Source organism: Abramis brama (assembly GCF_963993115.1).
Source record: "Abramis brama genome assembly, chromosome: 20".
NCBI classification, from domain to species: domain Eukaryota; kingdom Metazoa; phylum Chordata; class Actinopteri; order Cypriniformes; family Leuciscidae; genus Abramis; species Abramis brama.
This window is the reverse complement of record NC_139982.1, coordinates 13,243,945-13,295,374: the sequence shown is the minus strand read 5'-3', so window position 1 is coordinate 13,295,374 and position 51,430 is coordinate 13,243,945. Positions and strand designations below refer to the sequence as shown.

Here is a 51,430-nt window from a genome sequence, read left to right as displayed (position 1 = left end):
GGTAAACGGCACACATGTACACATCTGCCCATGTGACGTAAAGAAAACGGGACTCATTGGGCCAGATGACCTTCTTCCACGGCTCCAAGGTCCAGTTATGACACTTGCGTGTCCGTTGTAGGGGCTTTCGACGGTGGACGGGTCACTCTAATCCCTCTGTGGCGACACAAGCCTCGCCGTTTCAGAGATACTCTGATCCAGGTGCTCAGATCTTTATTCCTGCATCCAACATGAAATGATCGTTTGCCAACCATCTAATCTTCCCAAAGACCTTAATATGTGCCTCGTTAGGGTATGATCAATGATATTCACTTAACCTGTGACAGGTCATAATGCTTTGGCTCACCAGTGTGGCAACCACGAGAACATGCCTTGTTGATGCCAGAGGTCAGAGGAGAATGGCCAGACTGATCCAGCTGATAGAAAGGCAACAGTAACTCAAATAACCACTCGTTACAACCGAGGTCTGCAGAAGAGCATCTCTGAACAAGTCGAACCTTGAAGCAGAAGACACACTGGTGACACTCCTGTCAGCATACAACAGAAAACTGAGGCTGCAATTCATACGGGCTCACCAAAATTGGACAATAGAAGATTGGAAAAACGTTCTTGTTCTGACGTTCTGATTTCTGCTGCGACATTCAGATGGTCGGGTCAAAATTTTGCGTAAAAAACGTGAACGCATGGATCCATCCAGCCTTGTCTCAGCGGTTCAGGCTACTGGTGGTGTAATGGTGTCGGGGATATTTTCTTGGCACACTTTACGCCCCTTAGTACCATTTGAGTATCATTTACAGTAAACGCCACAGCATATCTGAGTATTGTTGCTGACCAGGTCCATCCCTTTATGATCTTCTGATGGCTACTTCCAGGAGGATAACACGCCAAATGTCACAAAGCTCATGGTTTCTTGAACATGACAATGAGTTCACTACTCAAATGGCCTCCACAGTCACCAGATCTCAATAGAGCACATTTGGGATGTGGAGGAATGGGAGATTCACATCATGGATGTGCAGCCGACAAATCTGCAGCAACTGCGTGATGTTCTCATGTCAAAATCTCTGAGGAATGTTTCCAGCAGCTTGTTGAATCTGTGCCATGAAGAATTAAAGCAGTTCTAAAGGCAAAAGAGGGTCCAACCTGGTAGCAAGGTTTACCTAATAAAGTGGCCAGTGAGTGTATATATACACACACACACACACACACACACACACACACACACACACACACACACACACACACACACACACACACACACATTATATATAACGGTCACACAGGGGTGCTGTTTTTTATGGAAGCTTGTTTCCACCACAGAAGAAAACATTTTAAAAGATAATTGCAATATTTTATCTCACAATTGCAATATAAAGTCACGCAATTCTGACTTTATATCTCGCAAATCTGACTTTCTTTAATCTCCCAACTGCATGTTATAAAGTCAGAATTGCGAGATATAAACATGCAATTCCAAGAAAAAAAGTCAGAATTGCACGTTTATTTCCCGCAATCGCGAGTTTATCTTTATAACACACAATTTCGACTTTATAACACAATTTCCACTTTATATCACGCAATTCTTACTTTATAACACGCAATTCTGACTTTATAACACAAGTTTGACTTTAAAACACACAATTCTGACTTTACAACACAAGTTTGACTTTATATCACGCAATTCTGACTTTATAACACAATTTCGACTTTAAAACACGCAATTCTGACTTTATAACACAATTCCGACTTCATATCTTCCAAATATGACTTTCTTTAATCTCCAAACTGCATGTTATAAAGTCAGAATTGCGAGATATAAACATGCAATTCTAAGAAAAAAAGTCAAAATTGTAAGTTTATTTCCCCCAATTACGAGTTTATACCACGCAATTCTGACTTTATAACACAATTTCGAATTTATAACATGCAATTCTGACTTTATAACACAATTTCGACTTTATATCACGCAATTCTGACTTTTTATAACACAATTTCGAATTTATAACATGCAATTCTGACTTTATAACACACAATTTCGACTTTATATCACGCAATTCTGACTTTATAACACGCAATTCTGACTTTATAACACAATTTCGACTTTATATCACGCAATTCTGACTTTATAACACGCAATTCTCACTTCATAACACAATTCTGACATTATAACACAATTTCAGCTTTATATCACACAATTCTGAGAAAAAAAGTCAGAATTGTGAGATAAAAAGTCGCAGTTACCTTTTTTATTTTTTATTCTGTGGTGGAAACAAGCTCCTATAGTTATCTTCTTCTTTTTTTTTTACCAGTACATTGATTGGAAATCTTATGACATTTAAAACATTTTGCAACAATAACCTCACAGACAGACAAAACAAACAAAAGCTTCTTCAAACAACTCAACAGTTTTTATTTTTGAAAATTCAGTCAGCCTTTTTAATATTCTAATGGTAACGTTCGTTCGTAACATACACATACACCAGCACACATAACTAATGCTTCCGTTTCGATTTCCACAAAGCCCTATATTCACAAACGTTATGTTAAAACAACCTGCACGTTAAGAAAAAACGACTCCATCCAGATTATTTTGTACATAGTTTCCGACATCCATTCTCTCCAACCGATATATGCTTTCTGTGAGGTGCAACTGAGGGGGGCGGGGTCACGGGATGAGGTCACTAGTGTCCAGTCTTTTCCATCGGAGCTGAGGAAGGTTTTTGTGTGACGTTGAGGTCATGAGATGTGCCAAGTCCTTTTAAGACCAGTGTTGAGACTTCAAGAACAATAATTTAGCAGAAATCCACAGAGTTGCCCAGCACGAGTACACTGGGGTTACAAATAAAGAACATAAACGAGTAAGTCATTAGTGGTGTTTATCAGACAGACGTGGACAGCCAGAGAGGTCACCCGGGTGGTCAACGCAAGACTCCTTCCGGTTTCAAATGTTCGTTATGCAGGAGGCCTTGCTCGCTTTTCCTTAACAGTCGGGTTCAGATGAGACGGCACGTCTTTCCTCTCGGGTCCAGTCTGCCGCACGGGACCATGGGTAAACTTCTCCCAACACACGCCAGTCAGCTGGGGACCAGAAAACAGGAAGTGTAGATATGGGTGAATCAAATTAAAAACATATTTCACTCCAAAATCAAAAGAAAAATTATGTTTTTGGTTACACTTATTTTTAAGGTGTCATTGTTACAGTGTAATTATATATTGAAGTACTGAGTAATATTAATTAACTACATGTACTTACTATAGGGTTAGGGTGGATTAGGATTAGGTTGAGGGTTGGTTGCATGTAATTATGCATGATTTACTGTTATTACTATGGTAAGTATTTGTTACATATGTAACAAGGACACTGTAAAATAAAATGTTTTATATTAGGAAACTGATTTATTTTTGGACCATTAAAATGTTCTATGACATTTGGTTCTCATGAAATTTCATTGTCAAATAAAATAAAAATTTCAAATGCCAAAAATAACATAATGTGTCTTGACTGTTTTCCTTTTTAGTTTTTTTTCTAGTACTGCAATACATTTTTACTAAATTATTATTATTTTTTTTTTTAAAGGCACACTAGGCAGCTTTCCGTTTTTGTCAAACAGCGACCCCTAGAGTCGCTGTGGAGTACTTGTATTTAACGTTACTGTCGTAAATAGCACTCGCGCACAGCTGTCTCTGCACTCACGGCCTGATCCCTTCCGCCCTCTATACCGGTACGTGTTCAGTAGGATGGAAGCTGTAACGAGTGGAAATAAGGTGTGGCCCCTTTAAGAGCTGCGCGCGCCCTGTTGAACTGTCGTCGGCAGTCTGTGTTGTATCATGTGCACCTCGAACACCCGTATGCGGGTTATTTCAGTTTGATGCTCATTCTTATCCTACTTTTGTTTATCAAGTAAAGATGTGGACGTTAGAACGGGTGACAGACAGTTACACGAGTTCGACTGGGGACTAAAGTGCAAGTTGTGAGATGCCAATCGCCTCCGTGAGTCTGTCTGGCTCTCGGTAATAACTTCATCTGTGAGCTATCCCTATTTCTCCTCCTGACAGAACGCGTTACAAAGCGTCGGACATCGAACAGGCACAGATAACCTCTGAAGATGTCTACTAGTCCATCAACAAGAACGATATTTACTCGAGTCTGACTCCTTGCTCGGTCAGTCTGCCGTTTCCTTTCTTTCGTCCTCCGACAAAGCTTTCCTAGCTTTGTGTGCAGTGCCGTAAAGCAATTTGTTACATCGCGAGACCTGATATCATGCGATACTTCCTGACGCGACCCGCTGGCCCAAAGTTGCAAGGGTGGTTTTTCCGCTCACAGGCGCTCGGGGGATGCGCGACGACCACCATTCAACCCGAAACAAGTCATATAACTATTCCAATGACTCCGAAGCTGTTCGGTTAAGGTAAAAAAGTTACTTAGTGCACCTTTAAATCCATAATACAACATTTTTCATTTTCTTTTAAATTAATAAATTAAAAGGCAAATATATATTTAAGAACTGGAGTTTTGTTGGTCATGGAACTGTCATGGAAATCAGACAGTAATCAGATTTTTTATTTATCACAAATAAAAAAGAAAAAATGTAATTAATATATTAAAAACATTTTTCAACTGTGATATTAACAGTTAATGTTTCTTGAGCAGCAAGTCAGTGATGTTATCATGTGACACTGAAGACTGGAGTCATGATGCTGAAAATTCGTGTTGATCACAGGTAAAAATGAGAAAACTCAGTTGTTTTAACTCAGCATAATTGACTATAAAACATAAAAAAATATTACGATGGAACGGTGGGGAAAATCCCATTATGTGCCTAACAGATATTTATAAAACTTAAAGGAGAAGTTCACTTTCAAAAAAACTTTTGCTGATAATTTACTCACCCCCATGTCATCCAAGATGTCCATGTCTTTCTTTCTTCAGTCGCAAAGAAATTAAGGTTTTTGATGAAAACATTCCAGGATTTCCCCCCATGTAATGGATTCTTTTGGGACCCAAACGGTAGAAGGTCCAAATGACAGTTTAAGTGCAGCTTCAAAGGGCTTTAAACGATACCAGATGATGAATAAGGGTCTTATCTAGCGAAACAATCGGTCATTTCCAAAATAAATAAAAAAGTTTAAGTTTTATAAGCACAAATGTTCGCCTTGCTCTGTTCTGTGATGCGCGTTCGTGACGTCACGTAATACGCAATTACGTTGAAAAGGTCACGCTTGAAAAATTTCTGTCCTGAAGAAAATGTTCTTTTTGGCTTTTTAATATTAAAACACAGAGGATACGCACACGAAATGGGCATTTTAAACGATAAACTGACACAAATACATTTGAAAATGTGTATATGGTCCTCCTTCCGCACATTTGTAAACACGTCAAGCGTGACCTTTTCAACGTAATTGCGTATTACGTGACGTCACGAACGCGCATCACAGAACAGAGCAAGGCGAGCGTTTGTGCTTATAAAACTTAAACTTTTTTATTTATTTTGGAAATGACCGATCGTTTCGCTAGATAAGACCCTTATTCATCGTCTGGTATCGTTTAAAGCCCTTTGAAGCTGCACTTAAACTGTCATTTGGACCTTCTACCGTTTGGGTCCCAATAGAATCCATTACATGGGGGGAAATCCTGGAATGTTTTCATCAAAAACCTTAATTTCTTTGCGACTGAAGAAAGAAAGACATGGACATCTTGGATGACATGGGGGTGAGTAAATTATCAGCAAAAGTTTTTTTGAAAGTGAACTTCTCCTTTAATTTAAAAAAAAAATTTTTCATACAAAACTCAGTGAGCATGAATGAGAAAGTCACATATAATGATAGTGATGCTTGCCTAAGCAAACACGACTAATAAATATGTAAATGTAATATTTCTCTCTCTCGCTAGTGCTGGCATGCATGTCTAAGGTTGCCAACTCTTGATCAATGACCTTTCCCAGCAATTCTGTGATTGCAGCTTATTTTGCGTGATCAGAGAGTAGTGAGTAATTTGAAGACCGAAACCAATGTGTTATGCAGTTGCTTCACTATGTTTCACATGGTCTGTTTACTGTGTCTTAACATTAGGCATGTCATTATGTGCGTTTAAGCACCTTAATCACGACACGACGCAGCGGCAGCTCATGCAGTCCTGTCCACTCTCATCCGGGGGGTTCAGCTTCCTCATTTTGTGCTGACGGATCTCTCGTACGAGCGTGTAAAACGCGTCCTCCACACCCTGCAGAGATGTACACTTACGATGAGAAAAGACAATCCTCAATGCTGAGGCTTACAAGAGATTTCAAGAGCAGAGATTGGTCAGAAACTTACACACATCTCAAAAATGAGTAACAAATGTGACAACCAAAATAATGACTAGCTCTAAATAAATACATGGAAACACACAACTAGTAATGAAACCGTGACCCCGAGAGTAAAAGATGATAAAAGTGTGGTCTTGGTCTTCACCTTGCAGTTCTCGTCAGATTGGCGTAACACAAAGCAGCTGTGAGTCATTCCCTGCAGTGTTATACAACACATCCTGTGTGTGTGTGTGTGTGTGTGTGTGTAGGTGGCCATGAGGAGAATTACAGCATTAAATACTGCAAATCCAAAGAATCTCCCAGAACCATAAAACCCTTGAGACTAATTCTAGACACAGAAACCAAAATATAGATCCATCGAAAATTCTGTCCTATTAAAATTCTGTCCTATTTTAAAGCTATAAATTGGAAAAAATGTGGTGTTTTCTATTTTGAGGCAGGGTTATTATATAAAACTAAAATTATATAAATGTTTTTACTTGAAATAAAATAAACGTTAATGTTAACTGAAATAAAATAAAATACATCAAAAACCTTAAACTTGTTTTATTAGTTAGTTGCCAAAGCAAAATTTCTCATTTCCATTTAGTTTAACTTGATGTACTAAAATACCCAAAAAATTATGCAAATTTATATAAACTCTATATGAAAACACACAAGAAAATTACTAAAATTTTAATTACTATCTTTTTATTCTTATTTTTAAATATTTAATAATTTTATTCTACAGACATGTGATCATCTAAGGACCAAAAAGGAAGGTGTGTGTGTGTGTGTGTAAAATCACATCCCTGATTTTAGTAATTATATACAGTGTTGGGTAAGTTACTGTAAAAAAGTAATTAATAACTAGCTACTAATTACAACTTCAACAGTGTAATTACATTACTGTACTATTTACTCCCTCTAAAAAATATCAGATTATTTATTACTAGTAATTATGTTCTAAATCCCATATCAACCTCAACCAGTTGAACAATACAAGGACAGACACGAAACTGACCTTTTGATTCTTTCACACAAACAATATACAATTGCATAAATTATTCTCGAACTGAAAGTGTAAATGGAGAATGTTACATTAAAAACAAACATTTTATCAATTTGATGTATTTAATGCAATTACATCAGAAGTAACTGTTATTAAATTACAGAAAAATGAAGAGTAATCCCTTTACTTTACTTTTTTAAGGGAAAAGTAATGATATTACTAAGTAATTAATTACACCCATCACTGATTATATAATATAATTACTATTACATGATATTATTACTGAATATAATACTTTTATTTATTAATTATTCAATAATTATACCTTAATTAAACAGGCCAACTTTTTTTAACAAATGTTAAAACTTTGTTTCAGGCCTAGTTAATGTAGTTAATTTTGATGTGAATGACATTCACATTCATACACACATTCACACAAATGAAAATTCCCCCTCTGCAGTAGCACTCAAATCTCAATCTCACTTCTGCATAATCACAATCAAACATAATCTGTGTGCGCCACATCTGCACGACATTTGTTGGAAGTGAAGATTTTCATTGAATAAGAACTTCAGTTTCAGTGTCTTCATTACACAAAGCTGTCGCATAACTTCCAAGACTTGGAATAAACTAAAAAATGATAGAAATGACTGAGAAAATCCTTTCATCCCTCCATCCGACTCACCTGTCTGGTTTTGGCCGAGGTCTCGATGAAAGGGATCCCGTAGCTGCGGGCGAGCTCCTGCGCTTGCCGTGTGTCCACTGTCCGAGTCGGGAGGTCGCACTTGTTCCCCACCAGCACCATGGGCACGTCATCAGAGTCCTTCACCCGTTTGATTTGTTCCCTGTGCACGAAGATAAAATGTCAGAGTCAAATACAACCTGCAGACTGTGAGCGGACATTTGATCGTGAACAAAATGTGGAGGAACTCGACTTGATTACAACAATTAGTTAAGACACCTAGTGCATTCCCAAGATGGCTGACGTCTAAATTGACTTACCTTTAACCCTTTAACTGTCATAAACGTGAAAATGCACCATCCAAATGTAAATGGTTGCAATTCATGAATGCTTTGGAATACACTCTGCAGATTATTGGTGAAGTGAAAAGCACTGAAGCACTTTCTGAAGCAAAACAAATTAAAGTGTAAAATCTTATTTTACACTTATCATCTGGCTCTTATCATCCGATCGTGGTTGTATCTCGCTATTAGTGTTACTTGATCTTAGTGCTGCATTTGATACCATTGACCACAACATTCTTTTGAATAGACTCAAAAATTATGTTGGCATTAGTGGAATTGCATTAGCATGGTTTAAATCATACTTATCTGACCGTTATCAGTTTGTAGCAGTAAAGGAAGAGATGTCTTATCGATCACAAGTTCAGTATGGAGTACCACAAGGCTCAGTACTAGGACCACTGCTACCCTTGGGAGATATCATTAGGAAGCATGGCATTAGTTTTCACTGTTATGCTGATGATACTCAGCTCTATATTTCTTCACACCCTGATGAAACTTACCAATTCACAAAATTAACGGAATGCATAGCTGATATAAAAAACTGGATGACTAGCAACTTCCTACTACTTAATTCTGAAAAAACAGAGATTCTAATGATTGGACAAAAAACGTTCTCACGTAATAATCTTGAATACTGTCTAACACTTGATGGATATTCTTTCAACACTTGATGGATATTTTCATCAAGGCTAGATTATTGTAATGCTATTATGGGTGGTTGCCCTGCACGCTTAATAAACAAACTAGAGCTGGTCCAAAACACAGCAGCTCAAGTTCTTACCAGAACCAGGAAGTTCTCATCAGTTCTTGCTTTCCCTGGGAATCGAACCCATGACCTTGGCGTTGTAAGCACCAAGGCTCTACTGTTTGAGCTAGTTTTATTTGTCTAATAATGTACATTTGTTATTGAAAACAAAGTATGCAATTTGTAGTATTTGGAATAAGCCAAAGGTATTAATGAGCCTATACTTTTTACTTTAAACATATCACACCACGATAGTCTCGTGGGCAAGTGCGCCGACATGTGCTTCGGGAGACCTGAGTTTGAGTCCCGGCTCGTGGACCTTTCCTGGTCCCGTCCCTCCTCTCTCTCTCTCTCTCTCCCACCTCACTTCCTGTCTGGCTACTGTCCTATCCTAATAAAAGCCGAAAATGCCAACAAAACAAAAAAATTACAAATAAAAAATATATCTAAATAAATATTTATTGTATATAAATATAACACTTATTACTTGTATGTTTCGAAGACACTCACAAAGAATTTGTAATGTACTTGTAACACAAATAAAGTACACTTTAATATCACTAATCAAGCACGTAATTAGTCCCTACACAGGCATATACTTAAAGTATACTAAGTATACTTGAAGTTGGTACACAAAAATACACTAAAGTTATGCTTTACTACAATTTAATTACAACTAAAATATACTTAGTACAAAATTAGTTGTTTCAAAATAGCACACTTCAAGTTAACTAATCATTAACACACTTGAAGTATACTGATAATTAGTCTGGCTGCAAGTATACTTAGCTTTTTTTTTTTCACCAGGGCTGTTACTTTAATTTCCTATTATCACTATTAAAGCTGCTTTGAAACAATCTATATGGTTAAAAGCACTAAATAAATGAAGGTGACTTGACCCGACCATTTTTCCCGTCGTCAAACTAGCAAAAGTGGATTCGGACACGCCCCAAGTGCACTTGCACCATGCGCTTTAGACCATGAGCTTAGATGGTTAAATAGGGTTAAATGGTTAAATATATAAATAATATGTGTTTTGTCTAAATTAGAATTATTTTGATTATAAAATAAATTATGTAATATGACACTGTCAGCAAGGGGGAGGAGCTCGCTAATAGGTTTTAAAGTATCGTTTCCATGGTACCGCAATGTCCGATTTCAAAAAGTTTTTTTAAGCTTTCGCAATTCGCATGATACCTAATTTATAATGATTACTAAAATAACACTGACAGTTAAGGGCCTTTGGTATTGTGTTGTTAGCATAGAAACATGCTAACATAAAACTCGATTCAAATCAACTCTGAGTCGAGTTTTCCATGCATTATGTAGTTTCATGATGGTCAGAGGCGCCCCAAGCCAGGCAATTGCCTGGGGCCCTGCATTTTAAGGGGACCGCCGAGAGCTGATCATTCAAACAATCAGGAATGTTAATATAAAGACGCAGCAACATCCCCCTTACTGGGACCCCACTCTCGTTACGCTGGTTATGCTTTTACCGTCTCGCCTCAGTCGCCTTTTTGAAACTGGCGCAGCGCTTAGGTAGAAAATGCATGATTTGATTTGTTAAACATGAAGATGACTTATCCGTCTGCCATGGCCGCTCGCTCTAACTTTAACCTAGATAAATGTTCGCGATTATTAGGTGCATATCCAAGTGTTTGTGCGGAGTGTGGAGCGCGCACAGCATGTCAAGGAGGCGCCGGCGCGATTACTTGCATTTTCCTATAAACAGTGGAAACAGCTTAAAATACTCCATCATTTCTGTCCATACTGAAAAGAATAATGCATCAGTCGCAACTACTTTTATTTGTGTAAACTCACAATAACAAGAAAATGTTGTGCTTTCGTAAAATAAAATAAAACAATCAGGGTACAATTGACTACTTTCATGGTCTCCGTGAACTGGAGCGCGTCTCAAAAATAAACAGAAACATAGCGTAGGCTATACTAGCCTCACATACATGAGAAATATATCTATATAAAGCTTGATACAGTATGTCCACTTTTAAACGAAATAATTCGAATCGAAAGCAAATATCATCTGATTATGTAATCCGTATGAAAGATGCATTTCTCTCTAAAGGCGCATCCACTTTACAGCGGAGATGTATGGAGATATGTTTGCAACCGACACTGATTTAGAAAACACTAGTTTATTAATAAACAATTAAAATGCCTCGTTATTTTTAAGACATATTTATTATCATTAGCCTGCTTTTGCGGCAAGATTTATGCATGCGCTTTTGAGTGAAGAATAGGCTATATTCCTCCATGCACCCAGTATTTAAGCAGAAATTAATATAAACATGCGATTACTCGACCAGAAAAATCTTTAGTCTATGGCAACTTTAATCAATACATTTACTATAGTTGACATTATTTAATTAATAATAAGAATCCAGCTCTTTACGTTAAATTTGTTGAGTTAATAATTAGTTAAAAATAATAAAATAATAAAACAAAGATTAAATTAAGATGCTAACTATATATTTCTATTTAGCATTGCTTGTTCCACCACGCAAATGACTGTTTTTAAGGTGAAAATCGTTACACATTTGAAGATTTACTGTATCTTGAAGATTGTTGTATTGTATTGTATTGTATTGTATCTTGTAAAAATGAAACAACTTATGTTCTGTTAGATGTTCTATGTTTGGACTACTTTTTGAATTTTGTATAATAATATCTCTAGGTAATGAATTTTTATCAAAAAAAAATCATATATATTATATATAAAACATATATAAAATACATATATAAAAAAGGGCCTCATTGATTAATTTTGAATAATTTTCACCCACTCAGTGTTGGTTCGCCTCTGATGATGGTTAGTTTGCTGTCTTTTAGAATTTGGTGCTAGCAACATCAAAGTCATAGGTTCGAATGCCAAGAAATTCATAAACTGGTCAAACATAAGTCGCTTTTAAGTCACAAATTGTCTGATAACTGCATTAATGTAATGTGAAATGTAAATCTAGGCAACAGACAGCAATATAATATACCATACAGATAGATTAAGACTAACCTGTATAGAATAACCTACAAGTTTTCAAGCCAAATGTGAATAAAGTATAATGCAAACTGAATATTGTATGTACACAACTGCCATCTGAGGCTGATATTAAACAGTGCATTACTATTACCCATGTTGTACTGTACTTCTTACATTAAAAACCCATTATCTAGACCCCATTATTCACAAACAACAATCTGATTGATATAATACAGTTATCTTCCTTTTCCCCTCTCCTTTCATGTCCTTGAAAGCTCTCTCTCTCTCTCTCTCTCTCCTTCAGTCTAATTGAGTTGGGATCGATTTCACTGGCACTGCACTATAATACTCCATCTCACTTTCTGCTGTCCTTTTTAAGCACAACTACTGAATATTACACAACGAATCCTCAGTCAAAGATCCAATTTGAGGATCCGACTGTGTAATCGATGTTGCGTTTCTGTTGTGACGTCAAACAAGCTGATAAATAACAATAAGAGGTTATACTAGCGTGAATCAGAAGCAATGCCAACGTGATTACGGAGGTCACAGGGTTGATGGTCTCACATAAGGGAGCAATATGCTACTTTGTGCTATTGTAGTTTAACACATTGGCTTTTTTGTACACGCCAGGTCACATTTCACCCCCACAAAAGATAATAAATAATAAATTATATTTTAAATTATAGACATATATAAAAGTAACAGATAAATTATACAATTACATAAATTAAATATGTAATTAAATATAATAACATTTTGAACATTCGTATACGTAAAAAATATATACATCAATAATTAATCAAACTTACAGGTTGTAAATTTGAGGAGCAAGTTGGTCCAAATAAAATCCTATCCCAATATTGCAAAACTTTTGCGATATTTTCTAAATGTCGATAAAAAACTATTGTGAAATGACAACATTTCCATAAACCGATGTTTTTAAACCATTTTTTATTCGCAATTTCAATTTACGCAATTTGAAGGGTAATGGAAACGCGGCTACTGACTCTTCCCATCATCATCCTTTGGAAGTGTTTGCAAAGAGAATTTGCTTTAGCAGAGCAGAAAACAGTGTCTTCTTGACATGTACACAACATGAACCAGCTACAGCGTTTAAGGGTGGGTCAAAGTATATGTTGTTCGTGTGCAGCCAATGAAGATCATAGCACGGGCATTATGCAAATTTGTTTCTGCGTTACGAATGCAGGTCACGGAAGTGAGACTGGAATTCCTGACGATTTTCTTTTGGGAGACAAAAACGTTATTTATAGTGCACTTTCGACAATTTTGCAGACTGTTTAAATTCACAGACAGCTATATTACACACTGCATGAAAGTGCATGAAAGGGAATATTCGAAAAACCATAATAGGGGCACTTCAGACAGATTGCATGATATTCACCCACTTCAGGGGTCATATAATGGATAATGTGAGTCAAATAAATAAATAAACAAAATATTTTTAATGTACTTTGTTAAGGTGCAGTCACATTTACTATTGTTCAGAGAATTTGTGTGGACAAAATACAGTCATTTCAATAGGAAGAATAATAAGATACACAATATATATAAAGGCTAATGTTTTATGTATTTGAGGAGAAAACTGTCTCAGTCCAGCATTTGCCATCGAGTCATGGCCAATCCTGTCTTAAATAGCCGGTGCGCAGCACTCAAGTGGTTATAAAGGTTATAAACCCCGCCCTCTCCATGTAATCAAATGGGACGTGAGCCAAAATAAAAAATCCAATTACACTTCAAATAATTTTTTTCTAAAGATGGTTTCTGTCCTTTTAGGTCATTCTTATTATGCATAAATAAGTGTTAGTTTTTCCAATAAGTTCGGTTTTAGTTAGTTATTTCACGCTATAAAAGCGGAGTGTAGCCTCATGATTGACAGCTGTGCTTGCGAATGAGTCTGCAGGAGTGGGAGTGTGGGCAGGACCTTGATAAATATAGCAACAGTAAACCTTATAACCTATAAACTTATGTCATTCACTGGTCAAAAACTTGTAACTCAATTTGAGCTTGCTTTTGTTCAAATGTTAATAATATAATGACACATGCGAGTGCCATATATAAAGCCACAATATCAACTTTGACAACACAGTGTTTAATTATTAAAAAAAACAGTGTTTTTTCCATTTCCTGAAAAGTAGCGCTTTTTGACATACAAGGTTTCCACCTGACAGCAACGACACAGAAGTCTTAAAGGTAATGCAACACAGTTTAATCCAATTTCATCATTGTTTTCACCCAAAATTTCTTCTGATATATATATTTTTTTTTTGTTTCAAAATAAGGATTTTGAGGACATATTCCCAAGGGTAAAAAACTGAAGATCAAACTGTCAGGCCAAAACAAAAACCCACACAATTTATTGAGTTTTGAAAATTTTAAATTAAAATATGCTTGTTTTATTTATAAGATCTAGTATGGGCTTGCCCCACCTTCGTTAAATGAATTAAAAAAACAGAGGACAGATTGTGGTATTGGTACCAGGTCTATCATTAGAGGGGATTGCGAGGTGCCGTATAGAAGAACATCTTTTGGTCAGAAAGTGTTATCTGTAATAGGCATAGACAGTATATAAACTGGACACAGCGACCCCATAGGTTTCAACGGAGAGAAGTGAAGCACATTAGAAGCCCTCATTTCCTGATTGCCGAGCGTACTGCGCAGACTCAAACTGAGCTTGACGAAGTGGATGTGACGTGAGCAGCCTGCCTGACAGTTGTAAGTTTTCTAGTAGCTGTACCAAACGAAATCTGAACCATTCCCTTCCGAATCTTGCAGAGACGGAAAGCGTGAGTAGGATCTGTCCATGAGCTAGGAGCAGGAGCAACGTCATTACTCTCTATGGCCTTCTCCCTTGACTTTATCGGACTTTATGCCTCCACGTCCCCCCGATTGACTGCGAGCTTCTCTTCCTGTCTCTACGGTAATTTCCAGAGAGTCGCGTGGTTATGACGCAATCGTTAGCCTACTTTTACAAAAACTGCTTCTACGGGGCCACAACGTAAGATACAAGGTAATGGAGCCTTTTATACATTGTCGTGTTTCTTTAGAAATAAACCATGGACAAATGGAGTCTTTAAACGCCTCAGATGTAAAGTTATTCGCTGTCAAAGTGACGCCAAAATGAATGGGAGTCAATGGGATGCTAACAGCAGGTGAAGGCTTGTTAGCCAATGGTGGCTCCCGGGGGTACCTTCAAAATAATATGAAACGCTGCCCCCCTGGTAATAGGGAGCAAATACTGGAATAGTTTACCACAGTCAATGTCACAAACAATGTCCTTCTTATCACACTTTTAAATATCATCTGAAAAAGTGGCTTATGACGAATCAGTTGTGTAAACATTTTAATTAGAAATTGTAATAATGTGTTTGAGGTATTTGTCTCTTTGTAGTGTTGTGTGTATAGCTGAGGATTTGTTCTTGTGTGTACCTGCCTAGGGACTGCAGATGTAAATTAGAAATGTTGCTATAATCCGGCTTGTTTACATTTTGTATTTTATACTAAATGTTCATTAACGTGCTTTGTCCCTATCAAATAAATAAACAAAACAAACACACACCTGTATTGATGAATGTCCTCAAAGGACTTGGTGTTATTGATGGCAAAGACACAAAGGAATCCCTCTCCTGTCCTCATGTACTGGTCCCTCATGGCGCTGTACTCCTCCTGACCTGCAGTGTCCAAGATGTCCAGAAGACACGTCTCCCCGTCAATCACCACCTGCTTCCTGTAGGAGTCCTGCACAGAGACGCCCAGACACATCAACACCCAACTCACGCTTGCTTTCCTCAATAAGACAGATAACATAGAGTCTTTTCTTACTCAAGAGCCAAAAATATTTAGTTATTTCACAGCCATGAACTTGATTTGAGGTCTTTAAATTACTTTTCTAAAAATGTGCCCAATAAAGAATTTTGGGACAAAACTATAAGGATTGAAACACCAAACGGACTGTAGAGATGTGTCCAGTCAGACACAAAAGCTTGCGTGTCTGTGCTCATGTGTGTTAGCAATTTCAGCCATAAAAAGGACATTGTTTGTCCAGAGACGGGTGTGGCGGGAAAACAGAGCGGAGAGAGAGAGAGAAAGAGGGACATGTAGAAGCACGTACACACACACACACACATCCCTCACGCTGGAAGCAAATGCAGGCCGAGGGGAAACTCCTGGGGTTTATTTGACACTGGGTGTGCAGAGGAAAAGAGAGAGTGAGTGAATGGAAGGGCCAGATTGTAGTGGTCGCTCAACGCTGATGGGATATCTAGCGAACAGACGGACAATAATAAAGCATAACGTACAGTACAAGAGATTAATTTGTTATTGTTAACTGAAAGCATTAAAAATCATTTTTAGCATATGAAATAAACCTAAATTAAATAAATATGTAAATATTAGATAAACAAAAAGTAGAATGTTGCCTCAGCAATTAACAGAAATAAATAAGTTTAGGTGGAAATAATAAAATTAAGAAAACTTTAAAAAAAAAAAATATTAAAGCTATAAATATAAAATAAATATAAAAAAATGACAAAACAAACAATAAGAACATAACAAAATGACTAAACTTAAACTAAAATTAAAATGAAATTAGTATATACTATAATAGTACACTACCCAGCCAGAGTGTGTAGCTTTTCATTTCTTGAACATCCATGTGGGAAGACACATCATGGCCATATTCCAGGATGACAATGTCAAGATTCATCAGGATTAGATTGTGAAAGAATGGTTAGGAGGAGCATGAAGAATCATTTTCACACATGAATTGGCTTTGGGATGTCTTTGGGATAAGCCATCTCCGGGGCACTTCTAAATACTTACAAATGTTGGTGTCAAGCCAAGCAAATGTTGATTCAGGTTTTATTACAGACTGTTTTTTTTGTTCGTTTGGTTTTACAACTGGTAATTCCCCGGAGGTTTGCTGTTTTGCATGGTCAATATTTCGCTTGTTTTAACAACTAACTTTCATCTTAACACTACATCATACAGTGATGTGAAATGCACAGGCAAATGATTATGTATGCAATTTCCCATGAAATCCAGCCCAACCGCTCTAAAATATAAATCATTACGGTTTTTCAAAGTGTATCTGAGTAAAGTAAAGACATGGGGCCCTATTTTAAGGATCTAAGCACATGGTCTAAAGCGCACGGCGCAAGTTCACTTAGGACGTGTTTGAATTCACTTTTGCTAGTTTAACAACAGGAAAAATGGTCGGCGCGCCCCGGCGCATGGTCTAAAAGGGTTGTCCCTATTCTCTTAATGAGTAATGGGTGTGTTTTGGGCTTTACGTGCAATAAACCAATCTCTTCTCCTATTCCCTTTAAAAGCCAGTTGCGCTCGCGCCATGGCAGATTCGCTATTTACATGACAGAATTTGCAAACGGAAAAACTGAACGCTTCTCCAGAGAGGAAACGGATCTGCTCGTGCGCGAGGTTAAAGCGGCCAAGCAGACCATCTACGGGACAAGCCGGATTCCACCAAATCTTTATGTACACAATGTTAATCTTTTACATTGTAATCCTTTATTTTTTATTTGGCATGTTTGTGTGCTGCTGCGCATTGTGTGTGTAATGAGCAGCGTAAGCGTGTTGTGTAAATTACAAAAAAATATTACGCCATTGACTTTAGACCAGGTTTTTGTTAGTCAATGCCTTAGTCTATTTCAGTTGCCTCAAAATAGCAACGCGCCAACAATGCGCCTGAACACACCTTGTTTTCAGACCAGCAGCCCATGGGCGCACAGATGGGCGCAAATTAATTTGCTATTTAAACAACGTGGCGCAGGACGTGAAAATGATAATTGCGTCAGGCTGAAACTAGCAAAAAACACTTGGGCTTTTCGCTTGCCGCTGCATTGCGCCGGGTGTAAGATAGGGCCCAAGGTTTGGAAGATGGATTCTTTTTGCACTCTCTCGTTCTCTCATCAATAAAAAGAGTTACATAGTGTAGCATTAATTAATTAACTGAATTATCTTAACAGCTTCAGCTGACGGGGTTAAAACAAATAGATATATTATTGATAATGTACTAATATGAGTCAAAACGACCTGACGATTTTAGATTATGTGTATCAGCACCTTAGCATATATATTATTTACAGTGAGGAAAATAAGTATTTGAACACCCTGCTATTTTACAAGTTCTCCCACTTAGAAATCATGGAGGGGTCTGAAATTGTCATCGTAGGTGCATGTCCACTGTGAGAGACATAATCTAAAAAAAAAAAATCCAGAAATCACAATGTATGATTTTTTAACTATTTATTTGTATGATACAGCTGCAAATAAGTATTTGAACACCTGAGAAAATCAATGTTAATATTTGGTACAGTAGCCTTTGTTTGCAATTACAGAGGTCAAACGTTTCCTGTAGTTTTTCACCAGGTTTGCACACACTGCAGGAGGGATTTTGGCCTACTCCTCCACAGATCTTCTCTAGATCAGTCAGGTTTCTGGGCTGTCACTGAGAAACACGGAGTTTGAGCTCCCTCCAAAGATTCTCTATTGGGTTTAGGTCTGGAGACTGGCTAGGCCACGCCAGAACCTTGATATGCTTCTTACAGAGCCACTCATTGGTTATCCTGGTTGTGTGCTTCGGGTCATTGTCATGTTGGAAGACCCAGCCTCGACCCATCTTCAATGCTCTAACTGAGGGAAGGAGGTTGTTCCCCAAAATCTCGCAATACATGGACCCGGTCATCCTCTCCTTAATACAGTGCAGTCGCCCTGTCCCATGTGCAGAAAAACACCCCCAAAGCATGATGCTACCACCCCCATGCTTCACAGTAGGGATGGTGTTCTTGGGATGGTACTCATCATTCTTCTTCCTCCAAACACGGTTAGTGGAATTATGACCAAAAAGTTCTATTTTGGTCTCATCTGACCACATGACTTTCTCCCATGACTCCTCTGGATCATCCAAATGGTCATTGGCAAACTTAAGACGGGCTTTGACATGTGCTGGTTTAAGCAGTCCCATGCATGATTTCAAACCATGACGTCTTAGTGTATTACCAACAGTAACCTTGGAAACGGTGGTCCCAGCTCTTTTCAGGTCATTGACCAGCTCCTCCCGTGTAGTTCTGGGCTGATTTCTCACCTTTCTTAGGATCATTGAGACCCCACGAGGTGAGATCTTGCATGGAGCCCCAGTCCGAGGGAGATTGACAGTCATGTTTAGCTTCTTCCATTTTCTAATGATTGCTCCAACAGTGGACCTTTTTTCACCAAGCTGCTTGGCAATTTCCCCATAGCCCTTTCTAGCCTTGTGGAGGTGTACAATTTTGTCTCTAGTGTCTTTGGACAGCTCTTTGGTCTTGGCCATGTTAGTAGTTGGATTCTTACTGATTGTATGGGGTGGACAGGTGTCTTTATGCAGCTAACGACCTCAAACAGGTGCATCTAATTTAGGATAATAAATGGAGTGGAGGTGGACATTTTAAAGGCAGACTAACAGGTCTTTGAGGGTCAGAATTCTAGCTGATAGACAGGTGTTCAAATACTTATTTGCAGCTGTATCATACAAATAAATAGTTAAAAAATCATATATTGTGATTTCTGGATTTTTTTTTTAGATTATGTCTCTCACAGTGGACATGCACCTACGATGACAATTTCAGACCCCTCCATGATTTCCAAGTGGGAGAACTTGCAAAATAGCAGGGTGTTCAAATACTTATTTTCCTCACTGTATATAGATGATACTGTATATCACTAGCTGAGATCACTGAATGTGCGCACACACAGACACACACACACACACACGTTACCTCTATAGTAGGGTCGTATTCATCCACAAAGTGGTTCTGGATGAGTTGGATGGTGAGAGCGCTCTTGCCCACGCCTCCAGCACCCACCACCACCAGTTTATATTCAGTCATTCCTTCACGCCTCTTCAACCTCTCACCACACCTGAGGAGAAACCAGCAAAACCATCAATACAAACAAACCTCCCACTGCTTCCATGTTCAGTGATGTTTCAAATCTATATAAGATTGTGCTTTATAAATAAATGTGACTTGGCTTGACTAAATATTTGTTGGCGAAGCAGTGCTTTTTTGAAATTAGCATAAAAGAAGTCCAAAGTCTTATTGTCCCGACTTCCAAATCGCTGACTATTTAAGTCTGCAAATTATTACAAGATGTTGCACCTTGCCTATTTCTTTAGCTATTCATCTATGTAAATGCCCAGGCACACCAAACCGACATCAAAGAATTTGTGGCGGTGAAAGCTGACTGTGCTGTTGCCTCATGCTACCTGAGTCTGGGCCAAAAAGTTGCACTTGAACACACCACAAATACTACAGTCAACCGCCAACTAGCATGTGTGTTCTACACCTGCATGAGAGGAAGTAAATCTCCATTCCAGCAGGAGAAAGTAGTCTACACGAGTCATTTAAAAGGGGAAAACAGGAAGAGATTGCAGATATACAAACCGTAAAAAAACAGCATTTCATCATTCACTTTCTTGCGTTTTGATGATTTAAAGGGATGGTTCAGAGTAAAATCAACCTATGCACCATGACCTCGAGCCCAACACCCCTCCAGAAGCCTTTTTTCCTTTGGTCGAACATTATTAAAGTTAGAGCTTATTTAGGGATATCAGCCGAATGGCTTAGTGCAGGCGCTAATGGATCCAAGGATGTATCCCGTAAATTACCCCACTAATAATGCCCAGAATAGTACCAAACTTCTACAGTAGTACAAATAGGTTCTGTACTCAGATAACGGTCACTTCCGTTTATTTGGGAAAAGCACGTAAAAGTCCTGGCAGAAAGCAATGCATAAGGATGTAGTGTAACGACGAATTATAATTTTTTCCGAAGTGTTGACAACTTAGTGTTAACTAATAATTGTTTATTATATATACTATATATACTAATAAATCTACCAACAAAATATTAGTGCATTCCTGGAAATGGGCGTCGTTACACTACATCCTTATGCATGTAACCGAATGCATCCTATATGAGATAAATCAGATACAACCCTACACAAAAAACACAATATTAACTGACATTTGCACAAAACAAACTGCTGCGAATGCACACGCAAACTTATAGTCATGAGGGTTTAACTCTAGCCTTTAAAAATAAAATGATCCCAAACATAACTCTGGCACGCTCGTTTAATTTTTCCTCATGTCTGCTTTACGTGTTTCTTGGTTTAACAGCACGACCTTGCTTAATCGATTAAAATTATTATAGAAAATTAATCGATCGCCGATTAATCGTTAGCATACCTAATTTATATAGTATTATGTGAGGGAGAACCCACCGGAAAAAAGCCACAGAAGATACTGCAAAAACTAGGCCGACAGAACCTCAACAACAGCCTGACATTGGCCAACTGTCGGCTTGGTGTATTATGGCCTTTAGGATTGCGGTAATCCAAGACCAAGAGACTTGGAGAATTCATCCTAAGGAAACTGGGAATAATCTCCCATCTTCCACTGTTTAGCATTCAGTGAACAAACTCTCATAGAGATGCAAAGGAGATAAACTATGAAATATGAAAAGCATTCTGGCACTTGAAACAAGACCCGAGCTTGCAGCACACCCAGCTTTTATCTGATAACTGATAATTTTGTGGGTTTCATTTCAAGTTTCAACATGGTCTAAAACAACATTTCTAACTCTGAATGTGATCCAGCTACCGTCCATCGCTCACCCTCATTGGTTACTCTGTCATAGGTTGGTTGCTGCTGGTTTTGGGTGGTTGATGTTGTTTTCCTGACTGTGAGGTCATATGGTTTCATTCCCATTGGATTACTATATATCTTCTTTTGTGTTCCACAGAAGAAAGAAAGTCATACAGGTTTGTAATTACACACGGGTGAGTAAATCATGACAGAATTTTTATTTTGGGGGGAACTATATTTACATGCATGATGCTATACTGACAATGTGACAATGTTTCATAACACCATATACACGTAAACACCTTCAACAATGTTCTTGTAACAATTATTTTTCTGTTAGTTTCATTTTCATGGACTTTTAGTTTCTTCATTAGGCTAGTTCCTGTTTGCCTTTGTTTGTTTTTTCCGCCTCTTATTAGCGGCTATGGAGATTAATTTATCATCACAGGTGTTTGTTATTAATTTCCTTTGTTTAAAGTTGCTGTGGTTCAGTTCTCTCGGTCGGTTATGATCCGCTCTGCTCCGCACTGAATTAGCGAGTTAAAAGTGAGGTATTATCAGTGTTGTCACACATCGATTAACTGGTGGGAAAATTTCCTTACAGTCACAGTCCTAGTTACTGCATGTACTTACTATAGTAAAAATAGTAAATTATGCATAATTACAAGTAACTAACCCTAAACCAAACCCTAACCGTAACTCTATAGTAAGTACAAGTAGCCTAGCTTATTAAAATTTGAGCAAGTACAATGTAATGCCTACGTCACATTAAAATAAAGTGTATAAATAAACCTTAAAGGGATATTTCACCGCTGGAAAGATGAATGTGTATTTAAATTGGGTCATTTATGTAGTAGAAATGTGAAATTATTTTAGAAGTTGGTGCCTTCTAGACTGAGAAAAGCCAGAAAATGTATTTTTGGCTCATGTGGATGAAAGACAACAACTCCCAGAATGCACTTGCTTCGCTGCCCTATGAGGCCACTCCCAAGCCACGCCTACCGGTTACAGAGGACAGTGTCGGAAGAAATGATACAACTAGGCTACTAGTTTACTCGAAACTGAAAAGACGCAAATAATATTAAAGCTACAAGATGTAATGTTTTTCGAGGCTAGGGGTCGCTAACATCTTACAATAACAAAGGTGTAGGTTGATGACGTCAACGTTAAAGTCTGCTTGCCATGGTCCATAATGTTTGAACGAAACAACAACAGTGTGTAACACAGTTGTCCACGTCTGTCGCCATGGTTACTATGGCAGTACAAGCGGAAACCAGGGATAACGTGGATCTTACGTAATTGACAGGCGAAAATGACCAGGGACGAGCCATTATTTAAAATTGGAATTTCTCTGAAATTAAACTTTTGGGATATTGTAAGTACACAACTGCAGGAAATATATCACACTGTGAAAGTGATTTTTGGATATTTTATTACAAAAATCGTACATATTGTACCTTTAATACTAATTCATAAATAGCATCATGCTTATTATGCGGATTGTGCCACATACCATTTTACAGCCTGAACAAGCCTAACTAATTAAATGGTCAAATTATTTTTAAATCTATTTTTCAAGGCAAAAAGTATTATTATTCTTACAAATATTGTTCATTAATAATTCATCTATATTATGTTTTTTGGAGAGGTACACCACATTTTACCATTTTACAAAGTGAACTAACCTTGCCTTGCTATAAAAAGTTGAAAATATCAGAAATTTTAAGTTGTACCATTTTTGACTTCATTCCCATTTTTAATTCATAGTACATAGAAAAGTTTTATTAGAGTTATTCTATAAATGATTTTTTATATATCTGAATTAAAACTTTTCTAGCAAATGGTATGAACATTTTTAAAATCATATAAAACTCAACATGAATACAAAGAGTACATTTAAGAACTTTGCAAATGTGTTTTGTACAAAGACATTCTTTTAACTTTGCTTTTCTTTATTGTGGTCTACTTACTTTTCATTGCCCCTGCTACATATCCCACAACACAGTAAAAGGCTCACTTTAAGACACAACTGTAGTCACAGCCATCCATGACAGCACACCACCAGACAGACTATATTAGTCCCAGGGTGTGGAGTTTTATTATTAGTCGTCATTGGGGCTGTAGGTGCAACTCAAGATCACCAGAGGTGGGTCTGCAGCATTAATGATTAATGAAAAGACAAAGGTTCTTGGTACTATGGTGACTGCAACTTATGAGAGTCCAGCACAGTGTATCTGTGAGTAACACTAAAGTGCTGGACGATTAATGAGTAACTGCACACACGCAAGCACTCGCACACGCACAATTGAGCAATTGAAGGGCAGGGAGTTCATACATGATGCCACTATGCGTTACTCCCTTAACCCCTTGAAAGCTAAACAAAACATTGGGGTAAATGTAGTAGAAGAATAAAAATATAGTAACAACTAAGTATACATTTTTACATTGATAGGAGGTTTCTCACTTGCAAAATTTAAAGAGCCCACCCTCAAGGCTTTATGATAATCTATGCTCTATATATGGAGTTCACTGCAAATATGGGATTTTTTGGCTATTTTATCATCTACCAATGGAAAATCGTACAGCAAGTCTAATCATTTAGAAAGGTAACAGCAAGGTACATTACTTAAGCTCGAAAAATGCAAATTACAATTCCAAAGAAGAAAGTTAGTTGGGTTTAGAATGACATGAGAGTATGTAAATCATGACAGCATTTTTCATAGTTGCCTGAAGTACTATACATTTTTTATAAAGATTATGAAAAAAATAAAAATCGGTAACTTTATTTTACAGTGCCCTTGTTACATGTTACATGTACTTACCATAGAAATAACAGTAAATTATGCATAATTACATGCAACAACCCTCAACCAAATCCTAATCCTACCCTCACCCTATAGTAAGTACATGTAGTTGCTTAATATTACTCAGTACTTAAATATATAATTACACTGTAACAATGACACCTTAAAATAAAGTGTAACCAAAAATTCCATTAAAATAATGTGCAGTGGTGAAGTGCGTGCAGTAAAATGCAGGACATGAGAAGTAAATATGTCAGAATTTACATTTAAAAAGCCTGTTGATATCAGCGAGTCCTTAGAACTTGTGCTTTATCAACTAGTTAAACATGAATACAATGAAAGTCAATTTGTCATTCTAAGGAAAATGTGTTACGCGTTGCTGATGTTCATTCATTATTAGTCGCGCAAAACCAGAGATGAGTGACAGTGCCACTTTCAGTTTCAATTTAACACGGTTGAGCAAAGTATGCCCATATTTAGGCCATCTTTTGAATAACCCCTTTAACTAAACTAGGGCACAAAGAGGGAAGAACTGAATGAATTATACACACATTCAGAGGGCAATGAAAGTTTGATTAGGACCTTCTGTCAGAGCAACCTGTTGTTTGGGATGGAGATCAGTAGAGACACATCCCATCGGGTTCTTTCCAGTGCGATCTCTGTATCACTCTTTCTAAGATTCATAATTAGCGCCAAAGTGCCAAGGGGCTTCAAATGGGTCCTAATGAGCCCCCGTAGTCCTGTACTGTTGGGGATAAACAAAGCCACATGAAGGCAAGCCTGCAACCTTAGCCGAAAAAAGCGTAATGCCTGCTAACGCTGCGATACGCAGTGAAGGAGACAAGAGGACGTTTTAGCAATTTTTAAAAGCTAGGCTAGCCCAAAACCTTTACTTTATGACATATGAAGTGTGAACACAACCTTTGATATCGCAAGTGTGATTTCTTAGGAAAGCTGCAACATGGCTCTCTTAAGCAAGTAAGCAAGCATGAAGATTTATCATTCAAAAACTACAGGAAAGTGTGAAAGCAAGACCTAGACGTTGGCACTAGGATCTGCAGTATACATACAATCTGTCACCATGAGCGGGCAATATGAACAGGTCACTTTGAAACCCTATAGTTAAGCTCAGGATAAACTCACTGACATTATCAGGTCTGCATTTTATGGACATCAACATATCTAATACCTAGGATTTGGAATGAATATTATTTGCCTGATCATTGAGTGAACCTTTATGTCCTGACAATTACAGTGATTTTAAACCTTATATTGCTAAACATTATGTTAGAGCACAAGTAAATGGTCCCAATAGAATCTCAAGTATCAATTTTCCCTGAGCCACAACCCTACAAAAGAAGAAGGCCTAAGTGATTTCCAGTCAGGATCAGACAGTAAAAGGAACCTCACATGGGAAATGGAATCGAAGGAATCGAATACTGAGGAACCATAACAGATCCAGGCTGAGTGAGCTACTGACATCATCCCCCAAAATAACCATCACTAGCCAGATCATTACATCTGTCTAGCCTAAATCTGCTGCCCTTCACTGCAGACACTTCAAGATATTGCTTATATATCGCAGATAAATGCAAATAAAATACCAACAAAAATATGAATGCTTCCAAATATCTGGAACTCAATACTTCCAATGCTTCCAAATATCTCAATACTTTTGAAAACGACTTTCAAAGTGCAAGATTTTTTTAAACGATACTGTTATCGACTCTGTAAATTACAAAAACGCACAGTGACAACGCACGGTGATGTCACGTGCATGCGAATTACATGTTCAGTCTATATTAGGCGCATCAATTTTCTTTACAAAGTGACATCGCCAACTACTGGCCTGGCATGAATAATACAGCGTTCTTAGTCGCTTTCACAAATCCGTGTGAACAGGGATCGTTTTGACAACGCTGTCACCTGTACGCGGAAAAACATTTCTGTTTTTAGTACATCGTTGTTGTGTAAACATTCCCTGAGTTTTTAGAAGTTCACGTTTTTATCTAATATTTATTTTATATTTTTATTTCAATTAACTGAATATATTAATAATAGTTTTAGTAAATAAAAACAACAATAGTTTTTACTGGTTTGACATGGTCATAACTGGTTTAACCTGGCAGGTCTTCGGCTACCCTAATCGCTGAAAGTGAAATACTCGATGGTGATTAGCTAATGTTTTTACAAGTCTCCGGCAATGGATTTGCCTTCCCCTTCCTTTCTCTATCCTCTCAGACTCGTGTTTCGTAGATTCGGCGAAGAAGCGCGCGGTGGTAACACTTACAGTGGTGAAATAACAAACAAGGAATACACATTCTGAGACATTAAATGAATAACTGGGAATTTTATTAACATTAAGTCCTTCTCCCATTTTCACCTCAAAATTTTGGGTAGGCTGTGCCTCCCTTGCCTCCCCTGAGGAGCCGTCACGGCCTTTGCTATTTTTTACTCTTTTCACCTAAAACGGGCCTCACAACATAAGAGGGCCTCCACTTGCACTCGCCCCCCATCATCAAGGAAATGTGTAGGGGGCAAAGGGCAAAAATGCCACCAAAATCAATAAAAATGCCTCCAAAAATCAAGATATATGGGACAAAAATGTCCTTGTATGAGCTCTTGTTTGTAATGTTTATAACAGGCCGTAGAGTGCCGTTTTCCCAAATATCAGCACGATTGCAAATTTGATAGCCTATTGATTTCATGCAAAAGTTCAATAAGTTAATGTTAGGTGAGTTTCATTTTAGTCTTAGAACATTGTCTGTTTTTGCACTATTTCGTCAACGAAAATAGTTCCAAACAAATCCACAAAGTTATTGGGCATCCCCGAGCAAAACAGTGATGTATCATATACTAAATTAATTTCGTAATGCGTTTTTCAGTCGTTTGACTGAATGATAGGGGCCTCAAACTGTTTCTTTGAAAAACCACTTTAAAACCCACCAACAGACCTTTCTGGGACACCAACTGAGACCAAAAAACATCTCAGACTGGCTGGTTTTACAGCAGATTTTGGTTCAGATTTATAGACTTTGGCATGGTCGAACCGAAGGCATACAAGTATAATCATGCTAATGTGCCATTTCTAGTGTGTCCCTCACAGTGAAAAGAGCCTGTGAATAAGGATTAGTTGATAAAATCGAGTCGTATTTTATGATAGCACTTACTCACATTATCTCAAATAACAGTTAACAGTCTAGAAGGCTTCAGAAAAACATGTTTGGTTACTTTAATTTTGTAACTAAAGAGAAAATCTACGAATCACACTTGTGCAGAAGCCTATAAAATATTCTAGTGTTGCAATACAATATCTAACTTCTGTAGACCTACTTAAGTACTTAAGCGACCTAAACTTGCTTGTTCTGCGATAAAACAGACTGTTAAACTTCCGCACTGATCTTCATAGTCCAGAAATTACGAATCCTACTATGCTGAGGTATCTTAATATTCATGATTGAGCCATTGCCATTGGTGGGCTACTAAGCGACGTCAGCAGAAACTATTTAGTATTCAGCAAACAGTCCTTCGCCATTGGAACGCTGCGACGCAAACTACTTAATATGCATGAGCTAGTCTTCGGCATAGTAGAATTTGCAATTGTTCGTCGGGTACTATGGGGCGTCACCCGAGTTTACAGAGAGGCTCGTAACTGTCACATGGATGCCACCAAAACTTAACAAATCAGATAATTAGACAACATGTTTACATTCAGTGTTAGACTTGAAATCGTTTCCAATAAATGCAAGTTGTCGGGAAGAGAAGCCATGGTCAGTTTGATCGATTACTAGAGTCTGATTCAATGTAAACTGACCAGATTCAGTTTTTTTTTAGATGCTTGAACAGGTTTTCTTGCGAAGAGTGAATGATATATAAAGTGATTAAATAAACACTATACGAGTTTTCTATTTAAATTCTCAACAAACAATTTTGAATAAAACGCAGAATACAGAACAGTATCTATAGATCTATCGATAACTGATTGTTCACACACGCATATATGTAAACATTCTCCATGCAATTATAAAAACGCACTAATAATTACCATTAATATACGGTAATTGTGGCCGATAATAGCAATATGTTTAAGGTAAACAATATCTGCCACTTTGAGTCACGTTAACGTTACAATACAATGCATACAAACGATTTATTGTTTAATAGCAAAAAATGTACACTTCACCTCTGATTCCCCGGATTCAGTCACTCTTCAGGAGACTTCGTTTATTTCGAGATTTTCCTGGATTGTATTAGATGTAGCAGACAGCCCACTGTGAACAATGTGCTCCGCTGTGTGTGTGTGTGTGTGTGTGAGCAGTACAGCCTACGCCCAGCCCCACACGACACACAGGACCGCCCCGACAGCAGATTCACCAATCTTACTATGGCAAAGGCTGAGCTTATGAATATTAAGTAGATCCTGGTGACGTTGATCGGTGGCTCGTTCAGTGCCTGAGAGGCTGATCAACCAAAAAACACAGCCAATCACAAGGCTTTGTCCCACCCTCAATAACACAACAACCAATGGGATTAGTAAGCCTACTATCCACACCCCAGAATACAGCTGCTCGTACTGTATCATTTTTTTATTGCGTAACTAAATAAAATTTATGTTATGGTTACAAAGCTGCTGTCCTTGCATTCTCTCCTCATGTGTAGCTATATTATGCAATGTAGTTCTCATTTAGAAACTATAAAGTTATTTTTGAAGTGTCAAAAAGATTTATTGACAAGTGAATTGAAGTAAAATAATGGCAAATGTTTTTGAAACAAAAAAGCTTTGTTAAATTGCATTAATTGAAAAGAAATATACATTGCATTAACCAAGTGACACTTATAGTTTTTATTCAGGCTAAAGTAATTCAACTTTACATTGTTGAAGTTTATAACTGTAAACCAGGTCACAATTGTAGAGTTTTTTGGGGTTTTTTTGTAGTGATATTTTGTAGAAAGAAAGAGATCAAATAAAATCGAAAGCGGAAAAAAAATGTTGACTTATTTGCAGGGTACAACATTTATTAACTTTTTTTTTTTTTACTATTTTTATTAATTACTATTATTCCTGTCTGGTAAATTTTCTGTTTCTTTTTAAACATATAAGCTTGCGTCCTGGAACAAAATTTGGTCCAGAAAGCTTATTTTATTTCATTTAGTTAATATTTTTTCTATTTTTTAATGCAATTTTTGGGGGGGGGGATTTAAAAAAAAATATATATATTTTATTTACCTTTAAATGACTAGATTTGATCAATAAATCATAAATAAATAGTGATTTTGTAATTTAAGCACATTCCTCACATTCTTTCAACTTAAATTCAAACTAACTCACAATTTCACGGATAAATCTTTAATTCAGCTCAAAATATCTTAAATTGTTTGTCTTTACCGACCTCTTGTGGGAAAAAATAATATATCATGATATTTCATAACTCTTGCCACTAGATGGCCTTATAGCTCTATATGGAGCAAATGAGCGGTTCCGCTGAGTCCTAAAGTCAGTTTCTCTTCAGTGTGCATTCAGATACACATAAAATAATTTTTTTGTAAAGTTTGAGCATTTTTAGGTTTTTCTATGTGTACTGAAGCATTCCTCGCATTCCATTCATTCCCTAAGGAGATCAAATTGACCCGCGAGGGAAGGATTTGTTACTTTATTTTATTTCAACAACAAAACTCCTCGAATCCATAAATATATTTTTGTGTATTCGTGGTTCAAGTGCGACAAACAAACAAACAAACAAATAAATAAATAAATAAATAAATCGGGTCAAAATGACCCGTGGGAAGGATGAGGGGGCAATATAAATATATTGCAATATAAATACAATTATTTTAAATGTATGTTTAATTTTTTATAATTGTATACATTCTTAAATTTTTTAATAATTGTTGTATTTTATTTTAGTACAAATATCTTATTTTGGTGTAAAAAAAAAAAATTAATAGGCCTAGCCTATTTTTTTACATACACATAAAACTGAAATTTAGTTAGTTAGTATATTCGAGTGAGTTTTGTAATCTGGCAACTAAACCCTGAGTGATTGAATCACAACATTATCATAACCATACGTACATAAGTAAGGCGTTTTAACTTTTGTGAATATTAGGCCAGTCTTTGTACATTTTAGTGAGTATATTGACTAGGCTTTTTAATTTATTTCCCTCTACTGCTGTTTATGTGACCAGCTTAGGGAATATACTGTAGTATGTAAAAAAAGACTGTTACATTGTGTTTCCCCAGCGGATTTTCAGGGTACCAGGACAACTGAACACACAATGGACACTAAAACTATATAAAGCATCCTAATAGCTAAAATATATATATAAATAAACAAACAAACCAATAAACAAATAAACAAACAAATAAATAAATAAAATAAATAAGTAAAATTTTGAAACTAGTTGTTTACGTCCTAATAATGTAAGTGTGAATGTAATCGTAGTAGAATGTAATATTCATCATTGTAGAATTCGTTATTTCGTGCGCGTTCATGGAAATGATAACTTATAATATGTCTATTCATTATGCTACAGCACATACTTACAATCTTAAAGAGCAACTTGCAGGTTGCAGGTTAGAAGACCCAACAAGTCAATGTATAGAAAAATAATGTAGGAACTAGATTTTCTTTAAAAAAAATTATAAATATGCTACAGTGGCTTCTGGAGTCGTTTTTGTGAGAAAATTTTACTTCCGCATCTGAAAATGGGCGTGACGGGCGAGAGTCGTGACGTAGCACGAGGGAGAGCGGTCGATTCAAACAACAGGGAAATATGGGTTGCAATGACATTACTTAAGTGGCGAATTCTTTATTTACTGGATCTCGCAGTTAGGCTACAGTGTTGCTTGATCAGGCTCGCGCTGCACTGGTCCAAACTGATAAACGGTCCACACAAACACAATAACGAGTAACTGTTAGCTCAGTTTCGTTTCGCTTACATTGCGTTTGCCAGTTGATGTTGTGCTCGCGCCTACATCCAGCGGGAGAACCCGAAGATGCGTGCACTGAAGGAACCGCACTAGCTCTGAGTCTCACCCGGTTCTTACTTCGGTATCCCATGTTGAACTCCTTCATATCGCCGGGACGATAATCCTCCGATCTGAAGTGAACGCTACACACGACCGCGTTTTCCGAAGCCGACGCGGAAGAGAAATCCCGTCTCTTCACCTGCACAACCCGCACCCAGGCACGAAAGATAGCACCGTCCTTTTTCCTGTTAGGAAACCGGTGGACTCGATGTCCTGACAGGCTGGAGTTTTTGCAAGCTCCACAAACACATAAATTTACCATGACGATGATAAATTGAAATACAAAAACTACTGAAAACACACTGTCTCACAACCGCTCTTACTGAATACCAACCCACTCTGCACTGAGCTGCGGCAGAGCACAGCACACGTCTCCCTCGTGTGACGTAAAATGACGCGATGTTGAAAAAAAAGCGGTTTGTACGAGCAGTCAAAGAAACGCTCACTTTATCTACTAAATTGGTGTCATTATGTCGTTTTAAAACATTTTAAATCCTGCATTATCTTTTCATATGGTATTTTCATACACGGTTATATATTCATTTAGATTTTTTTTTTACCTGCAAGTTGCTCTTTAAATGCACTTTGGTTACAGTCACGAAGATGTTTTTGATAACGGACTACAAATCCCACGTGCCCGGCCCGTATCCAGGAAGTAGTTCCCGTTGCTATCCAAACTTGCTGTCGAGTGAGGCTGAAGACACTCCGAATAATCACGTTGTTTAGGCTCAATAAGTAAGAAAATAATTAATATGTATGAAGATAGAACGCACATAGTATGACATAGTAAACTTTGAACATTTTACTTAATTCATTCAGTTTGCCGTTTTCTCTAAAACTGTCAACATTTATTTCAGGGCAGGAAAGCAAAGGTTGCAGATGTCGAGTGAAGCATCGCAGAAGAAGAGAGCCGACACTGTGAATGAGTTTATATCAAACCCTAAACCTCCTGCGGACCCCGATCTCTCTGACCTGATGATGGACCAACTGTGTCTCTCACCAGAAAAGTTGGTAAGCTCTCATTGTTGAGGCTGAACTTTAATGTTTAAATTGGGCGAAGGGCGATACATGTAAAAACGTTATATTATACTCTATATTTAGCGCAAAACCACCTGATGTTTATAGGTTAAATGTCTTTGATCCCCTCTCAGAAAATCCTGACTGGATCAGAAAATCTACAAGAAGTGAAGTCACTAGAGATGTGTGTTGACACCAGACAAGACACTTTAGACAACTTTGGTGAGATTTTTATTTGTTAAAATATACATTTTATTTATTCATTTAGAAAATGTAGCCTGTTTAACGTTATATATTTTAGATAATATATCTATTTTTACATTATGCTGGTATTAAGAATTTGGGGGAGCCACATGTTTTGTCATAAAAATCATGTCACATTGTAAAAAAAAAAGTAATGGTCCAAATGTGATTGATTGGGGTGTAGTTTGGATTGAAATGGCTGAATGGGTAATGAAGACAGTACCTTTTATGAAATCTGATGAACGTTTGTGTTTTTGTCCACTTGTCTCACAGGAATATACTTGCCTAAACTTACACAGCTGAAAATGAACAACAGTTTGATCTCATCTGTGCGGTAAGACCTCCATTTCCCTACATAAGTTACTTTGTTACATCCAGAAAGGAATAATTCACCCAAAAATTAAAAGTCTGTCATCAGTTACTTTCCCTCGTTCTAAACCCTGAATGACTTTCTTCCGTGGAACACAACAGAAGATATTTTGCAGAGTATTAATACTGCTCATTGCTATTAAAGGGTTAGTTCGCCCAAAAATGAAAATGTTGTCATCACTTACTCACCCTCAAGTTGTACCAAATCTGTATGAGTTTCTTTCTTCTACTGCGCAGAAAAGAAGATATTTTGAAGAATGTTGGTAACCAGAACATTCTTCAAAATATCTTCTTTTCTATCTTCTATCTATCTTCTTTTCAACAGAAGAAAGAAACTCATACAGGTTTGGAACAACACAAGGGTCAGTAATTTTCATTTTGGGGTGAATTATCCCTTTTACATGTACTTTTCAGATGGGAAGACAATGAAAATTTGGGGACTTGGATGTCTTTTACATGTCCTCACCCTCAAAAAACATCTACAACCATAAGAATAAACGAATATTTGCACAACAGACTACATTCAATTTCATAGAATAAACATGCAATTAATTCTTGAAATATAACACTATAGAGAGACGGAGTGCAATGATGGGAATGCAATGATGGCTTATTATTCTCAGTATTTCCTCAGGGATCTCGGGACCAGCCTGTCCCACCTGCAGGTCTTATGGCTGTCTCGATGCGGTCTGACCGACCTGGAGGGAGTTCCTGCTCTCGCCAGCTTAAAGGTATCAAACAACACTTAGAAGCAAAAGGTTACTGAATTGATTAAACTCTTTTTTTGGAAGGCACAGTAAAAGGTATTTGTTTTTCTAATGGGAACGTATTTTAATAGGAGAAGTATTAAAAAAATGTTTATTTTTTAAAACCTTTGAATAAAAGTAAAAGAGTCACCTAATACAGTAAACCACTCTTGCACTGTATTATGTTTTCCTCAGGAGCTGTATGTGGCGTATAACAGTATCTCAGACCTGACTCCAATCAGTATGCTGGATCACCTGGAGCTGTTGGACCTGGAGGGGAATGATGTCGATAATCTGGCTCAGTTGATGTATTTAGGCTGTTGTGGGAAGCTCAGAACGCTTTCACTGGAAGGAAACCCTGTGTGCACCTGTCCCAGTCCAGGCATGTCAGAGGTACATGAGTTTATACAGCAGATTATGGGCGGCATGTCTAATAGAGAATGAGAGAGATGAGGCTCAGCTTCTCTCTGTGGTGGACCAGACTAATGGTCCCGACAGATAATGATGTCTCCATATAGTCCATTAAATCATGGACTATACTTCATGTAATGCTGCCCCTCCCCATCCATATAGAAATGACACAATAATATGTTTGATATTAGAGACCCGAAATGGACAAGGGAAATGATTGATGTAAATATTGGTTCTGGGGCATTGCTACTTTTTGGCCGAGCAGAACAAAATAAGTCAGTAAAAACATTTGGTAACACTTTACAATAACGTTCCCATTTGTTAAACAATAGTTGCCATAAACTAATAATGAAAAATGCTTTTACAGTATTTATTAATCTTAGTTAAAGTTAATTTCAACATTTACATGTAGATTAAAATCAAATGTTGTATCTGTTAAGTTAACATTATTTAATGGACCTGAGCTAGCATGAACAACAATGAACAATTGCATTTGTATTAATTAAAAGATTAATAAATATTGTCACAAATGCATTGCTCATTGTTAGTGAATGTTAGTTAATACATTAAATAAAGTGAACTAATAGAGTAGGACCTAATTGTAAAGTGTTACCAATTATTTGCTGTTAGTATTGACCTGTTCATTCATTTAATTAAATATTATATTGGTATTTATTATCTCTTTCTTATTTATAAAATTTATATATTTTTGCAAGCATTTCATAAAAAATATAGTTAAAACAAATGTAGTTTTTAAAATATTTACATACTATTATAAATATTTTGAATTAGCTTTTCATTTTATATTTTCACTTTTCATTATAATTTTAGTTTTTTTTTATTCTTCTGTTTAGCTTTAATATTTTAAAATAAAAACTATTTTAGTTTTAGTAATTTTAGTACTTCAGTTTAAACATATTTTATTTCATTTAGCTGCCAAGGTAAAAAAAATATAATAATCTAATATTCATATTTTATTTTTATCTTTATTTTATATGTATGATTCATTTTACACATATCAACACTTTTATTTAGACTGAGTTCCTCTTATTTCTTTCAGTTTTTGGTTATGGTTGCAATTTTCTTACTGTTTTCAGTTTCAGGAATTACAAAACTGGGGCAAGTGTTCAGTGAGTGAACAAACTGCTTTGAATATTCATGAAGTGGTAAATGAAGTTCATTGAACGGTGCCCTCATTTGCTTTCTCTCTGTCTTTCACTCACTTCCTTTACTGCGGATGAAAACAGCCCTTTGCATTTCCTTTCACAGAAACAAGTGACTGATAACGATATAGATGTGCCCTACGTTCAAAAGTTTGGGGTCTTTTGGGTAAAGACAAGTCTTGTACTGTCACTTTTGATGAATTTAAAGCAACACTATGTAACATTTTTTTACCTTAAAATAATGTTTCCAAAATCGTTTCAGTAGTTCATCAAGTCGTAACAGGGTGAAAGGCACTTATGCCTCCGCTTTGCAGTCCTTTATCTGCTATAACCACACTATGTAAGATTGCCAGATCGGGTCGCATCTCTGTAGTTCTAATGAGACATAAAAAAACTACAAATCTGACTTGCTTTAACGGCAAGCGTTCGTTTCTGATGTCGCAATACATCATACTTTCATAAAATCATGCATCATACTCTACCTTGTCTGTGGACATCGTTCATTCCAAAGCCGGTGCTGGATAAACAGTGGGCGTGCGTGCGACAGTAGGCTAAATGATTTACGACAGCGGTAATGGACAATTCCGCTTCCAACCTGTAGGGGGACCGCAGAGGAAAAGTTCCATAGTGTTGCTTTAATATGTCCTTGCTGAATTAGTGTTAAAAAAAGATTTCTATTTAAAATAAATGCTGTTCTTTTGAACGCTCGATCAATAAATCCTGAAAAAAACTGGTCAACCGTTATTGTTTTTTGATGGCCGATGCCGATATCTTAGAGAGCAGGGTGGTAGATATATATATAGATATAACCAACAGGGCACTCAGTAATCTGGCAAGTTTCTGCGCAATGGGAAACATATTTTTTAAATAAAAGACAAGGTAACACTAATTTGAGTAATTTCACACAGTGAAAATTAGTTTAAAGTTTGTCGATTGTGCGACTCCAGTGAAGCTGAACTTTCCTGTCCGCATTCAGTTCACACGGACCGACCGTCACGCACAGTAACACGTTCATGCAGGCTACAAATGCACACTTCAAAATATCTGACAGCGGGATTTGACAAAGTCTGCAAGGTTTGTGAAATTAAATGTTTATAAGATATTCAAAGATTTGTTTAAATTGTATAAATGCGTATTTGCTAATTGCTGATGGTAAATGTTAAAGTATAATATAATAGTGTTTGCCTTTCTGTTACTATTACTAATAATATAAAAGCAAACATTATAATACTTTTTCATATACAGTTTACTTTCTTTGTTTAACAGTTCGATCCAGTAACATTAGTCAAAACTGTTTAACAGAGACCACAACTAATGAAGACGGAGAATGAAAGTGCTGTTTGCTCAGGTGCTGCTGTTCTCAGAGCCAGCGTTCTCAGCGCTGTCAAAATAAAAGTCCTGCTTCCAATTTATCGGCCAGACAGAAAAACTGATTGGCCGATGCCAATATTTAAAAAATGACAAATATCGGTGGTTGACCACTAAAAAGTATTATGTTTTCCACAAAAATATTGGAGAGGATCTATTACGCTTTTTTAAACAAAATTTTCATCTTTCTTTTGCTATTTTAGCATGAAAAATGTCAGCAAAGTTACAAAGTATAAAGCCACTCCAAAGGGAGTTATTCTCTATATATAACTCCCTAAAACATCTCGATTTAGTTTTCTTCTGAGAACGTACCACAAGGCATATGCAAAATAACCGAGTGAGGCCTGGTTGAGTTCAGTTAGGGGAGTGAGTGGGTAAGGGGAGTGACTTTTCCTAAACACACTCGAAGCATTTGACCAATCATAACACACTTGTCCAGCCAACCAATCAGAGCACATTGCACTTTTTAGAAGTAGGGGCTTCATAGAGACAGGAACTAACAGGTGTGCAACTAATTAGAAACCATGGCAACAAACTATGAACTAGAACTAGAAGGGAAAATCGTGACAAAGAAACTAAACAGAACATGACAACAAAACTATTAAACCAAACAAGATATGATAAAGAAACTAAACATGACATAACTGTGACATAACACCCCTCCCCAGGAAAGCGAGTCCTCATGCTGCACAAGTCCAACAGAGGAGGGAGGGAGGGGTTCTGGAGGTGGACGAGGATCTAGAGATAGACTTGACCATAGGGGCTGGTAGAAGGGAATACCAAGGCGGAGATGATGGAGAGAGGAGCCAGGGAGGAGGTGAAGGAGGGAGTAGATAGAAGATGACCCAGGGCAGAGCCAGGACAAAAGCCCACGGTGGAACTAATGGAGGGAGGAGCCAAGATGGAGCCAGGAGCCCGACCGACTGAGTTGAAGTCGTGATAGGAGGAGACCCAGGCAGAACCGAGGAGACGAAGACCCAAGGTGACACATAAGGTCCAGAGTACCGAGGTGGAGACGTGGGCTTGGCAGTTCCACCATTGTCCTCAGTAGGTGCGACAGAGGCTCGAGGTGGGGCTGAAGAATCCTCACAAAGCGGAGCTGACAGCTGAGAAGCCCAATGTGGATCCAGGCAGCTGGAAGGAACCATTGGAGGAGCCGAGGGGCTGAAGGTAAGGCCAAGGAACTGGATGGAGGAGGAGGGAGAGGGAGGTTGAGCGGGACCACCCGCAACAAAGGAGGCTCTGAGCTGGGCAGAACCAGTGGCAACAAAGGCGACTTGGAGCTGGTCTGACTTGGCGACTTGGAGCCCGACCGACTGAGTTGTAGTCGTGATAGGAAGAGACCCAGGCAGAACCGAGGAGATGAAGACCCAGGGTGACATAGAAAGTCTGGAGTGCCGAGGTGGAGACGCGGGCTTGGCGGTTTTGCCATTGTCCTCAGTCGGTTGCACAGAGGCTTGAGGTGGATCAGAAGGATCCTCACACCAAAGTGGAGCTGACAGCTGAAAAGCCCAACCTGGATCCGAGCAGCTGGAAGCAACCACTGGAGGAGCTGAGGGGCTAAAGGGAGACAGCGAAGGTGAGGCCAAGGAACTGGATGGCTTAGGAAGAGGAGGAGGGAGGTTGAGCGGGACCATCACCTGCAACGAAGGAGACTTTGAGCTGGGCAGAAACCATGCCAACAAAGGAGACTTTGAGCTGGGCAGAACCAATGGTGATGAAGGAGACTTGGAGCTGGTCTGACTTGGCGACTTGGACTGACTGAGTTGAAGTCGTGATAGGAAGAGACCCAGGCAGAACCGAGGAGATGAAGATCCAGGGTGACACAGAAGGTCTGGAGTACCAAGGCTTAGCTGAGGTGGAGACGTGAGCTGGTGTGATGCAATGACCACGAAGACGACTTGGAACTGGGCTGAACCAGAAGAGACGAAGGTGCTTGGGACTGGACAGGACCAGTGGAGACTGTAGACCATGAAACATTACATCAACCAACTCATCAAATAATACCTCAGAGGGGACTCAGCTCATTAAACGGCCCTCAGCGACGAGAGTGTGGACGGAATTCCAATCCATCCCATTGAACTCCACTAATATTCCCTCAATGACCTTATCAGGCTTCGCAATGGACTCGGGCTCTGGAACGAAATTGGCCTCTGGGAAATGCTGTGGCTCTTGTGTCATGGCTCAGAGTCTGCAGTGGGCTCTGGTTTGTGATCTGCAGGCATGGCTGAAGGCTAGCTGGGATCTGGGTCTGGCGTGGACTGTGGAGTCGGGTCTGGTGATGTCCTCATCAATGGGGCAGACGGTGAACGGTGAGGCACACTGAGCCAGCACCCACTCCACATAGGCAGCGAAGCTCCTTTCCATGGGCAAGTGTGCCTTGAACCAGGTGCATGTAGCAAATCCAATAAAGAGAGGCAGAATGATGATGAAAAACAAATTTAATTAACAAAGAAAGCGAGAACACACTACCATAAACTCAACTCAACTCAATGTTTATTTATATAGCACTTTAATTTAAACTTTATTTAAACTGTATTCAGTTTATTTGAAAAACTGAGGGTTTACCAAAGTGCTGTACAAGCATAATCTAAAAATAAAATAACACAACAAAACAAAAAGCAAACACATTAAACAAAACAAGATCATAAAAACTTAAAAAATGACTATAAAAATTTAAAAAATGAGTTTTAAGACTGGATTTAAAAGCTGAAAGTTATTGGGCCTGCCTAACATTTAGGGGCAAGTTATTCCAGAGCTTTGGGGCCGCAACTGCAAAAGCACGGTCACCCCTACTTTTCAGCCGTGCTCATGCAGCTGTATTAAATCAGAGAGATATTTTGGTACTAAATCATTTAATGATTTAAAAACTAAAACTAGAATCTTAAAATTGTTTCTAAAACACACAGGAAGCCAGTGAAGAGAGGCCAGTATGGGTGTAATATGTTCTCACTTGCTCGTCCCTGTCAACAAGCGAGCAGCAGCATTCTGTACCATCTGTAAGCGTTATAGGGCAGTCTGACTAATACCCATATAGAGGCGATTACAGTAGTCAAGGCATGTTGAAATAAAAACATGTATAACCCTTTCAAAATCATTAAAAGACAAAAAAGACTTGACTTTCGAAAATTGGCTAAAAATTGGTAATTGCCTAAAAAAAAATATTGCCTAAATTAATCTATTTATCCAGTTTAGACTCACTGTCTATTATAACACCCAGGTTTTTTACAGTAGGCTTCACATATGTTTTTATAGCACCCAAATCCAAATCAGGAAACTCACAGGCACCCCCAGGTTCAAATATTATGACTTTTGTTTTTCCTTCATTACATTTAAAAAAATGTTAGGCCATCCAGGCTTTAATATCCTTTAGACAGCGCAACAATGATACTATTGAGTTAGCATCTTTCCGTTTCAGAAGCAGATAGAGCTGCGTATCATCTGTGTAGCAGTGAAATGAGATGCCATACTTCTTAAAAATAGACCCTAGAGGAAGTATATATAAGGAAAATAGGATTGGCCCAAGAATGGAGCCTTGGGGAACTCCACATGAAAAAGATGCCGAGGAGGACACAAAATCCCCAAGGCGAACAGAAAATCTTCTTTCAGACAAGTAAGACCTATCAAATTCCGTCATGTAAATAGTGAATCTGCCATGGCGCGAGTGCAGCTGGCATTTAAAGGGAATGGGAGATGAGACTCTGATTGGTTTAACGCACGTAAATCCCAAAACACACCCATTACTCATTAAGAGAATAGGGACAACCCTTTTAGACCATACGCCTGGCGCGCCGACCATTTTTCCCGTTGTTAAACTAGCAAAAGTGGATTTGGACACGCCCAAAGTGAACTTGCACCCTGCGTTTTAGACCATGCACTTAGATCTTTAAAATAGGGCCCCATGTTTACTTAAAAAAGGACTGCATTTGTATAAATACAACTTTCTCTAATATTTTGGAAAGAAACGGAAGTTTAGAGATAGGTCTGAAATTATCTAATACCAAAGTATCCAAATTTGATAAACTTCAAAGACTAAAACAGAACTGAGGAAACTGAGGGCTTAAATACACAGAGGACGGTAATCAAAGAAATATGGAACAGATGTGCAACTAATCCGAAACCGTGGTAGCAAACTACGAACTAGAACTCAGTCAAAGCAGTGACGGAAAACCATGACAAAGAAACTATTAAACTAAACAAGACATGATAAAGAAACTGAACATGAAATGCAACAATGTAACGTGAAAAATATATGTATATATTTTTTTTTGTAACATTCAAGCATGAAAACCCATATTAGTAGACCCCAAAAAACAAGACCTTGTAAAAGGGCATAATATGGCTTCTTTAAGCACCACAACTGTTTTCAACATTTATAATAACTAGTGCAGTGCCCGTGCAAAATTTATAGATAGATAGATAAGAAATAAGTTGCCACCATAATGTGACTGTTAGCAGTTCCTAGGGTTTTCTGGGTGGGTTGCTACAGTGTTTCAGCTAGAACAACACAAACTACACTTGTATTCCAGATAGATTCATCACATTTGGTTTGTGTGTTTGATGAACAGGTATTAGACTACAGCTACAGGTCTGCGGTCCGTGAGATTATCCCTCAGCTGAGCTTCCTCGATGACGTACCTGCTGAAGAGGACAAACCTCAATGCTGTAGAACTTCACAGCAGGATTGGACTCTTCTCAAAGAATCGATCAAAGACGGTTCAGTTAATGATGGCCTGGAGAACACAAATACAGATAGAGGTAAAGACAAGCAGTTGCTGCCAAGACTGTCTGAAGACTGTTTCAGCAGCACTTGATATGCTTAAGAATGTTTCGCTCCATTAGAAGAGAGATGTGTCAGTGTGTGCGGCGTCAGACCTGCTTCAGCCCAGCCTCTCGATCTGAGAATCTCCCCCAGGCCAGGCAGTGCCAGACCTCTTCCTTCCTGCAGCGGGTCGAGACCAGGGTCGCCTGGCTTTGACATCGCCATCTTGAACCACGAGGCCAGTGATCTAACTAAAGGTAAAACTCCTGCATTATTTTGACACACAGAGCTGTACGATTCATTGAAATAAAATAGTGTGGTTATCAATCACAAAGTCTATGCATTTATTTATATGTTGTGTGTTTCAGCAATGTGTTCGCTTAAACACAAGCAGTTCATGATCCAATGTTTTCAGTGTCTCAGAGTGGCTCAGTGTGCAGTAAATGCTTCTCCACACAGAATCATCTCTGCATGTACTCTGAATTTGTCACTTATGACATGCATTTGGAAACTTGCGGCAACAATTTTTCCAATAATAATAATAATAATAATAATATTTATTATTATTATTATTATGTTATGGTCAAACTGATATAGAATCATTGTGCCAACAATTTTCCCAGACTTGCAGTGAGAAGTTGTCAAGAAGCTTTAAGGGCTCCCTGCAGTCTTCCTCCAAAATAAAAACTTGATGGTTTAACATTGAAAATGAAGAAATTAAGAGTCACAAAAATATTAGTATTGTGATATAAAAATAATAAATAAATAAATTATTATTATCATTATATTAATTTATTTATTCATTTCATAAATACTTTTTATTAAAATAAAATATTAAAACAGTAATATTTCTTATTTTGTTTAATAGAAATAATAATAATTGTAGCAAATTTGGGAAATTTGGGGAAAAGGGAAATAGGAATGATTCATTTTAACATGTTATAATTAAATATAAATATTTGGATTAGTTAATAGTATTAACTTGATGTTGCAGAGTGGTTCCCAAACTCGGGTATGTGAGCTGACAGAGGGGGTCCCGCGCGAACAAAATTAACATTGAATGTACGATACTTTCACAATGCAGTCTCGAAAGAAAGTCTTGATGGTTCGGTAGTTCGATGGTGGTGAAGTTATGGAAGTAAAATAATGCCAAATGTGTTTGAAACAAAAAGCTTGTTGAATTGGACTAATTGGAAAAAAATGCATTGCACTAACCGTGCTTGGATTTTAATGCATTTTATTTTTAGGACTTTATGGGCTAAAATTCAGCCTGGTTGTAGCTATATTTAAGATGTGAATATTTCAATTAAAAATTTCAAACGCATTTTCATTATTAAAAATTCAATAATCCATATTCACCTTTCAGATTTCCCTTCCTAAATATTTATTTAAACATTTGTTTAAAAATACAACCTATAATATTCGACAGGCAATTTTCACTTATATAAATTCGTTTCCACAAATTCAGTGGTTCAAATTCGGCAGAAAATTAACATTTCACATCTGGGAACTGCAGGAATATCAGTAGAGTACCGATATATAATCTTAGTCGGCCTCACCAGCAGGTGGTGCAAGCGCGTGTTGACGAAGACCAGAGCAACAGGCAGAGAGACTCATTCATTCACAAAAACTGATTTACAGAAATGGAGCAAGTGGTAAGATTATGTAATGATTATCAGGGCCAGTATATATATATATGAAATAGCTGATTAAGACACAAAAGCTGTTTATGTCAATGTCTTCACTGTTACTTTCACTTTCTCTCTATTGATTTTCCTGCAGTTCCCGGATGTGAAACGTGGAATTTTCTGCCGAATTTGAACCACTGAATTTGTGTAAGCGAAAATAAAATGGACAGAAAATTGCCTGTTGAATATTACAGGTTGTATTATTAAACAGACCGAATATTTTGGAAGTGAAATTTGGAAGGTGAATATAGATTATTCAAATTTTAATAATGAAAATGTGTTTGAAATATTTTAAATTGAAATATTCACAGCTTAAATATACAACCAGGTTGAATTTGACTCAATAAAGAGTCCTCTCTCCCAAGTGGAAAGTTGCATGGCTTGTAACTTTGAGGCCCAATGAAGAGGGTGTAATTTCAAGCGGTAAAAGTTTCTTTGTTTGGAAGAATCTCATTTGCATGATCAGAGTGGGCTGGCAGTTTTGTGTCCCTTCATACTCTGATTAATATAACAAGCATACAATTACATTATGAGGAGGTGATATAAACCAGTGGGTAGAGAGAGTTAAACAAGGATTATTTTGATACGAGGCATGATACCAAGAGGGTTACATTATCCAGTAGTTCTATCATAAGGCATGCATACAACAGTATACAATACAAAAAAGACCATATATAAAACATTAATAATACACATAATGTCCTAGAAAGATTTGTCAATGAGTTAATGGATAGAAGTCCATTTTGTGTTTCTTTAATGGCCTGTGATGCTGCATGTGACTTCATGATTTGCATGTGTGCGTGAGCTTCTGCTTCTGCTAGGACCTTTGGTCTTGAGGGGGAGTCTTACAACTCCCAAGTGGATTATTTATTAAATATAACAAATAATTGTGTGTTTGATCTGTCCAGCCGTTAGTCTGGCTATCACCAGACCAAGCTCAATCTTTTAAGATTGAACATTAGTCTGGGGAGTCTGCTCTGTATTTTCTACTGCACACGAGGCGTGATCAATGGGCATAGTTGATAGTCCTTCAACCAATCAGACCAACGATCCGGGTGACGTACTTTGCAGAGCGATGCGAAAACTCCAGGCAGGAAACGTGTCAACAAATTTGTTGGTTTGTAGCATTGAGCAGCGGTTTGCAGAAGCAGCGATGGCATCGAGCGATTTTTGCAGGTTGTGCAAAAAAAAACATGAAAGTGAGTGGTATTTGCACTCGAGCAATTTGTTTGCTAAACTAAAGAAGCCATTGAGCATCATCGAGAGGTTAAAAGGAATTGGATTGACGGTCGTGCGAGAGACGGGTAAATCAGATAGAGTGTGCCTGCCGTCGCTTCTCTATCGTCACCGTGTTAAACCCACCAATAGCGCGCCAGGTGGATAAGCCAGTTTGTGATTGGTCCCCGCAGATTTGTAACGGAAGACGGATAGAAAAATGTACAGGTTTCCAGCCTGAGCTGCAGGGCGAAATTAAATCACCGGCAGACCGGGCTGGGTTTACCCATTCTATCCAGCCGCTACATAATACATGAATAATATTACAATAGTAATATTTATAATATGTGTGTAATATCACATATTTACTGGTTTCTGGTACATGTTATAAAGTGATGCGTGAAAGGTGACGTTTCCACAGGTGCTGGCAGTGTTCTCTGTGGGAATCCACTACAGGTTGTTCGAGTACGAAGACAGAAAACAAAGGTGAATCTGTTCATACTGATCCATATACTGTACATGAAGCATTAACGGAAATATAATTAGGTATTAAAGACCCCATGAAAACATTTTTTTCCCATCTGCTCAGCTCAGCTCACCACGGCTCAGCAGTTACGTTCCTGAACACACATATGACTATGAAGAGTCGAGCAGTGAGGACCGTAGGGATGTTTTTGCTGAGCTCAGAAGCTGGAGGATTGAGCACAAGAAGTACTGAAACTCCTCTAACACACACACATACACTTTGCTTCCTGTTACAATGTGGTACAATGGACACTGCGTTGACTTCCGACAGACATCTGTTGGCTATTGAGGACCGGCAGCCGCAGGTAATGAGAATCCACCACAGTGATGATGACTATGATGATGAAGGTTGCCACAGACATAGTTTCAGCAGTGATGACATCACTAAAGACAGAACTGTCTGCAGAGACACAAGCTCTCCTGATTCGTCCTTTCAGTCTCCCTCACCAGGTAAGTAACGTTATTCCTCTCAATAATAAATATTATAAATGATACTCATGTGTTTCTTCACGTTTATTTTATTTTATTTTTATTTTTTCTTACAGAATCTCCCGAGATGTTGAGACTAACCTCTTCATCGGGCTGTTCCATGTCTCCCTCACCTCCACTCTCTGCAGCAGCTCCCCCTGCTGGCCGGAGGATAACACAGATCCGCACCAGGAGACTCAGACCTCATTATGCTGACATCAGTAAACCCAGACCATCAGAGGAGACTCCTGGGCCTGATCTCAAAAACCTGTGTCCCCAGAGTATTATGACTGTATCACCTCAAATATTCCACAAACCTCATAGACCCTCTGCTAGTCCTGCGGTCTCCCCTCTTAGAGCGCAACGGTATATTCCCGTCATTTCTTTTAAACTTCATATTTGTGTGAACTATTACTTTAACAAAGGCACTTCTGACTACAGTATATTCTCCCAATTTAGGTCAGAGGATACTAGGAATCATCAATACTCTGACATCCAGCACAAACCAACAACACTCTCTAACACATTTAAAAAACTGACACCCAGATGTCCACAAACAGCCAATGCTGCACTGCAGAGGCTTCCAGGACGAAACCTCCTGCCTGCTCGAAGAAACACACACTTGGAATGATGGATTGTGGGTCAGTGTGAGACAACGGGTCTTCGCAGGCCCGCTGTCCGGTGAAAATGGGTTCGCAAAAAATAAAAAATAAAAATAAATGATGATGGCAATTCTTGCACTGATGTTAGGTGTAAAGTGCTGTTTACTAACAGTGCTCGAGAGGTGAAACAGTCCCAGAGGGAAAAAAAATGACCAAAGCTATAAACAAAAGTAACAAATAAGTGAAAGATGGCAAACAAAACTGCACAAAAATAACAAAAAAAATATATGAATCTATATACACACAAACTTCCTCAAGGGTAAGAATTGCCGATAGAAGTAACACAACATGAAAGACCGGCAACACAGACGCTGACAAACACTGAACACATGCAAGTATTAATGTAATAAACTAAACGAAAATCAAAAGACAACAGATGTGTGTGTTGTTATGGGGGGGGGGGGTGAAAACCGGTGTGAAAACCAGCGTGCTAATGGCACGTGTGTGCACCCACATCGCCCCAGCAGGGAATGGAGGAACGAGGTAAGATGAGGTGTGTATATTTGTGTGTGTGTGTGTGTGTGCTGCGCTAACCAACAGGGACAGGTCACTCTGTCACACCACCTCCCCCCTCTCCAGCCCGCAAACTGACTGGATTCCGAGACGTAGTCGGCTATTTTGTTTTGGAGTCCAGGTCGATGTCTGACCTCAAACTGGTAAGGTTGCAGGGAGAGATACCATCTGGTCACATGAGAATTATGATCTTTCATCGTGTGAATCCACGTCAGGGCTCTGTGATCTGTCTCTAGGGTAAACTCTCTCCCTAGCAGGTAGTATCGGAGGCTCTCCAAGGTCCACTTGATTGCCAGACCTTCCTTCTCCACTGTGGAGTACCGGGTTTCTCTTGGCAGCAACTTCCTGCTCAGGAATGCAATGGGCCTCTCTTCACCCACATCTACCTGGGCCAGGACGGCACCTATTCCCACAGCAGAGGCATCTACCTGAACAATGAACACCTTTGTGAAATCTGGACTTTTGAGTACTGGGCCAGAACACATCTGCTCCTTCAGTGTGTTGAAGGCTACTTCACACTCCTCAGTCCAGATAATCGGGTTCTTGACGTTCTTGCAGAGCAGGTTGGTCAACGGGACTGCGGTGGAAGAGAAGTTGGGGATGAAGCGTCGATACCACCCCACAAGTCCCAAGAAGGATCGGACCTCCTTCTTTGTCTTTGGTCTTGGGCTGCGTCGAACAGCTTCTACCTTGTCCACTTGAGGTTTTAGCTCTCCATTTCCCGGGTCGTAACCAAAGTAGTTGGTCTCTGACTTTGCCCACTCGCATTTAGCCATGTTTAAAGACAGGCCAGCCTCTTGGATCTTGCTCAGGGCCTTTTGAGGTGTAGAAGATGGTCCTCCCAGGTCACACTGTATATGACAACATCATACAGGTATGCCGCTGACCATTCCTCACAGCCTTGGAGGACTTGGTCCATCAGTCGTTGGAACATTGCAGGTACCCCATGCAGCCCGAACGGTAGGACTGTAAACTGATCTAGCCCCAGCGGGGTCCGGAATGCAGTGTAAGGTCTGGACGCCTCCTTCAGGGGTACTGGCCAAATCCCTTTACATAAGTCAAAGGTTGTAATGTACCTGGCTTGGCCGATCCTCTCCAGAAGATCGTCAATGCGTGGCATTGGATATGCATCAAATCTTGACTGAGCATTCAGCTTTCTGAAGTCAATGCAGATGCGTAAGGTGTCATATTTCTTCGGGACGATAACAATTGGGCTGCTCCACTCACTCTTGGAGGGTTCAATAACTCCCAACTCCAGCATCTTCTCGATCTCTGCCTTCAGGGGTGCCACCAGCCTCTCAGAAATATGATATGGCCGCTGTCGTGAAGGTGTTTGATCTAGAAGGTGGATTTGGTGCTGTACCATGTTAGTCCGCCCAGGCCTCTGATGGAACAATGAGAGGTACCACCCCAGAAGGTGGTGCAGCTCAGCCTGTTTGGATTCTTCCAGATGAAGCAGATCAACGCCTGCTGGCTGTGCTGACTCTCCCACCTTCGGTTCTGGTTGTTCATCCCCCTGATCCTCTTCCACTTCACGAATCAGCAGCGATGATTGCTGGTTTGCTCTTTCCATTCTTTCAGCAGATTAAGGTGGTAAGTCCTGTGTAGCCTTGCCCTTGTCGGGGTGATGAATCTCATACGTCACTGGTCCCATCTTGCGAACGACGCTGTAGGGTCCTTGCCACTTCATCAGCAGTTTGTTCGTAGATGTTGGGAGCAGTAACAAAACCTTTTGTCCAGGTTGCAGATCTGAGGTCCCACAATATCCATGGTGATGCGCTGAAAGTGGACAGATATAACAAGTGGACAGATCGGCTGGCTGGTGTACTGCCTGTCGGTTGGTGAGTCGAGTTCTCTCTGGTAAGGTGTGCTTCTGCGCTGTGCTGGCGTTGGAAGCTCCATCCGTGGACTCTCGAAATCACTCGACACCTCAGCTGGCCGGACAACTTGCAGAATCGATTCCCGCAGACTCTGTAGCTCCATTACATAGCGTTGCTCTCTTTGCTCTTGTGCGCTCAGGAAGTCTCGCATCACAGCAGTCATCCCTCCACTAGATGTTGCAGCCGCGGAGACGGGTCTGACTTGAGGTGACGTGGACTTGGGACGAAACAGTGGGAGATCCTCTTCTGTCTCCTCCTCCGTAGACTCCACAGTGTCCCAGGCTACCTTCTCCTCAACCATAGCTTTGGTCTGGGAACGAAGCCCCACTCTAGGCTTCCTGCCTCTCGGTGCAGTCTTGCGAGTAGCCATCCCATTTCTGACACCAAATGTGAGACAAAGGGTCTTCGCAGGCCCGCTGTCCGGTGTAAAAAAAATAATAAAAAAATAGATGATGGCAATACTCGCAGTGATGTTAGGTATAAAGTGCTGTTTATTGACAGTGCTCGAGAGGTGAAACAGTCCCAGAGGGGAAAAAAAAGACCAAAGCTATATAAAAAGTAACAAATATTTTTGGCAAAAAAAATGGCTAACAAAAAATGGCTAACAAAACTGCACAAAAAGAACAACGAAAAAATATGAATCTATATACACACAAACTTCGTCAAGGGTAAGAATTGCTCACGGCACTACAGTTGCACGCTCGCTCGCCAGGTTAACTGACCGCATAGATTAGTTTGGGGCTCCTTTTTATAGTCCAAGCCCCGCCCCTTTAGTTAAAACCATTACAAACATTGGTGAGGTAAGTATATAATTATGTACATTTTCCAATATCCCATATATATATATACATATATATATATATACATAAATTAACGAAATCAGAAACAAAATGCAGACAAAATAACAAATACAAATATAGACGAATAATAATAAACACATAACAATAATGCCACATTTACATAATCCCCCTTATTAACACAAACAATGGACGAGCCGACTTCCGGTTGTTTTGGCCCGACACATGGGATGGAAATGGTGTGCCCCAGCAAGGAACGGAGGAACGAGGTAAGATGATATGTGTATGAATGTATGTATGTGTGTGTGTGTGTAAGTGCTGCGCTAACCAACAGGGACAGGTCACTCTGTCACAGATTAGGTCATAGGCCTACATAAGACATGTAAAGTTTCTCATTATTACGAGATGTTAAGTCATAATTCTGAGAAAGTTTCTCATTATTACGAGATGTTAAGTCATTATGAGAAAGTTTCTCATTATTATGACTTAAAGAATCTTTTTTTTTTTTACTCAACCGTGGCGGAAACGGGCTTCCATAGTTTTGAATATTCAATCCCTTACTTCAAAAGCACTTATTCTTAATGATATGATTACAGACTATAACCTAGATGTGCTGTGTTTGACAGAAACCTGGCTAAAACCAAACGATTACATTACTTTAAATAAGTCCACCCCCCAAGGTTACGGTTATAAACATGAACCTCGTCTGAAAGGCGGAGGGAGATGTTGCTGTAATTTATAGTAATATTTTTAGAATTACTAAGAAGTCTAGTTTCAAATATAATTCTTTCGAAGTGTTGGTGCTTCATGTAACAATATCTAGTGTAAATGATAAATCATATTTGAGATTTGTGCTGGCTACTGTATACAGGGCACCATACAGACTTTATCAAAGAATTTGATGACTTTCTATCAGAGTTAGTACTGGCTGCAGATAAAGTCCTAATTGTTGGTGATTTTAATATGCATCAATATTGACATTGATGCCGTTGAAATTCTGCAGCAGAGCAATGACATCTCGACAACTAGATCATTATCTAGTCTCTTGTAAACTTCATTTAGCCAAGGCTGCAAAGCCAACTTTGTGTTACAAATATGTTAGACCTATCACTTCTGCCACTAAAGATTGCTTTATTAATAATCTTTCTGATCAGTTTCATCATCTCAGCATCCCAGATAGCTTAGAAGAACTCGATATTGCGACAGAAACTTTTAACTCTCTTTTCCAGCACTTTAGACACAGTTGCTCCTTTGCGCTTTAAGAAGATTAAAGACAATAGTCCAATGCCGTGGTACAACGAGCACACTGAAAAATGGAGCGCAACTGGAACAAAACAAAACTAGAAGTATTTCGCATTTCATGGAAAGAGAGCTCGATTGCATACAGAGAGGCCTTAAAAGCTGCTAGATCTGCTTATTTTTCAACCCTATTAGAAGAAAATAAACAAAAGTAAAAAATAAACCTTGGTATTTATTTGAAACAGTGGCTAAACTAACGAAAAATAAAGCTTCTAGCCCAGAAGTTTCCAAGCAGCACAGCAGTAATGACTTTATGAACTTCTTCACTCATAAGATCGATAATATCAGGGAGAAAATTATAACTATGCAACCGTCTACTACAGTATTGCATCAGGCAGTGCAATATAGTCTCTCTAAGGAAAAATTCGATTCATTCATTGCTATAGAAGAGGAAGAATTCACTAACTCGTTAAATCATCTAAACCGACAACATGTATGTTAGACCCTATACCGACTAAGCTCCTGAAAGAGATGCTTCCAGAGGTCATAGATCCTCTTCTTAATATCATCAATTCATCTTTGTCTTTACACTGTAAAAAAAAAATACATCCCCAAGTCAAAGATTTCAAGTGACCGATAACATCTAAATTTTTCAATTAGTCTGACCTATTATTTCTCATTGAGCCAATGTTAACAGACTATTGCAACAAGAATTTCACTTGGGCCAATTGAAAAATTTAGATGTTATCGGTCACTTAAAATTTTTGATTTGGGAGGGTTAGAAATTTTTTACAGTGTAGGGTACGT

The 51,430-nt window shown here is 38.4% G+C and overlaps 2 protein-coding genes across 3 annotated transcripts; one reads left to right on the top strand and one right to left on the bottom strand.

Moving 5' to 3' along the window:
- Nucleotides 1-2,386: 2,386 nt before the first annotated feature.
- Nucleotides 2,387-28,840, bottom strand: hrasa (HRas proto-oncogene, GTPase a). 2 transcript variants are annotated; one of them, XM_084095053.1, is made up of 6 exons: nt 28,711-28,840; nt 19,853-19,994; nt 15,640-15,818; nt 7,982-8,141; nt 6,096-6,220; nt 2,387-3,078 (listed from the first exon to the last, which is right to left on the bottom strand). In XM_084095053.1, exons 2-5 carry the CDS (start codon nt 19,961-19,963, stop codon nt 6,101-6,103), a joined length of 570 nt encoding a protein of 189 aa, XP_083951179.1. In that variant the 5' UTR covers nt 19,964-19,994; nt 28,711-28,840; the 3' UTR covers nt 2,387-3,078; nt 6,096-6,100. The 2 variants fall into 2 exon arrangements, with proteins under 2 accessions (XP_083951179.1, XP_083951180.1); XM_084095054.1 differs by lacking the exon at nt 28,711-28,840 and adding an exon at nt 23,694-23,802.
- Nucleotides 28,841-32,174: 3,334 nt separating this feature from the next.
- On the top strand, nt 32,175-46,552 carry lrrc56 (leucine rich repeat containing 56). Its single transcript, XM_084095434.1, has 13 exons — nt 32,175-32,292; nt 32,415-32,568; nt 32,709-32,796; nt 33,091-33,151; nt 33,821-33,917; nt 34,128-34,325; nt 41,443-41,632; nt 41,717-41,893; nt 44,961-45,025; nt 45,129-45,250; nt 45,336-45,514; nt 45,610-45,898; nt 45,992-46,552. The coding sequence occupies exons 2-13, from the start codon at nt 32,437-32,439 to the stop codon at nt 46,161-46,163; spliced, it is 1,770 nt and encodes a 589-aa protein (XP_083951560.1). The 5' UTR covers nt 32,175-32,292; nt 32,415-32,436; the 3' UTR covers nt 46,164-46,552.
- The last annotated feature ends 4,878 nt before the right edge of the window (nt 46,553-51,430 follow it).

Excerpts from the sequence above, each read along its gene's own strand:
- hrasa (XM_084095053.1), bottom strand. The coding sequence starts at position 19,963 with ATGACTGAATATAAACTGGTGGTGGTGGGTGCTGGAGGCGTGGGCAAG. Across the intron at positions 8,142-15,639 it reads GAGGACATTCATCAATACAG|GGAACAAATCAAACGGGTGA; the intron begins GTGTGTGTTTGT and ends CTTCGTGCACAG. Across the intron at positions 6,221-7,981 it reads CCTCGGCCAAAACCAGACAG|GGTGTGGAGGACGCGTTTTA; the intron begins GTGAGTCGGATG and ends ACATCTCTGCAG.
- lrrc56 (XM_084095434.1), top strand. The coding sequence starts at position 32,437 with ATGTCGAGTGAAGCATCGCAGAAGAAGAGAGCCGACACTGTGAATGAG. Across the intron at positions 32,797-33,090 it reads AGACACTTTAGACAACTTTG|GAATATACTTGCCTAAACTT; the intron begins GTGAGATTTTTA and ends CTTGTCTCACAG. Across the intron at positions 33,152-33,820 it reads AGTTTGATCTCATCTGTGCG|GGATCTCGGGACCAGCCTGT; the intron begins GTAAGACCTCCA and ends GTATTTCCTCAG.